Source organism: Manis pentadactyla, chromosome 11 (assembly GCF_030020395.1).
Source record: "Manis pentadactyla isolate mManPen7 chromosome 11, mManPen7.hap1, whole genome shotgun sequence".
NCBI classification, from domain to species: domain Eukaryota; kingdom Metazoa; phylum Chordata; class Mammalia; order Pholidota; family Manidae; genus Manis; species Manis pentadactyla.
The window spans coordinates 121,122,309-121,192,499 of NC_080029.1; the positions used below are offsets into that span (position 1 = coordinate 121,122,309).

At 52.8% G+C, this 70,191-nt stretch overlaps 2 protein-coding genes across 3 annotated transcripts in view; both read left to right on the top strand.

Annotated features, from left to right (window-relative positions):
* The window catches only part of TBC1D21 (TBC1 domain family member 21), a 12,390-nt gene extending 11,532 nt beyond the window's left edge, over nt 1–858 (top strand). For both annotated transcript variants that reach the window (XM_036907574.2, XM_036907575.2), the window contains 2 exons: nt 310–393; nt 757–858. In XM_036907574.2, the coding sequence (XP_036763469.2) occupies nt 310–393; nt 757–789 (117 nt within the window). In that variant the 3' untranslated portion in view covers nt 790–858. The remainder of the gene's footprint in view (nt 1–309; nt 394–756) is intronic.
* Nucleotides 859–34,026: 33,168 nt separating this feature from the next.
* LOXL1 (lysyl oxidase like 1) lies at nt 34,027–57,236 on the top strand. Its single transcript, XM_036907758.2, has 7 exons — nt 34,027–35,480; nt 48,518–48,626; nt 51,914–52,051; nt 52,484–52,640; nt 53,186–53,281; nt 54,793–54,908; nt 56,894–57,236. The coding sequence occupies exons 1-7, from the start codon at nt 34,328–34,330 to the stop codon at nt 56,898–56,900; spliced, it is 1,776 nt and encodes a 591-aa protein (XP_036763653.2). The 5' UTR covers nt 34,027–34,327; the 3' UTR covers nt 56,901–57,236.
* The last annotated feature ends 12,955 nt before the right edge of the window (nt 57,237–70,191 follow it).

Sequence of the window (70,191 nt, forward strand, 5' to 3'; positions counted from 1 at the left end):
ACTTTTCTAAAAAGCAGCTGAAGTTTGTCTGTTCAAAAAGAGCTTAGGTGGCACCCCAGTTATAAAAATACATCTTCCTTAGAAGTCCCTGAGACACTCGGTGGGACTCCCTGACTCCCTAGAGACCAGGATGAACACTACATTTACCATCTCCCCCAAAATGTAAAGTTCCGGTGCTGAAACTTCAGGCTGGTTGGGAAGAGATCAGGCAACCCCAGTGGCTGCTGTGCAGTGACCGGTCCCTCTGAAGTGGCAGGCAGTCGCCTGAACCCAGGGAACCTTCTTCCTCCCCCTCTTCTCCTGGTGCAGGCCTGCAACTGCCTCATTGACCTCGATGCCGACGAGCTGATCTCGGCTGCCTGCATGGTGTACGCTGAGCTCGTCCAGAAGGATGTAAGTTGCCCTGGTGATCTGTCTTTCTCCTCCTCCAAGAAGCCTTCCCTGATCCCCCAAACTCAGCCCATGGCAGGCACATTCAGTTTCAGAGACACCACTTATGCCACATCCTCTGCCACCAACCCTCGCATGCCACTCTTCATGCTGTTCACATGCGTAATTCCTGCCTCCCCAAGCAGCCCACGCTTCCTGGGGACACAGCCCTCATCCCTTGTCCCCTGTGTCCATCCCGGTGGACCTGGGCACAGGACTAGGCATTCAGGGGTTGAGAGGAATGTCACTGGCCGGACAAACCAAAGAATCAGATCAACAGACCGATGTCTGTCCAACTCAACCAGCCAGCGTCCTCCTCTTCCCCAGGTTCCTCAGCCATTAAAGGATTTCTTTCTCTGAAGACCCTCACAATGGACAGATGCCCTCAACAGACAAGATAAAGGTGGTGCTTCAGCTGTGAGGTCAGGACCAAGTCCAATGGGCGTTAGGGTGAGGGTATAGGTAATACAGCTGCCGTTGAAACAGCCTCTGCAGTCCTGGTTTGTGGTGGGCAGTGTGTCTCTGGGGGCATGTGAGGGCAGAGAGGAATGTCCAAAAGAGAGGGCTGGTGGGTATGAAAAAGGTTGTGAGGGCTAGAGAGAGGGCAACCTCCCTGGGCACAGGCCGTGCGGGTCAGAGCTCTCCCGGGCTGAGGGCGCCACGGCTGCACGGTTCCAGCCCGGACGCAAAAGGCTGGGGGAGTAACGGCTTTGGGAGCCCTCCAGCCTCCTGCGGAAGACAAAATTGAGCACACCCAGTAGGCCTGCTCCGTCCCCAGGACTCAGGCCCGGAGAGGAGGGCCAGACCCTCACCTTTGTTCCCCCATCTCTCTCCTTACCCCCAATACCCCAGTCACACTTTAAGTGGCTTTTCCAGAGCCTCCCCAGCAGTCTGCGGAAGGACACAGCCCGGCTCTCTGGCTGGACGCCGATTCCCCTTCTGGCTTCAAAGCCTCTCTCACAACTGTATCTTCCTTCCTCAGCCTGGAAGTCCTCCTCAAACGAAGCTGTCCTTTTTTGCCTTCCTCAGCCTCCCCCACAGAGCACCATATTTCCCTGGCCCAGTTCTGTCTCCGTGGGACAGGCAGAGGCTCTCCCCTGGTTATGCCACAGCCCGAGCCCCCTGCCCAGCCTGCCCATGCTCTGAGGGGTACCCTGAGGGCTGGCACCAACACTGGCCAGAAGGAGCTGAGCCTACAGAGGGGCTGGGGCTGGCCGGTGTCCCCGTAGCTGCTTTACACACACATACACACACACACACACACGCAGCCCTGCCCAGTCGCTACTTTTTTTCAGAGGGTGCTGATGGGTGGGCAGAAGGGATCCACTGGTCTTGCTGTGGACCCTGGCTCTTGCGGCCCTCCCTTCTGCTCCCATCCTGTCACTCTCAATGACCATCACTCAAAAGGCACTATGTCCCCAATTAGTGTCCGGTCTCCTTCCCCTCAGGTGACAATCTCCCATCCATGGCTGGCTGCCGTGTCCCTGCCAGAAGGAGGTATTGCTGAAGAGGGGGCCCAGTACCCCTACCAGGGTCTTTTCCACATGGCTAAAGAGCCAGCACCTGTGCAGGGGAGGGACATGGGTAAATTCATATCTTGAGCTTCTCCTTAGGTTTATGTTCCCAACAGTTTCTCCAAGAACAAAACTGTTTTCATTTTACCAAAGAGCCAAAGTAAAAGACATCTTGGTGAGCTAACTGTGGCTTAGAAAGAGGAGAGTTGTTAGAAACATCAAGTGTGCTTTTCCTAATGTTTCCCTTGGCCTGGTGGCATGATTTTTGGCCATATATACACAATACCCAACATCTACTCCAAACCTAAAAAATTCAAGAATGAACCGTCTAGGCCAATGGTATTCAAGCCTGTTTTTAAAGCCATTGATACACAGTCTTTCCCAGGAGCCCAGTGGTCAAAGTTTGGGTGGAAGAGACCATATTCCTCCTCTCTATGACGGCCCCCAGAGCCCCTCAAACCTCATATCACTCCCCATGGTCCCCGCAAGGAGATCTAGCCCACTGGAAGCACATTGAACCCCTTCATTGCTCTTAAAGATGAGCTGGGTTAAGTCCTGACGCCACAGTGATCCAGGTTCAGAGAAATCCCAGCTGATGTAGTGGTGGAAGTAAAGATCTTAGAAGAGCAGAATTCCTCTCAGCTCGCCTGCAGTGCTCCTGGCTGGTAGGATGTTGGTTAGGATCTTCCTGCCACACTGCTGTGCATATCACGGAGCCAGCACAGGCTTCCCCTCACTTAGTTTATCGTTTATATCACCCAGTGTTACTTTTTTTCTAGTAAGGTCAAGTCTGGAGATAGAACTAAAGGAAATATTGAAATCTTAGAGCCTAAGTTCCTTTTAGTATAGAGACTGTGTTGGTCTAAATAATTTGTTAATTCAACACACATTTATTGAGTCCTTACTGTGAGGTGCCCACTGTCCAGAAACTGAGAATTCCACAGTGGGGCAAAGAGAGACACAACCCCTGATTCCATGACACTTAGAGCTGAGGGGGGACCAGATAATCACCTTAAAGATTGTGTAATAGCAGATTTCCTTTGGCGCTGTGAAGGAAAGGAATATGGTTCTGGGAGAGAAGCTGACAATTAGTGGTGATGGTGCCAATGATGATGGCCGTGATGACGTGGTGGGAGGAGTTGTGACACTGGTAATGATGGTGGTGAGTGACTGTGGTCATGGTACCAGTGAGGACAACAGTAGTAACATCAGTGATGGTGGCAGTGATGGTGACATTAGCAATGGTGGCACTGTAAGTTTTGGAGGTGTCAGTGACAGTGGTAGTGTTACAGAAAAAACTTGAAAAACCTGGACTGGATCGCTGACAGAAGAACCAAGCAGCACTCGGAGGTCTTGGAATATTGAGGTTTTATTTTTACACCAGCGGGCTCAGAGGGGAGTAATCTCCCAGGTCTGAACCCCAAACAAAGGCAAGGGGAGCAATATATATCTTTCTGCTTCCGTATCTGCAACATTTCTACATGCACAGCAAACGAGCAAGCAAGGGGGAGTGAGTTTAGGGAGTGACTGCCTGGGAGAGCGGGAAGTGAAGGGATTTTCTGTTGTTTTTGCTAAGAAGAGAAGCAGAAGGGAGCCGCCTGGACTAGATTGTTGTCCTTGTGAATTTCTCCCTGTCAGAAGTTGTCAGTGATGTTGGTCTCAATGGCATGGCAGGGTTGGTGGCAGAAGTGTGATGTCACTGATGACAGCGGAGGTGGAGTCATAGTGGGGTCATAGTGATGGCAGTGGTGGCTCTGGTGTGATGCCAGTTCTGGCAGTGGTGAGATGTAGAAGTCAGTGGTGATGCTGGTGACAGTGCTGCCTTTCAGTCAACAGAAACTTGCTACATATCCACGGTGGCCATCTCTGCACTGACGTTGATGATGATGGTGGTGATGGTGATCATGCCGAAGGTGAAAGCAGAGATAAACTCATTCTGGAAAAACTAGTGCCCACCACACTTCCAATCAGCAAGACCTAAATATAATAGTTTTAAATGAGTCATAGTGACCTACAGTTGAAAGATGAAGAAAGTGGGAGCACCCAGGCTCCAGCCCAAGCTTTCCAAAACTTGGTCCTCAGCCTGATATGAAACTTGGATTGGCTGTGTCCTTTCCCTCACTTCACCCCACCTCTCCTCCGTTCACTCTTGCCTCAACCCTCTTCCCTGGAGACCATTCATTCCCCGTTCTCTGGCCACCTTAAATGGCCTCAAGCCCACTCTCTGCTCCTGGAGCCAGGATAATGACTCTCTACCCACCAGCACTTTCCCGGAGACGGCATGGGTGAAGACGCAAGCTCTCCGTGTTTCAGACTCCGAAAGGGAGAGAGGAGGTGGGCCTGCTCCCACCTTCAGGCTGAAGAGCAGAGCCCAGCCCTGGGCTGAGGCCCCAGACCTTTGCCCTGTGAGGGGGAAGGGCTCTCCTTCCTGGGGAGAAATACGCCCCCTGCCCAGGACCCAACCGCACTGTGGGCCAGGCTTGAGGCTGGAGCACTGGCCTCTCCAGAGGGCAAGCGGGGAAGGGAGAGGGTGAGAAGGAAGAAGAAGGAGAAGTTTTAGAAAGTTGGGAGAGATGGTGAAGTAAGAGGAAAAGTGAGGTTTCTTCCTCAACTAACTGAAGGTCATCACTTATGTTAGAATCTATCAGCAGAGCCGTGAGTATTGGCTGAACGTGGCCAGGTGACACCTGTGCACTGACCCTCAAGGCTGATGCTTCTCACTGATGTGTTTCCCTGGTCAGTCCCCCATCCCAGCCCCAACACACACGCGCACACACACACACACACACACACACACACACACACACACGCACGCACACACTGCGTCCTAGGGGCGTCCCGGTGATTATGTTGTTCAACCTGACTGAAATGTATCTATGGTGCAAATGTCTTCTTTTTGTCTACCTTTCAAAAAAAGATGGTCCGACCGAAAGAACTATCTATGACTCCCTTACTGTCCTTGCCCCAAACCCCCAGCCACCACCACTACGCACTGCAATCTGTCACCAAGTCCTGCCGGCCCCACCCCTACATAGACCAGTTGCTTCAATCTAGAACTGCTGGGGAGGGAAAGTTGACCGTGCCCTCTGACCTTTCTCCCCTGGGTCGATGTAGTTCAGGGTCTGCAGGTCCAGAGCTCATCAGCCCCAGGGCCCGGGCTGCCCCTTAGTGCAGGGGTTGGGGGGTTCCCAGTGCTTCTCTGCTTCCACCTCTGTCGCCACCAATGCCACTGAGAAGCCTCGGGCCCCGAGACCTGGAGCTGCAGTCTCCACCCCGAAGGGCAAAGCAACAAACCTTCCCCAATGCCTCCCTCCTACTGGCCCCTTAGTGGGTGAAGCCCAGGGGGTGGGGACTGTGACCGCGGGGGCTGGGGCTCCAGGAGGCGAGAGCAGTGCACGCAGCTGGACCGGCCGAGGGGTTTCTATGTCCTGAGCCCCATGCTGAGCACTGCAGAGACTTTCTCTTCCATAATCCTCGAATTCAGAAGTCACATGCCGTCACAGATGCCCTTTTTACCGGTGAAGAAACCGAGGCACTGGGGTACACAGCCAGGGGTGGCAAAGTCGGAATCTGAATGCTGCCAGGCAGACCCCAGGGCCCCCGCTGCAGCAGCAGCAGGGCACTGGCTCTGGGGGGCTCCCCGCGGTCCCCTCTGTGCCTGCCCACAGCCTCACCTGGGGGCCGCTGTCCCCCACGTGGCGCACACCCGAGTCCCCGTCTCAGTCCTCTGTAGGGCAGACCTCACTTCACGGACCAGCCCTGCCCCTGGCAGCCGAGGACCCACAGCTGTTCCAGGGCTGGACTGCTGCGGGGCGTGCAGGAGGCTCTGTCCTGCTTCCCTTAGCCTGCCCGGTGCCGGTCATGGCTCCAGGAAGCTGGCAGAAATCCAAATTACAGCCAAGTTTACTACATCTTGTTTTGAAAGAAAGTTCAGGCTGCTCTGGACATTCCTTCTCCAGGAGGGGGCTGGTCTGGGGATGTGGGGTTACAAGGAAATCGGCATGCAGGGGTGAAGGTAAGGAGCTGAGTGGGGCCGCCACGCCTCTCAGCCAAGCGTGGGAACAGCAGTAGCAAAGCCTGGGCCACAGGGTGGAGCTCCCCTGGGAGCCCCCAAGCGGAGACACCGGGGACAGCTGCACAGGAGCCCCCCCGGGCCCCTCCCCGCCCCTGCAGACCCTCCGTGGACCAGCCCCAGGCAGGGACACGCAGTACAGAAGGCCAAGGCTGAGAGAGGGGGACTTCCCATCAGGGCCAAGGGCTGTCCTGCCACATGCAGGCCATCAGCCACACCGCCCAGGAGGGGACAGGATTTACATCTGAGACTTCAGACTAAAGCACTTGCACCAAATTGTCCTGCCAGACCCTGGACCTCAGTGAACCTATAGTGAGGAAAAGATTAGCATTAAGGAAATGAAGGCAGTGGGCCCAGAGAGGCATGGGAGACTGGGGGCAGGGTCGGAGGGGAGAGTCACCAGCAGAGGCTTTTCATCTTGGCTGCGCATTAGAACCACCAGGGAGCTTTTAAAAATAACCCATGCCTGGGGCCCACTGAAGAAATCAGAATCTCGGGCTGGGGCCAGGAAGCTGGTATTTTGAAAAGCTCCCCAGGTGATTCCAAGTGTGCAGTCAGGGATGAGAACCCCTGCGCTCAGAGCAGGAGTCCGATGGAGGGGTTTAGCGGGGTTACACCCTGCTTGCAGTCAGGATGGCGAAGGACTTGCCCAAGGTCACACAGCGAATGGAAGATGGCCGGAGTGGCTGTGCAGGGCACTATCCTGGCACTGACTCTGAGGCCCAGAGCTCCTCTCCACAGCCAGCACCCTCTGCACTGGTTCGCCCAGTTGCCCTCTCCCGCCGGCTCTCACCTGGGCCTCCCCGCCTCCCCCCACCTTAGAGCCCTTCAGTGAAAGACTAGAATTAAGCATTCCAAGTTACTTTCCGAACCAGCACATAAAAGAATCTCTTTAGGGAATTAATAAGTGCCCAGGTCTCAAAGGCCTGACCCTCACCTGCAGTGATATGCAAATGAAACCTGAACACCCACAGAGCGGGACTCAGAAGCCGGGAGCAAATGAAATGTAAATGTATGCAACATTATGCAAACAAGGGCAGCCCCGGATTAATGGCCTGGATCCTTCAACCAGACATCAGCTGTCTCTTTAGGTGCAGGCGTGGCTGACAGGAAGGGCTGAGCTGTCCCCTGTCGGAAGCATCCAGACGAAGGGTCAAGAGGAGGGATTGTTCTAACACCTGGCCCGCTGATGATTTTCTCTGAGAAATCTGGAAGGGGGTGGTGCCTGCCAGGCAGGATGATATCCTCTGACTGGGCCCCTTGCCCAAGTCCCAAGTTCAATACCAGGCACAGAACTCCAGGGCAGAGAGGTGACGACAGCGATGCGGAGGTGGCGGGGGTTCCAGAGAGGTGACAGTGGAAGTGACTGAGGTGGAAATAGTCAAGAAGATGGCAGAGGTAGAGGGGAGGGTGGTGAAGTCCCAGTAATGACAGTGATGGCAGGTGAAACGGGCGAGGAGGAGATGGCACCCGGGACACGGGTGACAGTAAATATAATGAAAGTGACGGTCACGGCAGAGGTGATGTCAGAGGCGATGCTGTGGATCAAGCGCAGATGATAAGAGGCGATGTTAATGGTGGAAAGGATGACAACGGGGAGGTGAGGGGCATGGAGATCTTGGTAAGGAGAACAGTGATGGTGGCGGTGCTGGGGATAGAAATAGTGGCGATGGCAGGCGATGGTGGTGACAGAAGGTGGTGGTGCAGGTGCAAGTAACAGGGACGGGTGAAGGTGCGTGGCGACCAACACGAAGGAGGGTGATGCAGAAGGGGCAGGGAAGGAGAAGATGATGGGGCAGTTGGTGAAGGTGGGTTCTCAAAACTCAAGCTCGACAGAGTATAAGAGGACCTGTCAGAACAGAGGCAGGGGGTGGGGGAAGGAATGTGAAGAAGAGACACAAGACCTGCTGAGATGGGGTGAGGAGGTACGAGACCCCCCACCTCACACCTCAAGAGAGCTCAGAGACAGCTCCTAGATTCTCCCTCCTTGGTAGAGACTCAACTATAAACCCAAGTTCCACTCAGTGAGGGCGGCAGGCCTGAGGTCTGCAAGTGACCAGTGGGGTGACCTGTAGTTGGAAAAATCATAGCTACCCACCCCAGGCCTCAGTTTCTCCCTCTGTGAAATGGGAGGACGTGTAAAAACCAAGCAAACAGGTAAGTCTGTTCTCTCCTGGTGCAGGGCCCTTACCACAGAGAGTCCTGTGACTGAGCACAGTGTTATGTGCCGGGGAGTGAGGCTGCCTTGTTGAGGAGTGGCCGTGGAGGGGTTGAGTATCAGGAAAAAGACAGTACAAGGTAACTGAGGCTTGGGAGACACTGACAAATGTCCTCTCCGGAGAGCTAGGAGACGGCCTGGTGTCACTCCTACCCCATGGGCCAAATCCTCTCTGCTTCTCTCTCACCTGTACCTCATTTTGGTCACTACAGTGAAGGCCACTGGAGCTGTCTGCTTTCTCTCTGCTTTCTCTCTCTCCTGGGAGGCCACACACTAGGCAAGCTGTAGAGTGAACTGGTTTAGTCCATGAGCTCTGGATTCAGACTCCGGGTAATAGTCATGTGACTCCGGACACTACACCTAACCTCTTGGAGCCTCTGTTTCCTCACCTATAAATTAGGAATAAAAGTACCTGCCTTACAAGATTGTAATATGGATGTCTGTAAGTGTGTTTGGCCTGTAAACATCAACTTGAAGAACAGGAAACTGTTGGACAGACAATGCAGGAGTCAGATGCACCATTAGCATTTATTCTTTAACCCAAGGAGCAGTAGCCACAGGAGAGAGGGTCTCTTCAGGACCTGTGGCTTCCAGCAGCCCCAGGGTTCAGCCTCCAGAACCAGCCACCTCCGCCTTCCTGGGGAGCCTGCACTTGCACACTAGTCCTGCAGAGGGCGCGCCTCTTCATGAGCCAGGACACCACCAAAAGGCCCCGCTGCCCCAGGAAGGAGGCACCCCGCCCAGAAAGTCACTGTGCAATCCCTGTGCTCTGGCTGGGGTGGAGGGGCTGCAGAGAAGGAAGCCTCGCCCCCTGGGCCAGAGATGTCTGGAAGGGGGCAGAGGGAAGGAACCTTGTTTTTCATGGCTCTCAGAGGTCCCAAGCCTTCCACTCTGGCTGCACATTTGCTGGGAAGCAGCCATTAGCTTGGGACATTAGAGTTGCCATTGAGGTCCCCCTGGAAGAACTTCCTGAAATCTCCAGAGCCTCATGGGCAGGTGCAGTGAGCACCATGCCCTCCTCCACACCCCCTTACCTGGTTGGGAGTCCCCTCGCCACACACGCACACACACTGTGGTCCAGAGCGATTCACTGTGGGTGGCGATAATCACCCTAATGGCCCAGGAGCCGGCCGTGCTTACCCGAGGCGGCCCGAGGAGAGCGGGCCCGGGCTGCGTCATCTCTCGGAATGGTAATGAGGGCCTCCCGGGGGAGACCTACCTGTCCGCCTTCTCCCTGGGCCCGCACGCTTGCTCCCAACAGCAGAGGCTCTGCTCTGAGCTGCACAGGCGCCTGGAGCAGCTAAGGCGGCCACGTGCTCCTGCCACGGGGCCAGCATCGGGGCCGGTGCTCGGCACCAGCCGTGGGCAAGGCTCCATGTGTAGCTGGAGTCGCAGGCCACGTCTGTCCTCTCCGGCCAATTCCTAAACAGTACTGTCACGGTGTGAACGACCATCCAATGTTTCCTACACCCAAGACTAGCAGTGTCCAATAGAACCACTATGTAAACCACAACTGTATTTTTTAATATTTTACAGCCACATTAAAGAAAAAAACAGGTGAAAAGATTTATTTAACCCAATATATCTGTAGTATTACTATTTCAATATGTAATCAACACAAAAATTATTGAGATATTTTTTTCCTTTTTTTTTTTTTGTACTATCTTCAAAACCAGTGTGTATTTTATAGTTTCAGCACATCGCAATTGGGATGAGCCACATTTTAAGTGCTCGGTAGCCACCTGTGGCTAGAGGATCCCCTCTGGGACAGTGTTAGTCGATCACTCATACTTGTTACCTTCTGGTCCCCCATCTCAAAATGTTTGCGTTGCCCGTCTGGCGTACAGGCTGGTGGTCTCCTGGGAATCCTGCAGCAGCGGCAGCCAAGGGTCTGATGAGCTTCAGGTCCCCTACCTCTGATTCTCCCAGCGAGGGGGCCCTGGGAACCTCCTGGGGACCTGGAACCTGCTCATAGCTGGAAGGGCCACCAACTCCTGCCCAGGAAGCCCACATCCCACAGAGGCTGCCGTCTGGTACTCATCAGGAGCCCTCTTCAAGCCCACCCTCAGGGCACTCCAGGCGCCACGCTGCACTCCGGAGAGCCTTGCCCTGGCCCACAGCCCCACCTGATGTCAGTGGCCCTCTGCCCAGTGGGAGGATGGGTTTTGTACAGTTAGGGACGTTAATATTGAGATAGTGGGAAGAAGAGGGTGAAGAAAGAGGCCCAGGAAGGCAACTGTTGTCTCAAAGGTCTGGAGGGGGATCTGAGGGACAGGAGATGACAGGGAGCCAAAGGGAAAAGAAGAAAGGAGCAGCGGTCAGCATTGGAATGGTGTGTGTGTGTGTGAGCGTGTGTGTGATGTGTGCTGAATGCCAGACTGGGCCGGGGGGGTTGCCATGGAAGTTCCTGAGAAGGCACTGAAGTCTGGGTTTGAGGCACAGTAATCTGGAGCCCATGCAGAAAGGACTGGGGAGATGAGTTCAGAAGTAACCCCTCTGGGGTCATGAAAAATGCAGGCTTGTGACCTTCTGGGTTGGCCCAAGGGAGCTCAGCCTGGAATGAGGGCCTCTGTGCAAAGGTCTGCAGAGAAAGAAGTAGGCTGAAGGCTTTGAGATGGGCAACCCAGGAGTCCCCAGGCTCCCTCTGTGTTTCTGGGAGGGCCTGGCAGCTCCCACAGAGGGATTCCAGTACCTTCTGGAACTGTGATGGTCAGTTGGGTTTTGCTTCTCAGTCGCCTTGTATACTCCAGATTCCAGGGTCTCAGGGCTGAGCTGTGAGCCTGGCTCTGGCAAAACAGTGCATGTTCCCAGCCCACCAAGAACCTGTGCTGGGCTTTTGTGAGAATTTTAAAAGGTGTCCTCTCTGGTTAGACACAGCTTCTTGGCAGGCAGTGACTTCGTGACAAGCAAAAGGTGCCCAGCATAGCTGGATTTCAAGTCACCTTGCCCTTAGTGAGGCCCAGTGCAAAACCGTATGACCATACACAGCAGTCCCACATAATTCCCAGCATTGAAGGGAACCTCACAATGGTGATAAGTCAAACTTGAAAAATCACAAGCAGCCAGAGGTGAGACTGTCTCCCCTGCTTCCTCCCTCTCCCCTGGACCAGAGGCCTAGATCTATGGGGGAGAGGGGTGGGGGGCTGGAAGTGGGGAGGCGCGGGCGGGCGTGACCTCACTGGGCGCAGGGAGTTGGAGCAGCAGGTACAGGCCCAGGTACAAAGCCTGTTCCATCTTGTCTCCTTGGAGCCAAGTGAAAACAGCCCTAGGAACGAGGCATGAGGGACTAGAGTCCCATTTTCAAAGAGACTGACACCAAAAGAGGTTGAATGGCCTGCTCAACACGGCACAGCTAAGAAAATGCTGGGCAACGGCAAGCAAAGTCACAGCGCAGTGAAGAGGCGCCTGGCAGACCTTGGGGGCATCCTGGCCCTGACCTTGGGCATGCATTTCATTACTCTGAGTATCCATTTGCCTGTTCATTAAATGGAGAGAATACCTAGAGCTCTTCCTGGGATTGAAGACACAAGTGCACATTAAGCACTTAGATTTACAGAAACTGGACTAAAATCCCAATTTCTTGCTCAGGGAGAGATGTGGACACGCCATCGAGTCCGAGATGTTAGAAAGTTGTCCGAGTTCCAGGCCCGCAGGCCAAAGGAAGAAAGCTCCACAGTGTGCCTTCCATGGCTGGAGGGTGCTGAGCTGTGCCCCCCAGGCCCCCGTCAGGAGCAGGGCAGGTGTGGTTCCTCCCCATGAACCTCCAGGGCAGCTCTGTCCAGTGACTGCTCAGTGTGGGTAATGCGCCAGGTTCTCCTGCCTCAACTCGTGGCCTCTCTGCTGGGCCATGTGGAATATTCCAGAATCCACACAAGTTCACTCCCCTCTGCCCCCTCGGCATGCCCCCCTGCCCACAGGTGAGGGGCACTTCCCCAGAGCGCCCCCCAAACCTTCTTCACTGATCCAGCTTCCTCTGGCTGCTGGAATAAATCACCACCAACATGGCGGCTGAAAACAACACACATTTACTCTCTCACGGTTCTGGAGGCCGGAAGCCCACAAGCAGTCTCCGTGGGCTAAAGCCAAGGTGTCTGTCAGCAGGGCTGCTTCCTTCCAGAGGCTCTGAAGGGGAATCTGTTTTCTTTTCTGGCTTCTGGGGCCACCTGCACTCCGTGGCTGGTGGCGCTTTCTCAAATCACTCCACCCTCTGCTTCCACTGTCACATCCCTTCCTTCTTTTTTTGACCTTCTCTCCTCCCTCTTATAAGGCCCCTTGGGATTACATTAGTGGCTCTCCTGAATAATCCAGGATACTTTCCCTATCTCAAGATCTCTAATCGAATCCCATCCGCAAAGTCCCATTTGCCATATAAGGTAACATTTTCAGGTTCTGAGGATTAGGATGTGGGTATCTTTTGGAGGACTATTAGCCTACGACACCGAGGATGCAGACCTAAGCAAGCAGCCTTCTCCCCTTAAGCTGGAGCCCCAGGGGGTCACTCAGCTCCTTCTAAGCACCCTCCTTTTGACCCCTCCCCAACCAGGGCAGTCTGATTCCATCACAGGATGATGCGAGGGGTGGGGCTGTGGAAGGACTGCCTATGGAGGGAGAGATCCCTAGTCTTAGGGATGTGTGATGACCAGCTACCAGGACGGCTTAAGCAGGCCAGGAAGCCTTTGAAGTCCAGGAGTGCCTCGCCCTCTTTTCTCTGCCTCCAAATGTTCCTCACCATTCAAGGCTCAGCAGCCCCAGCACAGGCCCAACAGCTGTCCCCTCTCTGGCCTCCACCAGGCTTGCTGGCACCTCCATTGGTACATGCCCCAGCCTGCTGCGTGCATGTGTCATTGCATGTTTGCAACTTCCTTACACTATGAGGAGAGGCCTTTCTCATTTTGATGCCTAGCGTAGGGTCTGCTCCCCTGGAGAGGAGAGGCCTTGTCTGCTGCCAATCAATCAAATAAACATTTGCAGAACTGGGTCATGTCCAGCCGATGCACAACTCCCAAGAAAGCAAGCCGGAAGTGCAGGGTGTCGGCTCAGTGTTCCAGCTGTGCCGTCTGAATCAGTGCGGGCTGGGCACGCTGGGAGACCCCTTGCTACGTGTCCATCAGTGGGGTCTGGCCACTGGCCCAGCAGCCTCCACCTGCCTGCTCTCCCTGCCTCTGAGCAACTGCCCAGTCTGCTCCCAGCTCACCTTTTCCCCAGCCCCAAGTACCTTCCAATAGTTCTCCCATTTTCCATACTTTTCAATATTGTTTATGCTCTCTGTATGGTCTCTCATGCGCCCCATAAGTCAGCCCTCACTGGCGTGTGCCTCTTTATCCCCCTTGAAACCACTGTCCCCAGGGTCGCCGGCCTCCATACTCTCCAAAGCAGAGACCGACTCAAAAGACCCTCGGCCAAAGCAGGCTCCTCTGCCGCCTCCCGCCCCGGTGGCCAGGCCCTAGGCTTCTTGGGCTCCCTTCATAGGAGCGTTCTTTCACCAGGGACTGGACTTTTCCCTGCGTGGGGCAGACTGGAATGCCAGGGGCATAATACGCCAGGAGCAAGCCTCAACCCACCAGGGATGAGAGCTGACGGATAAATACCCCCCTCCGGGCCCCTCGGCTGGGCGGTTCTGAGGCCCGTGCCACGCGTCAGAGGGCCCCCCGGGACCGGGCCCAGCTGCCCACGGCAGCATCTGCTCTTTGACACACCATTCCTGGCTTTCCTGTCCACCCTGTCTCACGGCCGCCCTCCCTCACCTCCTTCCTGGAACCACCGCCCAAATAAAGAATTTCACCCAAACCCTTGTCAAAAGGCCTGTTTTCACGGAAACCAAACTAAGGCAACAGATCGTGTTACTCTCCTCATTACCTACCAGGAAAGGCCAGGCTCCTCCCCTCAGCCTTCGAGACCCTCCTTGGTCCAGCCCAGGTCTGCCCTTTCTACTCCACCTCTCACCCCTCCAGCCTCGGAATCTGTGCTCTGGCAACACCGAGCTGCCCGCGGTCACCACCCACCCACAACAGCTCTGCTCCCCTCCACACACCGGCTCCTGCCCTCTGCCTGGAGTGCCCCTCTGCCCTCTCTTCCTCGGCTGCTTAGGCCCAGGGAGGCTGCAGCGGCTGCTCTGAGGCCAGCCCTGTGGGCAGCCCCCCGCCCAGGCCTTGCAGGCACAACGGGAGCCCCTTCCCTTGCCCGGTGGTGTGCTGAAGTCAGCTTGCACCGGCTCAAAAGAACCGGACGTCCGCCTCTTCCCAGTTCTGCATTTACTGATGTGTGTTGGTAGCTTTAAATCAGCCATGTAAGAGTATTTATACCACGGAAACCGGCTAATGCTGCAAATCAAGGATTTGGTTTTCCTCAGAATCGCCACCGCCTTTGCCCTCCTCCCCGACCCTACAGCCTATGGCTCCCAGGGCTGATGGAATCCTGAGGATGTTCACAGCACAGGTCCCAGCTCTGAGCTTCAAGAGGCAGGGCAGGATCAGCTTGGGGGCATGGGTGTCAGCCGGGCAGGATGGTGCCAGGATGGATGTGGGCAGGAGCCCGGGACCAGAGGGCAGCTGGGTGAGGCAGAAAACAGAGCAGGAAGGGTCTGCAACTGGAAGACAAGGGTGTGTGTGCGTGTGTGTGTCTGTCTGTCTGTCTGTGCATGTCGATCTGTATGTATGTCTGTGTGTGTGTGGGGGGGGTGTTTGTGTCTGTGTGTGTGTAAAAGAGAAACAGGCAGCAGGGAGAGAAGAAAGACTTGCAGAGATAAAGCAAACACAGAGAACACAAACTGAAAGCCCAGAGGAAGGGGAAAAGGCAAGATGAGGAAACTAGAGACAGAGGCAGAAATGGAGAGAAAGACAGTCAGCTTGAGACAGGGACAGGAAGGTCGAAACAGGAAGAGCCAAGGGCAGACGTAGAAGGATCCGGTGACCGAATGGAAACTGGGGAGAGACAGCAGCCCTGCAAGGCCCAGGCCCAGCCGACAGTGAAACTGCTTCCGCAGCCTTTGGCTGTCCAGGCACAGGGGCCGCTCGCAGGAGAGGCCCTGAGAACAGGGGCCCGGCCCCCGGCCCAGCCGCTGGGCGGGCACCTCCCTGGGTGTCAGTCAGCGGCTGGATTCACAGACGCTCTGTTGGATGCTGCTTCAGTGGAGCCACTGAGTCCCTCCTTGATTGCGTTGCCCAGTTACTCACATGACAAGCAATTTTAAATTAGGTAAAAAATATTTAGGCAATTAAATTGCTAAGTGATTGGATTGTTTCTGAACGAAATTCCCTCACAGGGCTCCCTTGAGTTTTTTATTCTCCCTTCTTAAGTCAACCGGTGGGGGAGTCTAAAGATTTGTGGGTGTGCTTTGTGGTTACCCCCAGCTGAGTCAGTACATCCTAGAGGTTAGGGTCCCCACATTCATCCCTTCCCTTTGCCCAGAGCTGTGCTGAAGTCAGTTGTACTAACTAAAAAAAAAAAAAAAATTGCACACTTTTCCCCAATGCAGTAACATCATGTTAATACTTGAAATTGGTCATGGGGGTGGGGGGGTCATTTACACCATGGGAACCGGCAGCTGCTCCAAACCAGGGAGTTCTTTTCCTTCGGCTGAGGTCCTTCACTCACCTGCCTCCACCCCCCCAGTCTGTGGCCCCCAGACGTGCTGAAGCCTGAGCGTGCTTGTGGGCTTACAGACTTTGCTCCAGGTCCCAGCTGGAGCCCCCCTCACGGGGGAGCAGAATCCAGTAGAGGGGAGGGGGTGGTCAAGTGGGCAGCATGGTGTCTAAATGGATGTTCTGGGGCCCTGCCAGGGTCTTTGTGCCTCCCCTCAAGGCAGTGCAATCTGGAGGGAAGAAAGCCAGGCAGGCTCAGAAAACCTTGTCAGTTGAGGAAGCCCAGGCCCAGCAAGGGAAGTGCTGGCTCTCAGTCCCCACTAGTGGATGGGACGGGCCAGCCAGATCTCCTGGGATCCAGCTTAGTGACCTCTCTGCTAGCCTAAGAGAGTCCCAGGAAGTTTTCTGTGCCACTTTCCATCTAGAAAAGCTTTGTTGTTATGTATAACTCTCCATTGCCTTCTTGGGAAGCTGAGCTCTGGTCACTAGAGGCCCTCTGGGCTACCCACCTTGGAGGATACAGTTAGGCAAATTGGGGGGTGGGTCACCTAAGTGGGGAAAGGGGTGGAGATAGGCTGGACAGAAATGTCACAAAAGCGTTTCAAGTGTTGCTGTGGGCAGGCTGGGGCAGAACCACAGGCCTATGAGGAGGAGGCAGAAACTCACCTTTGTTCCTCTGGAAGCAGACCGCTTGGGAAGACCATGCTCAAGACACATTTAGAGCAAGTGCCTCGATTTCCCCTTGCAAGGAAGAAGAGGCTGTTCTGGCTCACAAGGAGGGGCATCTGAAGTCAAGTGAATCTACCGGACAGACCTAACCCCTAATGGCATCCAGGGCATCCTTGCAAAACTGAGGGGCTGTTCCTCAGATCTGAGTTGTGCCAAGTGTTGGTCTACAGAGCCCCAGCACCCCCAAGCTGGGATGGCTCACAGAAAAATATCATATACGTAGAGAGGACACCCCCAGGCCTGAAAGAGCTCCTCTGCAAGCCCTGTTCTTTGTCCTACCAGCCTGGTGATATGGTCAGGGCTTCCCTTCATGAAGAAACCCCAACCATCACGGGGAAGGCAGTCCAGCACCGAGAAGACAAGGGGTGACTCTACAGCATCTCACTACACCGATAGACAGTGACTGCAGTGGGGAGGGGGGACTCAATAATATGGGTGAATGTAATGACCACAATGTTGCTCAAGTGAAACCTTCATAAGATTGTGTATCAATGATACCTTCATAAAAAAGAAGAACAAAAAATGGGTGTTGAATAGACATTTTTCCAAAGAAGACACAAACGACCAATAAACAAGCAAAATGATGCTTAATATCTTCATATGGGAAATGCAAATCAAAATCACAATGAGATAGACTTCATACCTACTAGAATGACTATAATTTAAAGAAAAAGGAAAACAAGTGTTGGCACGGATGTGTACCCTTCTACATTGCTGGTAGGGGTATAAAATGGGGCAGCCACTAGGGAAAATAGTTGAGCAGTTCAAACTTAAATTGTTATATGATTCAGCAATTACATTCCTACCCCAAACAACTGAAAATAAAGATTTAAACAGATACTATACACCATGTTCATTGTAGCATTAGTCACAGTAGACAAAAAGATGGAAACAACCCAAATGTCCATCAGCAGATGAACAGGTAAACAAAATGTGATATAATAGGCAATGAAATATTATTCCACCATAAAAAAGAATCAAATTCTAACACTTGCTACAACATGAATGAACCCTGCAAACATTAAGCTAAGTGTAACAGGCCAGACAAAAAAAGGACAAATGTTGTATGATTCCATTTATATGAAACAGGCAAGTTTATAGAGACAGAAAATAAATTAGATGTTACTGGGGACTGGATGAGGGTGGAACGGGAGTTATTGCTTGGTGAGTTTTCTTTTTGGGGTAATGAAAAGTTGTAGAAATAGATGTATTGATAATTATACAACATTGTGAAAGTAATTAATGTCACTGAACTGTACACTTAAAGATTATTAAAATGGCCAATTTTATGTGTATTTTACCACAATAAAATGTTTTGCAGATTGATTAAAATCAGCTCAACTCTGGTTAAAAATGTATAATAAATTTTGAATAAGAGGAAAAAAAAAAAAGAAAAGAAACCCCAACCAGCCATGGTTCCATGCAAAGCTGGCCACAGAGACCTGACTGTGGGTGAGAAGAACAAGAAGCTGGGCCAGGCAGCCGGGCACCTTGTGTTTTCCCTCCCTCCCCTTCTGTGCCCTCCCACCAGTCTGGGCCCTCACTCCCCACCAGCTACACTGCCCAATGCAACAGCCAGATATGACCCTTCGTTTTCCCTTGGCTTCAAGAACCCTGCCACAGATTGTCCCTCACCTGTCACCTCTCAGCTCCCCGACTCCAGCCGTGAGCCAGCCGCTGCTCTGGAACTTCACTGTGCTGCTCTCGAGCCTGTTTTCGGTGGGTCTCCCTGTGTGGAAAACATGAGTTTGAGAGGTCCAGTTTGGAAGTGAGACCAGCATGGACTTTGGAGTTAGAGAGACCAGGATTCAAATCTTAGCTTCACCACTTCCTGGCAGTGTGACCTCAGGCAAGTTTCTTAACCTCTCTGAGCTTCGCTGTCATCTGCACGGTGGGGCTAATATTGCCCTGGCTCACAGGACTGTTGGGACAGTCAAGCAGGATAACAAGTGTAAGCTTCTGGCCAAGAGGGGGCACAGAGAGAGAGCTGGGTAACTGTCCATGCCTCTCCCTTTACACACAGTCATTCTTTGCCTGTCACGCTTGTGGGCTTGTATGGAGAACAGGGCAAAGGCACAGTAGGACAGAAACTAAAACTATAATACCTGCCCAGAAAAAGGTCTTATTGAGATCTGTCACACCAGTGGCTAGTTGTAGACAGAGCATCTCTCCGTATTCCCTGACCATGGCCAGCCTCCTTGTGGGGTTGTCAGATGTGCTTCCTGGGAGAAACAGACACGCATGCACAGAGCATGTGCACACTCGTCAGCTCAGGGCGCAGGCACACAGACCACAGGCTGCTGAGGCGGGAGGCAGGGGCTGGGACGCGCTCGGGTGGGGCCTGGGAGTGTGAAGAGGCTTTGGCGCCCTCTGCTGACGGTGATGCTGCCTGCAGCGCACGTCCCACCTAGCTAGAGCCCACCTGGCCAGCCCTGGGCGCCTGGGAAGCTTCCCTCCCTACGGTATAGGAAGAAGAAAAACCAGAAGGGAGGAGAGAGAAAGGAGCTGGGGACGGAGGGAGAAGGGAAGAGGGGGGGAACCTGGGGCCCTTCTGTCCTCAAAGCCAGCAGGAGGGAGGACCCAGCTATGCGGCCATTTCACTGACTGCCGCAGCGCAGCGCCCTACAGAATCCCTCCTCAGATGTGCGTGCGATGCTCTGCAGACCTCACGGTGACACAGCCAGGCCGCAGGAAGTTTCTCAGGCTCTGGCTGTGATGCCTGAGAAGTAAGTCCACATGACAGAACTATACCCCAGACCAGGAAGACTTTTCTATCTTCTCTGGAAAGGCCAAGACCCAGACCTTCAGTCTTGGAGGCAGGAAAGCTTGGCGGTAGAAAATATGGACTTGGGAGCCAGGCAGACCTGGGCAGAGTGCCAAATAGCCAAATGAACTTGGGTTCTAGCCCCTCTGGGCCTCTGCTCATCCTCGAAGTGGATGAAAATAATACAGTTTCTGTGAGGATTAAAAGAAAATTCATATAGAGCACAGCCCAGGGCCTGGCACATAGTAAGTGGACAATAAATGCCAGTTATTATGATTACTGTCATTTTCCTGGCCACGGGCTTCATGAGGAGTGAAGGGCACCATGTCACCAGAACCTCTAAGCTTGCATGGCCCCTGCAGGAGTGGGGGTGGTGGGGTTGTCAGAGCCCCATCTTTCCAGAAGGCCAGTGCAGGCTGTCAGATTCCTGCCGGGAACACCAGCAGCAAGTGACACCAACTTCCTTCTCCTGGGATGGTCCTTCCCTGCTCCTCCAAGGAGCTGCCTGGGCCAGACTGACTGTCCAGGGTGTGCATCTGGCCTGACCCAGCCAGAAAGGCCCTCCTCCAGTATATTTAGACTGGGGCCACTGCGAATCACCACTCTATCAGAGCAGAACCTCCAAGTTACAGCACTTGGAGACTGTCAGCGGCCATATTTTCTGCCTTGTGGACAAAACCAGTCCGCAGTAAGAGGAAAGAATGAGCAGGAAATAAAAATAAGGTGCGGAGAGGCGCTGTGGTTCACATCTAGAACTCCAGTTCCAGATGTCATTCATGCCCACCTGTGTCACCACCACTCTTCCGGCTCAACTGTTGGGTGCTTAGATTCATGAGATGCTTCAGGCTCCTTACAGTGAATCCCCACTTCTGCTTAAGCTCATATTAGCTGGGCTTCTGTCACTCACAATCAAAAGGACAAAGATCTGCTCCTCGAGCCCCTTGGTCCCCTGCTAATGGCCTCCTCTCTCCATCTTTACCCACAGATGTGCCCATCCTACACTTTTGTACATTCCCTGACCCTAAAAATTCCAAAGCTAGTACTTTTTTCCTTTTGCTTTTAAGAAAGACTTTTTTCAAGGGTAATGCATCCATTGTAGAGCCTCAAATTGTTGGGGGTATAAACAAGAAATGGTTTCCTAACAAGTACCCCCTCCCCTAGCTGTACCCTGCTGAAATCCCCTTTCCTGCTGGGTGGCATTGCTTTTAATGACATTTTGGCCACATTGCACAACTCCTTACCATTTTCAGCTATTAGAACAGTCTCGTTTCAGTAATCAAAATTCTTTCCTGCTCATCCCCAGTCATCTCCCACCTCTTCTGAGGCGCAGGGGCAGCCCCCAGCTGCACGTCGCAGGGAGGGGGAATCCGACCCGAGACCTGTCCTTCCCTCTCTCTTCTAGGGATCTCTGGGACTGGGGGGTCAGGAGAGGGTCACAAGACCATCGTCTCCTGGGTGGATTGTCACTGCTTCTCTGGTTGCTCCCACCCATCCTGTGTTCCCAAGCTGACCCGTCTGGACGGCCTGTGCGTCCCTGAAGCCGCAGGGCGAGGCCCTCCTGGGGTACCGGCCTGCCGGCTTGAGCCCAGCTACCTCGAGCAGTGCTCTCTCCTCGCCCAGCCATCTGTCTCCTATTTCCCTTCCCCCACTTAGGCAGCTCAGAGGTATATCAGGGGGCACGGATTAAGCAGACCCCGCCTGGGGGGTGACATGCTTGTCTCACCTTCCAAGAAATTCCCTGCGGCTTCACGGAGGCAAAGCGCACCCTCGCTCCCACAGAAGGGAGGGAGTAACTGCTGCCACAAGCACCGTGCGCCCCGCGTGGCAATGACTCCCCCACCCCTGCTCCTCTTGAATCCCCCGTGGGAGGTTGCAGGGGTGGATGAGAGAAGAGCCAGACCAGCCCCTGTGCCAGCCCTGCAGAGGGGAGATGGTATAGGATCCTGGCCGCTCGCTGGCAATTCTCTGAATGTAAGGACACAGGGTCCCTTGTGTCTTTCATACTCAGTTTTGGGTCTCAGCTGCATTCCAGAACAGGAGGAAAAGTCCCACACAACATCGTGTTGTGCTGGCACGGGGCTCCCCTCCCTCCCAGATCCCGGCTGAACTGGTCAAAGGAATGTAAAGGAAGGGAAAGCTCACATAGGCCTGGAAGCCTGGGAAGGCACAGTCCCACGCCAGGAGAGCTGGGGATCCGTGGGAAATGTGCGAGACCCAGATAGGAGGGGGACGCCAAGGGCTGATGCACAACTCCAGTTTCCGAGAAAGCAAAACTTCTCTTGTGAGAAGCAGATGAAATCCGGACAGCATTTGCCAACTGCCCCTGAATTTGGAGGGCACATGGGGACACGAGGCTTGTAGGGAATGCACCATTCGGAAGCGTGCTGCCCATCTGTTTGGAAGGAGCTGACAGGGAGGCCCTGGGGAGCAGGCGGCTGCTCGTCCAAGTGGATAACCGGGGGAAAGCTCCTCCCTGATGCCACATTTCTCCTTTCCGGTAGAGTGGGCACGCTCTTGGCATGTCTGTATCAATTTCCCAGAAGGGTAGCCTGGGCCCTGGTGCAGAGGCAAGGCTCCCACTGGGCATGCCCCCAGCCAACTCCTACCCCTTTCCACCAACTAGATCCCTGAGGTGGTAATGGCCCTTGGAAGTCTCTACTTGAGTAGGGAAGGAAGAACAGCGTGTGTGCGCGCGCACACACACACACACACACACACACACCCTGCAGCCAGAGAGGCCAACAGGTCAACTCCGGAGATGAGTGTGGAGACAAATGTCACAGGCAATTTGTGTTCACAGCCACCTGGTTCCATGACTTTGCATTAAGTAGTCCTCCAGCCTAAAATATGACAGGACAATCGAAAATACATCCAGGTGGGTGGTGACCCAAAGAGAACCCACCTTTTCCCCTCTTGTTTTGGGGAAAATAATAAGATTTTGCAAAACACTCAACTTAAGGAGGAGTAAAATCCAACACATACCCCCGCACACATGCACCCACACATACCCCCTCACACACACACACACACACACACCCTCCTCCACACATGCACACATACCGCCTCATACATGGACACACATACCCCCACACACATGCACACACACCCCATCACACACCCACATATACCCCCTCACACACACACACAAACCCCCCACATGTACCCACACACCCCCTCACACACATACACACACATACACCCCTCCACCCACCCACCCACACATACCCCCTCACACATGCACACACACACACACACATGCACACACATACCCCTTACACACACACACACATACCCTCACACATGCACACACACACCCTCCCACATATGCACACACACCCCCTCACACATGCACACATACCCCTCACACACGCACACATACCCCCCCACACCCACACACAAAGCCCTTCACACATGCACACACATACCCGCCCGTACACATACACATATGCTGGCAAGCACACGGTCTTTGAGAAAATTCTGTATCATGAAGGGAAAAGAACGTGTCCCTCAAAGGGCAGAGAAAAACAATTCCTTTGAAAAAGATGTAGCCCAGGAACATGAATAACTTCCATTTGCCTTGTACTCAATCCGTGTAATTAAGATGCAAACTCTAAGGAGAGCTGAGAAACAAGACAGAGAGAGAGAATGACCCAAGAGGCAGGGGGGCATCAAAGGCGAACCACGCAAGAGGAAGAAAGGCCATAAGGAAAAGAAAGATGCAGTAGAAGAATTTACAGTTGCATTATGATGGCAAAGAATAGAATTAGAACTACAGAAAACTGAGTCTGTAAATGTGGAGGACAGATACGAGTTGTCGGAGACTGCAGAGGGAAACCCCAAAGGGGTAAAGCAAAGGGGGGGAACAGGGCAGCCGCGGGGGCCCTCCGAAGAGACCCTGCAGGTGAAACAGAAGCAAGAGTCAGAGTAGAAAGAAGATAAAGGCCGATGATGAAAAGCCCCAGCCTCTTTAAAAAAAACCTCTTAAAAGCCCAACTTAATAAAGTTAAAAGGTTCTTTTTTCTCTAAGTCAAATTAATAAAAAGAAACAAATATTGGAAATACTGTGCAGGATTTTGTCCTTTGTGAGGGAACAAACTCTGGAATAATCCCATGAAGAAATTATCCTATAAAAGAAATAACCCTATAAGAAAGAATCCTATAGAGCAGCCATACAGAGGGGAAAATGGAGGAAACACCTATAACATTTCTGAAAATGTTTAGTTGGAAAAAGAGATTCCATGGAATGCTGGGAAGTGCTTAGGTTGGAGAAAAAAGCTTCCATCATAAAACAAATTTGGGAAGTGCTGACTGAAGCAAAAAAAGACAAAATCCCAAGCTGAGGCTTTCTCAGGGCTTTTTAGTATCTGCATATCATTAAATTGGCAATATTACTAAGCACAGCTTTCCTAATTTATCTGATGACATAACTATTCTCCAAGCTCAATGGAATACACCTTGGGAACCCACTTTTCCTCAGAATTTGAGAGAATACAGTTGTGGCCTAAAATCTCAACAGTCTGCCAGGTGCACTCATGCATGGAGACAACAGAAAAATACTTGCCTGCACGCCAGAACATAGGACACATGCCATGCACAGCTCTGCCTTTCATGCAGGAGAATTACTCAGAGATGCACCCTTAGCAAGCAGGAAAGAAGGGAATATAAAATCAGTATGGGGGAGTCATATAATGACCTGAAAAGTGAATATTAAAAACCTGTTAGGCACATGATTACATATGTACCCATCAGGGGCCAGTCACCAGACAGAAACCACATCCTTCCTTGCCTAGTCCTGTGCCCTGGGGGGCTGCCCCCCATAAGCTGCACTCATTCCCTGGCTCCCTGCCCCTCCAGCTTCTGGTTGGGTTCTGACAACAGGAGATTGGAGGATGGGGGGCAGAAGGGCTGGTGTACCCTTCCTGCACCCTCCCTACAGTAGGTTGCTCTGTCTAGCAGTAGCAGTGACCCCACCTCAGCTCTTGCATTGACCTGCTCCCCAAGGTTCCTGCTGTCTCTGGGCTCCAGTCACACTAGTTGCTCCCTCATCCCTGCAGCCCTGGGGATGGTACTGGCTCCTGGCTATTGATAGTCTGGGGTGCCTCACCATCCCGTTTGTCCCCTTCACCTTGCTCACACTTCTATACGTAGTCCCTTCATTACAGTCTCTTTATTTAAACCAGCTTGAGTGAATGCTTCTTGCCAGGAGCCTGACTCACACACTTCTCAACTCTTTTTTGTAGAGCCAGAATAACTCTGATACTAAAACCTGACAAATGGCACAAAGACCAAATGAATGAATGAGTCATACCCTAGTCTCATTTATAAAAATGTAAAGTCCTAAGGAAAATGTAATCAGATTATGTTCAATATAAGTCCAACAATATATTAAAAGAATGCACCATGAGCAAACATTCCTGGAATGCATGGATGATCTTATATCAAAACTGCGGCAAACTGATTCACTGCAGCAATAGGTCAAAAGAGAAAAAGATCATTTTACATGCTGAACAGATGTTTGGTAAATGTCAACATCCATTCCTGATTGTCTTTTCAAAAGCTCTAGTGAACTGGAAATTGAAGTATACTTATTTCACATGATAAAAAAAATATTAACCCTCAAACCCAGAGCCAACACCAAAAAGAGAGAAATGCAATAAGCATTTCATTAAATATGAGAACAAGACAAAAATTTCTGCTATCTTGTTATTCAGTGTTGTTCTAAAGATCTGAGCTAATGCATTGGACAGAAAAAATAAAAAAAGAGAACAAATTATAATTATTTGAAAATATGATGTTCTTCTTAGAAAAACTAGGAAAATACAAAATTATCAGAAGAGTTTAGTAAAGTGGCCAGTTACAAAATAACTACAGAAAAATTGGGATCTCTTCTACCTCTTAATAACCTATTAAAAACATGTTGCCCCCCCAAAAAAAGATGCTGTAATAGTTATCTATTGCTGCATAATTAATTACCCCAATACTTGATAGTATAAAACAAAAACATTTATTATCTCATGGTTTCTGTGGATCAGGCATCTGGTGTGACTTAGCTCAGTTCTCTGTCTCTCACAAGGCTATAATTAAGTCGTTAGCCAAGGCTGTGGTCTCATCTGAAGGTTCAACTGGGGAAGCCCACTCACATGGTTATTGGCAGGATTTAGCTCCTCACAGGTTGTTGGGCTGAAGGCCTCAGGTCCTTGCTGCTTGTTTGCTGGAAGCCTCTTCAGCTCCTTGCTATGGGCCTTCTATAAGGCAACTCACAACACAGCCACTGGTTTCATCAGAGCAGGCAAGGGAGAGAGCCAGAGAAAGACTGAGAGTACTAGCAAGACAGAAGTCACGGTCTCTTACAACCTAATCTCAGAAGTGACATCCCATCACTTTTTGCCACATTCTATTATTAGAAACAAGTCATTAGGTCCAGCTTACATAAAGGAGAGGGGATTACCCAAGTGAGTGACTACCAGGGGTTGTTGGGAGCCATTTCAGAAGCTGCCTACCACAAATGCCATTGTTGCATTTCATGAAAAGAAGCACCAAATACATATATTCATCTATAAAATAAAACTTCACTGAAAAGCAACAATAAAAAAAGACCTTAATAGTAGAAAGAAAGATACGCTATGTTCCTGGATAGAAACACTCAATGTTGCAAAGAATTTGATTATCACTTCGTTAATCTAGAGATTTAATCTAATTCCAATTCCCAAGGGGATTTTTTGTTTTGCGTTTAACTTGGCCAAAAAAAAAAAAATCTAGAGTTCATCTAGCTGACAACAGCAAAGAATATTTTTAAAAAAATAAAGGAGATTTGTCACAATTATTAAAATAGGGCAATACCAGTGTGTGAATGAGCTGATAGACCAATGGAACAGAAAAGAGAGACCAGTCAAACACACAAAAATATTCAGTATACGATAAAATGGCCTTTCAGATCATTGGGAAATGATGAATTCATTCATAAATCATGTTGGGATTGTTGCTTAATTTGCTTTAAAGTTAGGTCCTTAACTCTCACCACACATGAAGATAAAATAGGTTAAAGAGTTAAATTTAAAAGTGAGATGAAATCATAAAATCATGGCAGAAATTTTAATTGAAAATGCTTGTATTCTTGGTAAGGCTAAGGTCACACAGCAATAAAGTCTGAGATCATAAAGGAAAAGTTAACAATTTGACAGCTGAAAAACAAAGCACTTTGGTACATCAGGAAAGTATAAAAAATATTAATGCCAATGATAAACTTCAAAAATTAGTTTCATATGTGACAGTGATATAGGAAAAGGTGCTAAACATATTATGTCTTATAAATCAATACTGAACAGATGAAGATTACAATAGAAAATAGTCAAATAGGAACAGGAAATTTACCATTCATTCATTTATTTGAAAAATATTTACTGAGTACCTCTTATGTGCCAGACACAATTCTAGGTATGTGGGACAGCGGTGACAAGACAACGGTGCCCTCATGGAGGGGAGAGACAAAAACAAATAGGCAGTTCTAGTGGGGAGAGACAAGAAACAAATTATGTGGTATTTTAGCAGGTGAAAGTACTCTTTGGATAAAGAAAGGAGTGTAGTGAGGAGATCAGGAGGGGGGGCCGGAAGGCAGTGTGAATGTGTATAGGAGGGTGGTCTGTGTTGAGAAGGTGAATTGAAGCAAAACCTTGAACAGGGTCAGGTTCCTAGCTGTGCAGAGCTTGGGAAATAGCCACGGTGTGCTGGGGGGCAGGGGGAGGCCAGGGGGCCCAGTGCAGGAAGCAGAAGGGACTAATTGGTGAGGACCCCAGGGGGCTATTAAGAGGGCTTTGGTTTTTATCCCCAGTTAGGCTGGGAACCATTGCTGGGTTTTAAGCAGAAGAGTGATGAAATTTTGGCTTTTGTCTTAAAAGGATCATTCTGGCCACTGCTGCAGCATAGACTTCTTGTGTACAAAAGTAGGAGGAAAACCATTTCAGATGTCAACATACACAAGACAAAATGCTCTCACAGGTATCAAAGAAATGCAACTAAAAAATGTATTAACATGTTTTTAATCTATCCAGTGTTTAATGCTCTTTTAAGGAGATAGTACCTGGTGTTGATAAGGGCATGGCGCTTCAGGCAGGTAAATGGGGACCACTTTCTGGGGACAGCTGGGTAACTGGTGCCAAAACCTTAGCCATATTCAAACCCTTTCACGAGAAATCCAGCTCCCAATAAATTAATCTAAGGACTAATCATGTTGATGCTTATTGAGTGCTTGCACACACACCAGCCTCCGTACTAAACACACCCCATGTGTCCCCTCATTTAAGTCCTTATCATTGTTCCCATTTTACGGAAAGAAAAAAAGGCACAGTGAATCACACAGCTCACAAATGAGGGCTGGAACCAACCCAGGCACACCGAGGCTAATACATACCGGCAGCAGACATCAAGGTTTATGTTTAAGCACGCCTACTACAGCATCATTTACAAGAGCTAAGAAAGTAAAATGAAATAAAAAAGGGTTATTAAATAAATTATGATTTATCCATATAATTTCAGTCATTAAAAATCCTATTGAAGAAAAATCGTTTCCAATGTAGCCAGTGCTGATATACGCAGAACACCAGGAGCTTCCCAGAAGTCACCTGCTGCGGCGATGTTCCATTTCCCTGTCCAGGTGGTAGTTCACAAGTGCATTCACTTTGGGATCATTCATCAAGCTCTATACCTTGTGTACTTTTCTCTGTGTACGTTATAGTTAAGTTGTTTTAAGTTACTTTTAAAAATTTAAGTTGCCAGGTGCTTCTCCTCCTAGGGGAACACCAAAAAGTCTGTGGAGCGTGTCTTCTTGGTCAGAGAATTGTTGCTGAAGACCCTCTGGGTTATACAGACATAAGTCTGGTAGCCACCAGTTGCTCCGTGGGGAGTCTGCTACCCAACCTTTTGTGGTCAGAGCCTCCTGGCCAGACAAAAGTTAAGGCAGCTCCCACCACGCCACCTTGCATCTCAACCAGCAGGTCAAGATGCCCCAACTTAGATCTGAGTTCCTCCTGCCAGAGTGAAACTGAAGGTCTGACTGTAAGCTCAGGATCCACATCCAGTCCTTAGGGTGAGAAGAGTTTAATAGGGGAGGGACTGTGGCTGAAGCCCTGCCTAAGCCAGGCCCCCACTGGCCCAAACACAAGGCATCTAGAGGTTACAAAGTGACCACCTTCTTGTCTGGCAGGGGGAGTACCTGCGAGCAATGCAAATTCTGAAACGAGAAGTCAGTCCTGACAGTTACCTTGACCAGGAAAATGTTTATCAAATATTATCACACAAACAAAGCAGGTTATAAAACAACATATGCAATATGATCTCAGTTGGTTTTTTTTAAATGAGGGTTTTTTCTGGAATAATGATTTTCTCCAAGTTACAGAATTAAGTATTTTTTTCTTAATCATTCTACATTCTTAATTTTCTATAACTGATGTATTTCTTTTATAATCTGAAATACAAAGCTATTTAAAAAAATTTAAGGGCGAGATCACTAATGTCTTGTCTCCACTCCTCTTTCACCACCCTGAGGCCCCTTCTCCTTCCAGACCCCAGGTCAGCAAAACTGAGGACTCCTGGGGGAAGGGGGGGTCACATATACTAAAGTACAGGAAATACCGTCAGTAAAGAACCTTACTTTGTCCGTCCTGTGGCATACAGTAGGAGCTTAATCCATACCCTTGACCATCATCTCATCTCATCCAGAACTGCCTTCAAAGCAACACCCTTCGGGTAGAATCCCAGTGTCCTGAGGCAGCCCACACAGGAACAGCTGTCAGCACTGGCCACAGGGCCTGCCCCTTCCATTGCCCACCTCTGCCCTCACCCCAGACCACCTGCCCTTCTACAGCTCCACTGCCTCCCACACCAGAAGGAAATAGACAATGCATGCACGCCACAAAGCAGAAAGCTAGCCACCTCACACGAGCACAACAAGGATAGGGTCACAGATGGGCAGGGGCGGATGGATGGGCAGATGGGTGGACACCAAGACTGGGAGACATAGAAATGTCTGCCGAAGGTCACAGCACATCTTCACCTGCACTCAGGATTTGTCCCTCTGCTCTTGCCTAGTCACTTGTGCTCCCCTCACTAGACTAAGAGTCCTTTGGGGACCAGACAGGGGAGGCTTCTGTCCGTAACCCCGCAGCCAGCACAGGGCCTGGCATTCACCAAGCACCCAGGGCACATGCTGCCTGAATGAGCAAGTGTACAAATGAAGGCATAATTGGGAGAAGCATCAGCAGAAACGGGGGTGCGTAAGAGAAGTATGACCAGAGAACACAGAGAGCAGAGACTGTGAGCCACAGGAGGGAGGTGGGCAGAGAAGGATGAATGAATGAATGAATGAGCGAGCAGATGGGGGCTACTAATAAAAGAAACAAAAAAGCTTGAGAGACTCAAATGAAAGTTAAAGATACTAGTTAAAGAGGCAGGAAAAGAAAAGCAGAGAAACAGAGACAGGAGTTTCCCTTAGCCTTGCCAGGCGGTTGGAGCCCCTGGGTTTCTGACTCAGTTTCCCTGCTACTTCTCCGGGGTTTTCCAGGCTGTAGCCCGAGAGACTGGCACTCTGCTAGGTCTTGCTGGCCCTCTTCCGCGCAGGGAACTGTTGCCTCCTTCTCCCCGCTGCATGCTGGCGGAAGGCCACCCCCTGACCTTGACAGAAGGGGCTTCCCACCCAGCAGGCCCCACACAACTTGGGCAAAACCCCCCACCAAGGAGGGCCCCTGCGATGAGATCCCCTCCCCCTTCTGGGTACAATGATCCTCCCTGCCTCCACCGGGTCTGGGCCCTGCGTTGGAGGCAGTAGGGGTGGGAACAGGGAATGTTACCATTCAGCAGGCCCCAGGGCCCCGCCTGCCAACTGCCGCTGGAGAGGGGGAGAGAAAAAGAAGGGGAGAAGCTGGCAGGCGTGGTGGCTAAGGGAGTTTGAGGGCTCTTCCTGCCTCCACGCGGCCTTTGCCTCAATGCCCGGGCTGTTCTATCAGCTTTGGTATTTCCAAATCCCCAGGGAACCATGGGGGTGGGGGCCCAGAGAGCTGAGAGGGAAACAGGGTGGGTGGTGCCAGAGCCACGGGATTCCCCTGGGTCCTAGAGAAGGGTGGGTTCCTTCCCCCCCACCCCACCCACATCTGCCCCTTCGAAAGGCTCTGCCCTCACCTCCCCCCCTTTCAGGCTTCTTGGGAGTTCCAGCCCTGAGGAGACACTTCCAAACCAAAGCGCCGCAGCCTCTCCACGGGCCCCTCCACGGCGGCTTGGCTCTGGGGACTTGAGCCCCCCTGCCTCCCTCACCGCTGCGCCAGCTGTGGCTGCTGGGAAAGGGTGAGCACAAAGCCCGGGGGGCAGCGGTCACTCGGTGGTCCTCTCCCTGCACGGTCAGCGTGTTCTGTGCCAGCTTGCCAGGCCTCCTCACTCAGCACCTCCGCCAGCCCACTTTCCAGGGGCAGAGGCTGGGGCTGCACAGTCCAGTGCTGGTCGGGCTGGGACTTCCTCTCCCAGTTAAGTAAAAATCCTATCAGCGGCTTTCCCGAGCTGCCCACCCAGGTGCTGGGCCTGAGCTTAGCAGCCAGTGATCACATGGAGGAGGGGGACACAGACGGCAGGGGCCTGCCTCAACCCTTCCCGCAACCACAGAAGCATTCCGACCCACAGTGGGCCTCCTGGTCCTTCCTCTGCAGAGCAGCGTGACAGCCCACAGTCCTGTCCCTTCACGGTCCTCAGACCCTCTGCGGGTCAGGCCTGATGCCTCCTTACTCCCCCCGTGATTTTCCAGGGTCTGGTGTTCCCTTACCAGCAACAGAGCAGCCCAGTGCAGAGTTAAGCAAACACACAGTAGGTGCTTAATAAAGTCATGCACTAACACCAAACTCTTACAGTCCTATATCACTGGCCCTCCATGGCCCGCTGAGACTGGTTCCTAGTGTCAGGGACTGGCAACAAGCCTCAACCACATGGCTGGGTCTAAAAAATGTGGGTGTCAGTCCCAGCCCACAGAGAGCCAGGGCCTGGAGACGCCCCCTCACCTACAGACAGCTCAGGCCCAGCCCAGCCTGCGACTCAAAGCCCCTCTGGGCCCAAGCTGTGCACCCTCTGCAGCCTGCCAGGTATCTCAGGCCCGGCTCCTCAAGCACCAACTAAAGGGTGCCAAGATACCTGGAGCTGCTGAGACAAAGCCTTGTTCCATGTGTGTGGAGAGGGGAACGGGGCAGCCTCACCTGGGCTCATACACTGCTAGGCCCTGTCTGCCACTGTGAGACCCAGATTGGAAGGGAGAAAGAGGTCAGGGAAGGAAAAGGAGCGGAGAGGCGAGGACAGGCCCCGGAGGGGGTGGGGAGAGGGGCTTAGCCCCACATAGGGCTCACCCGGGGCAAGGAAGAGTGGGGAAGACAGACAAAAATGGGGCTGGGACAAAGAAAATGGGAGGGGGAAGGGGAGGACCCTTGGCAGATAAACCCCTCCCTTCTCTCACCAATCCAAAGGAAAGAAAGAAAATAGCAGCCACATGCCTGGCACTGTACTGGGTACTATTCATAATCCTCTCATTTCTTCCTCCCAAATACACCCTGAGAATGGTAGTATTACCCAGAAGTCACAGGTGAAGACTTTGAAGCTCTGAGAGCTTAATGGGCTTCCCTGGGGGTAACTAGGGGCTGGGTCAGGGCCCCAACTCAGTCATCCCGGGGCGCTAGGTCTCTAGTCTCAGCAAAGACGGCTGGCAGGGACACAGCCTTGGCCCACGGAGCCCATGCAGAGGCCCAAGCTATGTTCAGCACAGAGTTTATTCAAACAGAATCTAATAGGAAACTTGGCCCTTCTGACTCACTCTGATTCGACCTTATTAAGAAAAGAGAAAGAGGAGCAGAGGCCAGCGTGGGTAGGGTTTCATGCCAAGGGCTGGCTCCAAGGCAGAGGGCGGCTGAGCACCAGGGCTTGTGCCCTGGTCTCCCCACAGCTCGAAAGCCTTGAGGCAGCCCTGCTTGAGAAGAGGGGTCCTGCCCTCTCCACTCTAGGCCAGTGGGGCTCCCCTACCTCACAGCCATCCCCCGTCCTCCCTCCCTCCCTCTCTACTCTTCCCTTCCCCTCCCCGCCACCACCGCCGGGGTACCCTGAGGTCTGTTTCCACTTCTCCTCCTCTCCTGGCTCTGCTGCCCATCTGGCTGGCTGGGAGGGCCCTGCAGGACCCCAGAGATTCCAAGCAGCTGAGGCCAGCACTGCGGGGGGCAGGCAGGAGGGAGGGAGGGCTTAACCCTCCAGGTCCCAGCCCTCAGTGAGCCCGGCTTCTGGCTTGGTGTCCTGAGCCAAACCAGTCACTCCTTGCAGGGGTCCTGCCTGGGGTCTGAGACCCTACCCCACACAGGAAAGCTGAGCTGAGAGGCCCATGTTGAAGGGTTACTGGCTGGATTCTGAGGACAGACAAACGCCCCGAGTCACCTCATCCTGAAGCATGGTGTGATGGGTGAACAAACGCTGGCGGCCAAGGATGAGGGCGCAGGCGTCCAGAGGCCCTGAGAAAGCCCACTTCGGCCATCTCCTCCCAAAGTGGGCTCCAGGAGTTTCCAAAGTAGAAAGGGAATCTGCAGGGGCCACATTAAGGCCAGGTTCTTCTACCTGGTCCAGAAGCACAGGAGGGAAATTTTTGCTCTCCTGTCATAAGGGCAGGTTGGTGAAGGCAGGCCAGGGGAGGCATTCAGAATGTGAGTTCTTGGACTCCGAAGTATTCACACTTCTGGGACTCCTCTTATCTCTGCTGTTCCCAGAGAAAACAGAGAACCTCCCAAAGCACTCTTGGGGACCATCTGGTCTAATCCTCCATTGATCAGATGTGGCAACTGGATCAGAGTAGGGAAGAGAGTTGCCCAAGATCACCCAGCAACTTAATCACAGCAACAAAACTAGTCCCAGTTCTGGATGCCCCTTTCTGCTGTTCTATGCTTACGGCACATAATGCCTCACAGTGACTCCTATCCTATATTAAAGACAGCCCCTGGATTGCATTTTATCCACTTGCACATGCGGGTTATTTCCAGGCTATGTTCACTCAAGAGATGTAGGATGGAAACCATACGTGATGTGTGAGAAGTGGATCTCTCCTGTGGTTCTTTCAGCACAGGGGCAAACCCCCGTTCCACAGACTCGGGAGAGTAAAGCTCAGAGGTGCATCGTGAGGGAAGAAACTGAAGCCAGCCCTTCTGAACTCGGGCCAAGGAACCGCGGTACACCTGGGGTCCAGAATTAGGAGGTGCTTCTGCTGGGATTCAGTATCTCCTTAAAGGAGGCCCACCAGCAAGGAGGGTGTCTCCAAGCACTGTCTTTGGGGAATGGGAGCCCAGGGGGTCCTGGGGAGAAGCTGGAGTTGACAGGAGTCAGGGGCTCATTCAAGTCCAAACAACAAGTTAGGTGAAATCAGCGATGCTGGATCTAAAGCAGAAATAGCCGGAGTGGTGCTGAGACCCCAGCCCTGCTCTGCCTGACACAGCCCGGTTTACTAGGCCTGAACTCCCCGCTTCGTTCCCTTCCTTAGAGGCAGGTCTGAGGCTTGGCTGGGAGCTCCAGGGACGGAGGGAACACACCAGCTGTGGGACGGGCAACATAGCCAAAAACCCGGCGGGCCATAGGGCCCCGCGGAGGCGGCCCCAGAAGGCGGACCAGGCTGCCGAAACCTCCCAAAGCTCCCAGCCTGTTGCTTATTCATTCAGAGTGGGAAAGCGCCTGCCCAGCGGCCAGCCAGCACCGGGCTGACCATGTAAGGCCCCCAGGCGGTCCTGTCTGCCCGGTGCCCTGCAGAGAGCCTCTGGCAGCCCTGGGCACCGCCCCTGCCCTGCCCTGACCCCTTGGCCTCGAAATGCTGTCATCGGAGGAGCCGTCCCGCTCGGGACAAAGCCAGGATGGACAGAGCTAAAGCTGGGGTAGGCAAGGAGCCGTCCTGTCCTCGAGGCCGTGGGAAGAGAAACACGCACACGGGGCCACCCCTGAGAGACTCTCGGTCCACCAGGCCTCTGCAGAGGGGCCACGATGGCTCTGGCCCTAGCCGGCTGGCAGCTGGGAACCCTGGTGTGGGGCGCCTGCCTCTGCGTCTTGGTGCACGGGCAGCAGGCGCAGCAGCCGGGGCAGGACTCGGACCCGGGGCGCTGGCGGCAGCTGATCCAGTGGGAAAACAACGGGCGAGTGTACAGCCTGCTCAACTCTGGCTCAGAGTACGTGCCCGCGGGGCCGCAGAACGCCCAGAGTAACTCCCGGGTGCTGTTGGCGGGCGCCCCCCAGGCCCCGCAGCGGCGCAGCCAAGGAGGCCTCCGGCGTCGGCAGGCCCCGACCCTGCCCCTGCCCGGGCGCGTCGGCTCGGACACCGTGCGCGGCCAAGCACGGCACCCGTTCGGCTTCGGCCAGGTGCCCGACAACTGGCGCGAGGTGGCCGTCGGGGACAGCACGGGCATGGCCCGGGTCCGCACCTCCGTCTCCCAGCAACGGCACGGGGGCTCCGCCTCCTCGGCCTCGGCCTCGGCCTCGGCCTTCGCCGCCACCTACCGCCAGCCGCCCTCCTTCCCGCAGCAGTTCCCCTACCCGCAGGCGCCCTTCGTCGGCCAGTACGAGACCTACGACCCCGCGTCGCGGACCTACGACCAGGGCTACGTGTACTACCGCGGCGCGGGCGGCGGCGCGGGCGCGGGGGCGGCGGCCGTGGCCTCCGCGGGGGTCATCTACCCCTTCCAGCCCCGGGCGCGCTACGAGGAGTACGGCGGCGGCGGCGAGGAGCAGCCCGAGTACCCGCAGGGCTTCCTCCCGGCCCCGGAGCGGCCGTACGCGCCGCAGCCCCCGCCGCCGCCCGCCGACGGCCTGGACCGCCGCTACTCGCACAGCCTGTACCACGAGGGCGCCGCGGGCTTCGAGCAGGCCTACCCCGACCCCGGCCCCGACGCGGCGCCGGCCAACGGCGGCGCCTACGGCGGCGACCCCCGCCTCGGCTGGTACCCGCCCTACGCCAACGTGCCGCCCGAGGCCTACGTCCCGCCGCGGGCGGTGGAGCCGCAGCCCCCCTTCCGCGTGCTGGAGCCGCCCTACCTGCCCGTGCGCAGCTCCGAGGCACCCCCGGCGGGCGGGGAGCGCAACGGCGCGCAGCAGGGCCGCCTCAGTGTGGGCAGCGTGTACCGGCCCAACCAGAACGGTCGCGGTGAGTGCTGTCCAGTCCCCGACGCCCCGCTGCCAAAATGCCGGGCCACTGGCGAACTGCTCCGTGTGCCCCAACCCCCGCTCCACCTTTACCAAAGGTGCCCCTGAGCTGCTAAGCAAGGACCCACCCCCGCCCCCCATCAGCAGCCCCAGTGCGTCCCGCCTCCCAGGGGTCCCCATGTCCGTGCATCGTCAGTGACAGGATTTGGGGCAGGAAGGCCTGGACTTTGACCCTGGCCTGGGGGTTTGAGGGTGGAGGGACTGGCCGTCCAGGCCTGGCTTGGGCCATCTGGGGAAAAAGGGAAGGAGCCCTTCTCCCTGTGGCTCCCTCATGCCAGTCAGGGTACGTGCTCCACCCCAGGAGATGCGCCGATGCCAGCCTCACAGGGTGAAGCAGGGAGCATCAGAAAGGCTTTAGCGCGTGCCTCTGCAGGTGTGATGCGTCCCGGCCACTGCTGAACGTGAGCTGGGCCTGAATGAGCAGGGGGTTAAGGGCAGGCCCTTGCCCCAGGCAGGAGTCCCAGGCTAGAAGACAAGAGGTCCCGCGGGCGCACTGCAAAGGCTGGACTGGAGAGGTAGTGAGGCACTGGCCTGCGCACAAATGTAACTGGGCACCAAAAACACTCCATAATCAAGAAAAATAATATTTGAATGCAAAAACTGAAGATAAAAAATAATGCAAAAAGAATCAGTGATGAACAAAATAACCAAAATTTACGTCTGATCAGTAATGATGACATGCCAAGCTATTTTGGAGCCCGAGGACACCTGGAAAATGAGAAATACTGATTCTGCCTTTACTTGAAATTTTGATATTCTGTTCTCCACATATTTTTTTGCATCCATTTTTATTCTTAAAAGTATTTCCTCAAATATATTTTTTCCTTTCTTCTTTTTTTTGTTTTTCAAGTGGGAGGATGGGGTGAAGATATGTCCTAGTCTTGGGAAGGCCCAAGCCATCTGTATAAGAGGACCCAGTGGAGGGGGCAGCCTTCCAAATTCTTCAGATGGACAACTGCACACGTGCTGTTAGCAGGTCGGCTACTGTGTCCAGGGCCCATGAGTGGTCCTGCCAGAGCTGAGTGGCTTTTGGCCCATCCTCTGCTGTCCTAGAATTCTCCTTCCTGCTTCTGTCTCTGTAGGTCCAAAGCCAGCTTTGGTCAAGGTTTTCCATTCAGTCCCCAATGCATATGCTACCCCCTGCTGCCCTGCCCTTTTCAGGCTGCAGGCAGTGCCCTGATGCCCTGCTTCGCACTGAGGTTGCTGTGCCAGGCCCACCAGATGATGGCTGAGCTCCGCAGGGCCCAGGGGCACAAGCACTGCACTGTACCCCCAACCTTTGCTCCTCTGCCTCCATCAGAACAGGGACTGCTGCCTTGTCTCCAGCCACTGACCTCAGTGACAGGCTATTGCCAGTGGTGGAGTAGTTCCTGTCTCCTCAGGGGCTGCCAGAGCCCAAGAGTGTCCCCACTAGTAGCCCCAACCCCCCCACATCCAAGGCGTAGCACTAGAGTTAGGTGCCGAGTCCCACTCTGAGAACCTGCAGGGGCTTAGGACAAGAGCTGGACAGGGGGCCCTTTTGTGATGTGATGGAGGTTGCATCCTCCTGCTCACCACGGCCTCACTGGGACATGCAGCGCCCTGCTGCATCTAGAGCTCCTTGGAGGAGAGGACGTCTCACCTATAGAGTGCTCAGCCTTGGTGGGAGTTTGCTTAGATTGCAAGACCACAGAGTAGGGCTCAGCCAGAGGCTCCCCACCTCTGGCCAGAGGACAAAACAGGCCTCAAATGGCATAGCACTACTGGCAGAGCCATACCTGGGCCTCAGCATCTGTGTCCAAGCCGTTGGGTTCTCTAGGGCCCGTCTTTGGCCTGTCAGTTCTTGGTTCAGAGGAGGACCAGCTAGGGCAAGGCCATGCCTTGAGTGGGGGCACTCAGTATTTACTGGGGCCTCTGGCCTTCCCCCTGAGCCCCATAGGCCATTTGGGATTAAAGACATTTCTCCCTGAAAGTAATATGCTAGGTGTACGACCAAGTGTGCTGTTATGCATCAAATCCAGGCCCTGCTCTGTGGGAGGCACAGTAAAGGGGATACTTCAGTGCTGGGGCTGGGCAGGCACTGGGGGATGGGCTGGGGAGCGCAGACAGGGACCTCCCCAGGTAGGGAAAGGGGCTCAGAGGTGCCCAAGCGTGACTGAGGGATGGTCATCAGCACCCTTCAGGTGCCCCTTCCCCTAGTCATAGAGGGGATGGTGCGTGGGATGGAAGTGTGGGGGGGGGTGCAGGCTAGTTTGGGCACACAGAGAGGTAGCCCTAGCTTCTCCCCATCATTGGGTCCTCCTCTCCAGCCTGCTAGGCCGGGACCATGGAAAATCCCAGTTCAGGGAAGGCCAAGCCTTGTACTTGAGATCAGACCCCCAGGCCTGCTGTGGGAGTCCAGGGTAGATTCTCTGAGACTGACCTCATTCCTCCTGGCCACACACCCAGGGGTCTGAGGCCCGTCGCTGGCAGCCTGCATGTGTGTGGGCGTGGACGTGTCCTCACAACACCAAACACATGTGCACACACATGTGCGCACCGCCCGCATCCCTCGGTGTTTGGTTGCTTTCCAAATGCCTGTCAAGAGCCTGGTTTCTTCCATGGGTGCCTGCACCCTCTTCCCTCCCACCCAGGGCTGGAGCTGCCCCAGGCCTCCTGCAATACTGTTGTCTCCAACTCTGAAACAAGTAGCTGGAGAGAAGACGAGAAAACAGAGGCCCAGAGAGGGTCACGTACTTTGCCTGGCTCTCAGCAAATCCACACAGTGGACTGGAGGGTGGCTGCCAGCTTTCTAGGCCCAGTTTGTGCCCTGGCTGTGCCCCTCCCTCTGCCATGGCCAGGCTCCCCTCATCCCTGCTCCTGCCTCCCACAGCCTCAGCTTCTCTGAGATGGTGGCTACAGTGCCCACTCAGACGACTCCCGGCTCCAGAAGGCTGCAGCTCTTCTCCTAGGACTCTTGCATCCACCCCGGGGCCTGATGCACTGGCTGGCTGGTGTCCCTGTGAAAGTAACACAGAGCAGCTGCCCTGGCCATCCTCCCACAGCATCTCTGATGGCTGCGCCAGCCTTACCTGGCGTGGGTCTCACAGACCCCGTCGGTCAGAGGCCAGGAGGGAGTTCCTGAGAGCAGCCCTGGCTCCCTGTCCCTTCCCCCACGCCCCAGTGCCTGCCCCACTCCAGGTCACCTACGCACGTGCACAGGGCTTGGAGTAGACGCAGGGAAGGGCAGAAGCAGGCCTCCTACCAACAAGCACCCAAGTTAGAGCCCCAAGCAGGGGTGGTGATAACAGCTTAGCCACTTGCTGAAGAGCACCTGCTGAGCTTAGCTGCTTAAATGTGCAGTTCCAGCTGTCCTCACAGCCGTCTAGAGAGGTGGAGATGATGGTCCTCCGGTACAGATGAGAAAACCAAGACCTAGGGGGTCTCCCAACTGCGTGTAGCTGAGCCAGAATTCAAACTGAGACTGTCACTGCGTTGCACTGGGATGACCCAGGAGGACCCACATGCCACCTGCCACAGACAGGGGCCTCTTCCACCAGCTTCTCCTCTCTGGGCCCAAGTTGCCCAGCTGCAACCAGGGGCATAACTACATCAGCATTTATGGGCACTTTACATGTCACCCCTCTTAATTCCTGCAGCAGGCCCACGAGTCAGGCACTGCTGTTGTTCATACCATTTCATAGATAAGGTGACAGGCTCATTTGCTGACTGTCACACAAGCTCTTAGTAACAAAACCAAGATTTGAGTCTGCATGACTCCCCACCCTGAGTTCTTAACCACCATGAATCTTTTAAATCAATGTTTATGTATTCTTGCTTACCCCACACACCTCATTTATTCACTCATTCATTTAGTCATTCAACAGATACCTGACTGTCTACTATGTTCCAGACAATGGTTATGACAGGGTGAGATGGGACAGTGGGTGTGCATGGCTTTGGAAGTGGAGAGTCCCTCCCCAGAGACTCTCACCCCAGACTCCTGGACATTATTTAACAAACACTTAATAGAGTACCTCCTAAGTGCCCAACACTGTTCTTGGAGCTTAATAATTAAAGTCACTTAATCCTCTAACAACCCCAGGTATTATTATTATTCCCACTTTGCAGATGAGCAGGCTGAGGCCCTCAGAAGTTAAGTGACTTGTCCAAGGTCATATAACTGGTCATATAACAGCTCAGCATCCCTCCTTTCTTCCCAAAGTTGTCTCAGGTTGCTCCTTCAGAAAGACGTGGAGTCTTCACACCAAGGAAGCCATGGTAAAAGGCCAGATGAGCTGTGGAGACAGGCAGACCTGGGTCCTCTTCCTGCTTCCCTGTTTGGCAGCCGAAGGTCACTAGTGTCGGAACAAACAGTAGTGTCCTGGGCAGCCTCCTCTCAGACAGACTTCCCGTCTCCTCTCTTATCATCCAGTGGCGAGGCCGAATCCTCTCTCCCCTGGTCTCAAACTGGATCATCCCTGCAGGAAGAGGCACCTCCTGTTTTCAATGATAGTAATGGCAGCTGATAGTTACTCAACATCTATGCACCGGTCACTATGCCAAGCATTTTATTTTCATTTTCTCATTTACTCCCCCCAGCAACCTTGTGAGAGATAGTATTATCTGTCACCCTCATTTTTAACTGATTCAGGATCCCAGAGTTCCTCAGTGGCCAATCTCAGACCCAGGCTGACTCTCTACCCCAGTTGGACTGCCCTAGCCTCTCTGCTCCTGCCCTGCAGGGAAGGGTATGTCTCCGTGGTCATTGCTTCTCTCAGGTCTAAACCCCCTGGAAAAAACAAAATTTGGATTTTTACCTTGAGTTCACAGGCCTCACAGAGACTTTCGGGGGTGGTGGCAGAGCAGGGTCACAGGGCCTTATAGGTACCAGACTATTGCCAGACTTTACCTGGGAGTTCTAGCCTTTTGGCCCCCCTCGTCCCTCTTTTCTAACCCCCTGACGCCCCCGTCTCGATGCTTCCTCATCTCTGAATGGACACCCATCCCCAGTAGTTACAGCCCAAGTCCACCCTCCTCCTGTCCAAGCTAAAAGCACATGGAAAACTCCCCAGGGCACTGGCTGGAATGGCGGGAGGGAAGTGGGGGCAGGAGGCAGGTGGTCAGACAGGCCACACCTGCTCCCGGTTCCCGGGCCTGGCATTCCTGCGGAGGAGTTGTCGTCCCAGCTGGCTCTTGTCCTCTCCCCTGCCCTGACCTAAGGGCATCCTCACCACAGGCAGCTGCACCCATGGGCCTTTTGGTCTGGATTCAGGAGTACAGGGGCAGGGGGGGGCCTGGTCCCTCTCCCCTGTTGATGGGCACTCAGAAACCAGCTATTTCACTGTCCCCTGGAGGTGGGGTCAGAACACCGAGCAGGACAGGACTCAGGTGGGGAAGGCGAGACCTGAGAGGCCTCAGCCGTCAAAGCTCCAGGAAGCACCCTTCCCTTTCTCCTGCTCGTGGATTTTCCAACACCCAAGCTAACCCTTTTCCAAAGGGAATGACTATTGGAATGAATCCCATTGCTTGATCATGAAGACTGTGCTTACACGGGCAGATGCCACCAGACCCTTTGTGGAGAGCAGGTATTTGTGCACATGCTCACCAAGGGCACACAGGTGCCAGGCCCCGAGCTGGGTGCAAGGAATTCAGGGTGCCCCAGACCCATCCCTGTCCTCACCAAGGTCTCAGCTCAGCAGCAAGAAACCAGGAACACAGGATGTAGTAGGCCAAGCCTGCCACCATCTCACCTGTCTCTCCAGGTCTCAGGACCTGCTATGCACCGAGACCTGGGCAAGGCAAAGGACAGCCCCATCCAGCTCCAGGGGCCCTTGTCTGGCTGAGGAGAGCAGATAATACGTCATGAGGAAATTCAGCCATTCGGCAAATAGTTATTGAGTGCTTTACTAAGTCCTGGGCACTTGGCTAGAGCTGGTTATTCATTAGGGAAACGAAAGAGGCAAAATTCTTGTCCTTGGGGATATTACAATTTTATGCATGAACATAATAAATAAATAGAAATAAATAATAGAAGTTGATAAATACTGTGGGGAAAACAGATAAGCAAGGGAGATCTGGAGTGGGGAGGGAGGAGCCATTTGCAAAGGTGGTCAGGGTAGTCCTCGTGTCATCAAAAGGAGGCCAATGAACAAACCATGTAGCTATCTGCAGGAAGAACATTCCAGGTAGAAAAACAGCCAGTGCAAAGGCCCTGAGGCAGGAATTCTCTGGGGTTTTTAAGTGTGTTTCAGTGTGGTTATAGCAGAGTAGAATGGAAGTGGGGATATAATAGGCAACAGATCAGAGAGGTAACAGGGCCCAGACCATGGAGGGCCTTATAATCCACTGAGGACTTGGGCTTTTACTCTCCATGCATTGGGGAGCTATTGCATAGTTTGAGCTGAGCAGTGACAATAAGCAGGGTCCCTGACTGGCAGAAGGGAAGCAGGCAGAAGACTTGAGAGGTGGCTGGTACAGAGATCTGGACAGGGCGATCACAACAGAGATGGTGGGAAGTCAGATTTGGGATATTCTGGAGATAGAGCTGATAAGATTTCCTGATGGATTGGATGTGGGGCATAAGAGAAAGAAGAGGGTCAATCATAACACAAAAAGGTTTATGGCATGTGCAGTTAGAAGGATGAAGTTGTCATAAGCTGAGATGGGAAGGTGGTGGGCCAAGCGGGTTGTAAGAAAGATAAAAAGTTCGGGTGACCTGTGAAGGTCTGAGGGGCAGGAAGGAACCCAGGTAACCAAAGCACCTGGGACGGCTTCTGGAGGTGGGAGTAGAGGGCACTAAACAGGGCCTTCCAGGGCAGGGAGGGAGGAGGAACGGAAGCTGTGTTCACCCTGGGAAGAGTGTTTGTAAGTGAGGTGGGCAAGGAGGCAGCAGAAGGCTTGCCCCCCAGAGGCCATCGGCTCCCTCCCAGCTCAGCCCCAGCCTACTTCCGGGCCCTTTGCTGAACTGCCCACTCACGGATCCCCTTCTCTGAGTTGGGCCCTGCCACACAGATGAGCGAGGCCGTCGCTGCCACAGGACTGTGTCTACCAGTTGCGTGGGGTGGGAGCAGCAGCCATGTGCTGGAAGCGGGGCAAGGGGTGGGAGCAGGACTGCAAGGTAGGCTTTGGGGCCTAAAACTGTACCCCTGCAAGAAGTCAGGGGCCCCATGGTGTCAGGTGAGAGGCAGAAAAGGTCAGGAGTGCTGGGCTGCTGCTACTGATCTTTAGGGTTAAGAGATCTGGAAGGCTGAGTTAAGGCCAGTCTGCAGAAGGCCTCAGTGGCTACTCTGAGAAGTCTGGGTTTGAGTCTGTAGGCAATGGTGAGCCACTGAAGGCTCTGGGCCCAGCTTTATGGTTACCATAGCTCTTTTGCTTGGGCCGGGATTGCTCCTTCATGGTGGGGCACGTAGATCCTGTGGACATCTTGCCTACATGCTCATCAGGTGTGACACTGCCAGGCCAGCGCTGACAATTTAATGTCCTGATTATTAGATGATAACTTCATAGGGCGCTGAGCTGCCAGCCCCCGCCCTGGAGGCCCTCTTGGTCCATCTTCAGTGGAGGCTGTGCTTTGTTAGCGTTCCGCTGTCCCTACCCAGGGGCTCCTCTGGAGCCTGGCTGCAGCCAAAACATCCTGCTCCGCAGCAGTGCACAGCCCCCTGGCCGGTCCTGCGGGATGTTGTTGATCCTGCAGCCCTGGCCTCAGGAGATGAGGGCTGTTTTGCATTCCACTTTCCTTCATCCGCTTCTAGTGAGTAGGAGGCCTAGGGAGGAAGAATTTCAAAGGAGCTGAGGTTTACGGAACCCACAGAAAAGGCAAAGCCAAGAGGGAAACAGGTGAGGTACAGGCAGGCGACAGGAATGTGACCGCAGGCCGTCTGCACTGGGCAGCCTCCAGGAACCACTGAGCAGGAGGGAACAGATTTCTCATGAAGCAGGAAGGATTTAGTTCAGACAGTGGGAGAATTTCCTGGCTGCTCAAGTATCGTCTGTAGGGGTTGTAAGAGGTCTTGGGCTCTTGCCTAAGGCTGGGGAATAGACTGAATAACTCCTGAAAAGTATTTTAATTTCCAAGTGTTTATGGAGCCGTCAAACTGCTCAAGGGCTGGTTAGTCCAAGCTCCCCTCATCCAGACGGGAAACTGAGCCCAAGCAAAGGGAAGGGACCAGGACAGGACAGTGGGGGACTGGATGAGATGGCAAGCTTGCCTCCTGGAGTCTTTCCTGTGAGGAGAAGCTATGTCCTGCCAGGGAAGAGGAAGACAATCCTCAGCTCTCGCAGGCTGGCATGGGGACCAACTAGCAGCAAAAGGCCCAGCCCGGGTGGGGGATAGGGCAGGCTGGTCCTGAGCGCACTGTGAAGGGGCCTGCATCACTCGCAGAGGATGCTCTGGGGGTGGGGCAAGAATGCAGAACGCTAGTCCCTGTCTTAGCTCTGTGTCTGCACTGCCCGGAGGAGTCCGACAGGGCCCTCTAAAGCTGAAGAGCTTGCCCCAGACCAGTGGCTGCCTGCAGAATAGCCGAGGGATCCGATTCACTTACACCCAGCCCCTCCTCAGCCAAGCAGCCTGGCTTCGGCCATCCCAGGGGCCTTTGCTGCCCTCTGACTCAGGGTCTCCCCACACCCTGGCCCAGGTTTTGTGAGGCCTGAATCCCTAAGTGTATAACTCCCATGCATATTCCTTTTGGGATAGCGTGCCCACGGGGGCCAACCCAGGGCTCCAGGCCATGAGTGGGTTAAAGGACAATCAGTCCTGGATAAATGGTGGCAGAGAGGCCTGGAGAGGGGCCAGGCCTGCCCAGGGTCACACAAGTGGTCTGTGACAGAGTAGGGTAAGAAGCCAGGATCCTGTCTACCTCCTAGGAGCCGAAGGCAAGCTGCTGATGCTGACCAGAGCCCCCCTGGGTAGTCTGAGCAACACCATCCACCCAGCCTTTGGGTGGTCACCCCATCCCCGGGGCGTCAGTCACCACGAGACTAGCTAGATTAGCCATGGAGAGTGCATACTGTGGTGTCCTGCTTAGCAATGACAAGCAATGAACTAGATAGATCTTAAAAGTTTACCTTGACTGAAAAAACTAAGAAACAGATGAGATTATAAGACAGTATCATTTATATACTTAAAGAATGCATACCCACCTCGATGCACTCCAGATTATATATAGAGACACAAATGTTCAAGGGTATTCCTGAGGGTCGGGGTGAAGATAAAGGTTTAAAAATTATGATGAGAGAAGCTGCATAGACCAGTGATAATTGTTAGGTTGCTCTGAAATTAGAATTGTGATTAATTGTGATTCACAAAGTCTCTGCATTTATAAAAACAAGAGTCTCCAGGAAAAGTTCTCATTGGAACCCACTTTTATAGAGTCTGCAATGCCAGGTCCCAGGGCTGGGTGACTCCATACATACTGGATATGAGACCCCAACCCCTCCTCACGATTATATGCCATGGCTAATGGTTCTTCTTGCCCTCTGAGTAAGCCTTACCCTTTCTCCAGGATTTTCTTTTAAAATGCACACTTCTTGGGATGAGAGGAGAGCACATGATCTGATTTTAACTGGACTTCGCCCAACATTGGCCATAATGCCTGGACCACCTGGTGGTACCCCATCAGCCAGAAACAGCAGGCTGTCACCCCTATCCTTGCATCCACAAGCTCCTGCTCAAGCCTTCTCTCATGCCCTTCCAATAGTGCAGAGCCCCCCACCTTTGCCCATTCCCCTTCTGGGGCGCTGAGACCCCAAGCCTACAGGCCAGGCTGCTAATGGAATGCCTCCTGCGAGAACAGGCGAGAGAAGGAGGTGTTGTTCCTTCCTGGAAAATCATACCAGCTGAAGGGGGGGTGCCTGTTGTTCCCAGGGACCTCAGCAGGGGATCCTGAAGGGAGTAGGGGGACCAAGGTTACTGTCCTGTCCGGCAGCTTCTCCCAGCACAATGAAGGTGTGACAGAGAAGGTGCAGGGCCAGGGGGAGCTGGTTAGGGGAGTCACAGGACCCCCATGATGGTCAGAGATGTATAACAAAGGAAACAAAATAATGGTTGGAGTGATTCCATTTAAATTGAAAAGCATAACTAAAGTGACTAAAAAGCAAATCAATAGTTGCTGGGATGGTGGAGGGGGTGAGGGGGATTTACTGGTAAGGGCAAGAGGGAATTTTGGGAGATACTGGCAACAATCCATAGCTTGATTATCATTATGTACACACTTGCCAAAAGTTATCAGAATGCACACTTGAAATCTGTACATTTGACAAGTGTGTAGATTACACTTCAAAAAGGTTCATTTCTATGAAAAGAAAAATGGTAAACGGAGTCCCTGGGAGCTCCTTTTGGGACTGCCCCGACTTGCTTTGTGACCATGGGCAAATTCATTGCCCTCTCTGAACCTGTTTCCCTCACGTTTGTAGCAGTGAAGTATTAGCCACTAATCACTAAAGCTTGCTTGACAGAAACCAAAAGGACAGTCAGCCCTGGCGCATAGCAGGCTGCTGAGGGAGTGAGTGGAGCCCGGCCCTGTCCTCAGAAAGCACACGGTCTGGAGGAGAATAGACTCCAGGAGAATATGAGGAAGTCCAATCATAGTGAGACGAGAGAAGTATGGGCAGCCTGGACCGTCACTGCCAGTCAGAGAAGACTGCCTGGGGCAGAAGGCACCCCGAGAACCTGAGATTCCTCAACAGCAAGAGGAAGACGGTCATCTATGGGCAGGGGCAGGGCTCGGACTGTAACCAGAGGCTCTCCATACCTGTCTGTATTCTTCCTTCCAAATCGCCACATGTAGGCTTTACAAACGCCCCTCCCCCCACGGCTTTGGAGCTAATTTTTAAGAAACACCACATGCAGTTACAGTCAAAAAGGATTGATGATGTCAAAGCAATTGCTTTGAAGATTTTTTTATTTTTAAGTACAGAGTTTTCAGTCCATAATCTGGGGGCAAACAACAAATCAGAGGTTCGGATCTCAGTGTGTGGCCAGGATTAGGGCTCCACGCGGGACCAGGGTCCAGATGCAGCGAGAGCCCAGGAGTGGCACAGCCCTCCCTGGCCCTGAGTCCCCCGGCCTCCCACCCGGTCGGCTCCTCTCGCTTGCCTGGACCGCCCAGCCAGCTCATGGAACGGCCTGGAGAGGAAGCGTCGGGCCAGAAAAGTTTTGCGGAGCCATCTGTACGGTGTTTATTGAAACGGGGCCTGGGGTGGGGGAGGCAGGCTGTCAGGTGCCAAATGCCGGGTCTCATGAGGCTTCAAGCCCAGCCAGTTGACCCCCACATGCTGCCAAGGGAAAGGCGCTTTGGTGATGAGGAGGGAGACCCTTCCTGTCTTCCTCACGTCCCCCGCAGTGGCTTCTGGTGACCAGAGTGTGAGAACCAGCCTGGCAAGGAGGTGAGCCCTTGTGTTAAGGGCCTGAGGATCCCTTGGGAAATTACCGCGGGCATTCCTGGGGCCTTGAGTAATAGGGCCTGCGCCGGCCAAGACGGCCCCCATCAGCCAGGAGCCACCTCGTCCTCACCCACCCCGTATCCAAGCTTTCTCTTCATTCCCAGTAGGTGAGATCACACAGGCTGCCTGAACCAGGCTCCTATGTGAGTCCCAGGCCCCAGGGCAAGCAGGCCTGGGGCCGGGAGCCCAGGGGATGTGTGTGTGTGCGCGAGGGAGTAAGCATGTAGGCAGACACCTCTGTCACAGGCTGAGAAACCAGAGGCCCCCTCCTCTGCCTCAGCTTCTGGACCCAAAAGCTGACAAGAGGGTTTTAGCAGCAAGAAGAAGGGACTGGAAGCCTCTCCACCTTACTCAAGTCCCCAACTTTGCCTTTCCCCCAAGAGAAGAGGGCTTGAATGAAGCTAAGCTTCATTTCATCCTGTGTCTGCCGGACTCCCTGGAGCCTCTAGAGGGGAGGAGACATAGAGGCCCCAGGCCCACTCACCCTCAGTCACTGGCTGAGCTGAGACAGAGCCCAGGTGACCCGACCACTTCCCACCCAACCCTGTGCCCACCACTCCCAAACTCCCAGAGTCAAGAACTCTCTTTCCCTATTGCAGTGTAGGTGGGGTCTGGACCCCTGAGTGTGGTTGCTGCTCATTCCTAAAAACTCTCACGAGGACTAACTCACGCACAGAGGTGGGAGGGGTGCGGGGTGGACAAACCCCGAGCTCTAGTATGTCCTGGGGCACAAGTGACCATGGGGGCTACAACACACCCCAGACTTCCCTGGGCACTGGACTCCGGGCCCTGCAGAGGAGGGAGGCAGGCTCTTCTCTGGTTGGAGGCCAGAGGATGCAGATGGGGGAGGGCATGGTCAGGTCTGGGAGCCCGTGGCAGGACGAAGGAGTCCTGAGAAGGTCGGGCCGGGGCGCCCAGGCTGAGAATCCTGCCCTGTCAGCAGCCTGTCTGGGAATGTATTTTCTGCTAGCCCCTCCCTTCCTGCCCACTGCCACCTCTGCCAGCCAACATTCACCTGGCTCTGCCCATAAGCTTTCTGGGAACCACTCAGGGCTAGAGCCCAGGGCTCTCTTGCTAGTTCACAGAAAATGCTGGCTGCGGGGCAAAGGAGCAGAGGGCATCTGGGGGCTGGTGTCCAAAGGCCTAGGGAATAAGGACGTGGAGGGGGGTGTTCCTGCCAGGAAATTACTTGGTTCAATCAGCTTTGCCTCTAGGCTCTTGTTCGTGCTGCTCGCCCCGCCAAGAATACCCTTTCCTATTCTCTGGTTCACCAAATCCCATTCTGTTCCCTAGATCTTCTCATGCGCCACTTCTCAGGAGGCCTCAGAAGCTCCCACTGCATGGAGCTCCAGAGGCGACCTCCCTGACCCCACACCTGAGCCCAGGGAGAATGGTTTCAATCACACACCTAGCTGAGGTTGGGAGGCTTCCTGGATGAGGTGACAGTCTGAGTAAAGGCAGGAGAACGTCCCAGGTATTGGGGTTGGGGAGGTCTCTGCAGATTGGCTGTGGCCAGTCTGACAGTCCTCAACGCCATGCTCTTCCTCCCCACTCCCTCCCTTCCACTGCCCACTCCAGGTCTCCCTGACTTGGTCCCAGACCCCAACTATGTGCAAGCATCCACTTACGTCCAGAGAGCCCATCTGTACTCCCTGCGCTGTGCTGCAGAAGAGAAGTGTCTGGCCAGGTAAGGAACAGGAGCATCAGGACAGTGCTTGGGAGCCGCAGAACCCATGCTTGTGCCAGGCAGGCTGCCTGCAAGCCACGTGACCCTGGCTCAGCCTCTCAGCCTCTCAGGACCCAGCATCTATGAGCCCGGTCTGCCTTCAGAGAGTCAGGAGGGGAAGGGAACAAGGGGTTATTCAGCATCTCTGTATGCATCACCATACATGGGATTTTTCCTTTTACTATGACTTTTAATCTTCACACCAGCCCTGAAGGTATCTGTTTTCCCCATCAGGAAAATGAGGAGCAATGAGAGGAACTAAAACCTTTCTGATCTGAGCTTCCTCGTGAGGTGATTCATGGGAAACCCAGGGTCCCAGCACCCCCAAAGGCCCAGGGAGGTCAGGACAGAGAGCAGCAGTACAAAGCTTTTTCCACAGGGGACAGGTGTGGCTGTCCCGCGGGGGCAGTGGGCGCAGTTGACAAAGAGGTTTCAGTTATATGCTGCACTCGAGAGAGGGGAAGGAGACCAGTTTACAGGAATCCAGAAAGTGAGCACAGCCACCTCTCCCCTATGTCATTAATTATGCAGAGCCTGCTTCAAACTTACTAACAGCGAATATTCCACTCATGTATGTGTGCTTTGGGTACATCTTCCTGTGCTAAAAGAACACCAGCCTGCATATTTTGTTGACATCCCTTTATGCTAAAAGTACCTATTTTTCTTACTTTTTTTGGCATTTGGACTCTTTATTAACTATTTAGTACCTGGGAAGCCCTCTGGAACCTCAACATTTTCTCACTTATGGAACCTCTCGTCCACTGTCACTTGGAGTAGCCAACCACAAACTTACCTGTAGCAGAATAAGGAGCTTGCATCAAAATATAACTCAACTCACTACCACTTTCATCCAAAAAACTCTTGCTTTAAAAAAAAATTGTCAGCAGAACTTAACAGTATGACTAGTGATGCAATTGACTTATATGATGGGACAAGTTCCTTATCTCATTACACACTGGCAACAGTGTGCAAACTGGCAGCAGTCCACGTACATGCCTATAATGAAGTTTAATTTATAAATTAGGCACAGTTAAGGATTAACAACAATAAAATAGAACAATTATACCAATATACTGTAGAAAAAGTTATGTGAACATGGTCCCTCTCTCACTCTCAAAATATAGTGCTATACTGTACAGTCCCTTCTTCTCATGAGGACGTGAGATGGTAAAATGCCTACATGATGAGATGAAGGGAGCCGAGTGACGTGGGCATTGTGAGCAGCATTAGGCTGCTGTTGACTTTCTGATCATACATCAGAAGGAGCATCATGTGCTTCTGGACCTGAGTTGACCACGAGAACCACAATTGCAAAAAGCAAAACCACAGATAAAGAGGGAGCCCCTGTGCCGCTCATCAGCCTGCCTGTTCAGGTCTTGTCTCGTCTCAGTTGCCCTGGGCAGACAGCATAAATGCAACGTCCCTGCTATAGCTCCTCCAGCAGTAAGGAACTCCCAGTCTCCATGGCAGTCCTTTGAGGCTGAGTTTTGAGGATTTTGAGTCAAAGTCAAATTGTCATTCCATCTCCATGGAGCAGCCTGCGCGCCCAGACCTGAGCTCCCAGGTGGGCTGGGGGAAAGGCGGTGGAGCCCTCCTCGGGGAATCTCTGGGTCAGCTGGAGAGAGTGGCCCCTCCCCCGAGCCCTGGTGGCAGGACTAAGCAACAGGGTGTGGGAGGAGAGCTAGCACACAGGTGCTCACAGGTTGCCGCCGTGCAAGGTCAGGGGAGGAGAGGTCTGCCAGGGCGGAGGCATCAGGGCTTAGCTGAACACGGGATACAGACCTAGAAAACCCAGCAGAACTGAAGCCCTGGGGTGGCAGGGCCCCCCAAGGTCATCGAAAGTGTGGGCTGAAGACCAGTGCCAGGGTGACTGCGGGCAGAACCGAGACAAGGAAAGGGACTTGCTCCAAGTCTCACCACAAGCTTGTGGCCAAGCTGGGCCTACAACCTAGACTCTGATGGTTTCCCACGGTGTGTTGGGCTGAACAGAAGGGCAAGATTCAACGGAACAGAGGGAAGGAGGGTGTTTTGTTCCAAGCCAGACACAAACAGATTCCAAGCCTCCCCCAGACAAGGCCAAGGGCCTTACATCCTGGCAGACAGGAGCCTGCACCGCCTGGTGTCCAGACATCCTCTCAGAGAGAGAGCTGATCCCCACAGCTGGTCACCCCCCGCCTCCGGCCTCAGGACCCGACCTTAATGAGTGCCAGGGAAGTGCCCCTAGGGCCTGCTGGGACAGCTGTCAGCAGAGCTTTCCTGAAGAGAGGAGCCTTCAGCCAGCCTTCATTCCTTGGTGTGGGAGGAGGGGGAAGCAGGGGGGGTACGCGTGTGCATGTGCCTGTCTCTGCGTGTCTCCCCCACTGCTGTTCCTCATTCCTCTCTCCCTTCTCTTCTCACAAAGCCCGTTGCAGTTGGGAATTGGGGGTCAGCAGATGAATTGTGAGCGGGCAGTCTGTAGCAGATCCATCTTCCCTGAACTGAAAAGGGCAGGTCACTGACCCTGAAGCCACTCAATCAGGGAAAGGTGGCCTAGTCACACCAGCCTAGCTTGGGGCCCAGGGTGTGCTGCAGGCAGGACTGCTGGAGCCATTGGCAGTGAAGATGTCTCTAAGTGGGCAATCAAAGCAGACTTCCTGGAGGAAGGAACCTGAGTTGGGCCTGGGAGGCTAGGTGAGTTATGGGTCAAGTGAACAACATGGGCAAAAGTATAGATTAGCGAGAGTTAAGTCTCAGGGAAACAGTGTTTGAAGCTGGAAACCAGGGTGTGTGAGGAGTGAAGGTCAAACAGGAGCAGAGAAGTGAAGAGGCTTTGATGCAGAAGAACCCAAGCCTGTTTCTTAGACAACCACACCTGAAACTTTGGTCAGCAGTTAGTGCTCTGTTCTGGGGAGGGGAGATTCATCAGAATCTCCCAGACAGGGCCTTTTCTTAAAAGCCCTCCAAAGATTCTGAGATGCCCCCCACCCCCAGGGGCTGTCCCTAGCTGAGTCACCTGCAGGCGTGACTGTCATTGTCAGACCAGACGCTACTTTAGAAAGCCTCCGTTGGTGGCTGCTGGCAGTGTGGTGGAAGACAGAGAGGAGTGGACGGCCTTGCCTTTGTGGAGGTCAAGAGCGGGGGGAGAGGGCTGAGCATCTGCCACAATGCAGGGGGTCAGCTGCAAGGCTCCCCAGGGACAAGTCAGCCAGTTCTGTGTGTGGGTGTTGCAGAACCCAGCCCCACCCTGGTCTCCCCGCCTGTCCCCACAGCACAGCCTACACCCCCGAGGCCACCGACTACGACGTGCGGGTGCTCCTGCGCTTCCCCCAACGGGTGAAGAACCAGGGCTCAGCGGACTTCCTCCCGAACCGGCCTCGGCACACGTGGGAGTGGCACAGCTGCCACCAGTGAGTGGGGCTCTCCTGCCCTGTCTTGGTGCCTGGGCTGCCCACCCCATTCGCTCTGGGAGAGGCAGCCGCTGCGGAGAGGGTCCCGGGGAGGTGTTCTGCTAAGGATCCATCCCGGGGCAAGAGCTTCTCAGAGGAGCCTTAGCCAAAGCTGCACTGGAAGAGGCGATAAGGAATGGAAAGGTCCCTCTGCCCGAGGGAAGCTAACACAGTGGGAGCGCTTAAAGGAACCAAGGAGTCCTGGGCAGTGCTCGCCTAGGGCGGCCTGGCTGGACGGGAAACTGCCCCGAGGGGCCCAGGGGACCAAGGACTCATCATGGCAGGAGGCTCATCGTGGCAGGGTCCCCTGGCCACCTCAAGACGTGGGCGGGAAGGGAGGCCCAGGGGTGACTGGGCCCTCCTGTGTCTCTGCCTCCTGTCCTCTGCCCCCAGACATTACCACAGCATGGATGAGTTCAGCCACTACGACCTGCTGGACGCGGCCACAGGCAAGAAGGTAGCCGAGGGCCACAAGGCCAGCTTCTGCCTGGAGGACAGCACCTGCGACTTCGGCAACCTCAAGCGCTATGCATGCACCTCGCACACACAGGTTGGGCCGGGAGTGCGGGATGCAGTCCTCCCCTGGGGAGTGGAGTGGCAGGGGGCCACACCCGGCGGGGCCAAGCTGAACAGGCAGGTGCCAAGGCCCCCGGCTCAGTCGGATGCGGGTCTCTCACCAGGCCTCAGGCCACCACAGTGCCCCTCGGGGACTGCCCCCAGCCCCACCCAGTTCCCTTCCCACACCATTCCCAGGGGGGTCTGCTCATGGAAAGAAAGGAACATCCCAATGAAGTTTGGATGGCATGACGTTTCATTTGCCCATTTGTCCATCTTTCTGTCAGTCCATCCAAATATCCACAATGTCCTTCTATCCTGCCTGTCTCTATCCAGTCCTCCGTCCATCCCTGCCATCTGACTGTTGTTCTGTCATCTCTCTGGGCCCCTGACCCAGGGGCCTTAGGAAGGGGCAGACCCACTCTGAGCAGCTACTGTGGGCAAGTGCACCAAGGAAGGAGGGCCCAGACCGCCGACATGGGCACGGGGTGGGGGCTGAGGAGGGCACGCACCCCAAGCCCCTCCTGTCCCTTTCCCCAGGGCCTGAGCCCCGGCTGCTATGACACTTACAACGCGGACATCGACTGCCAGTGGATCGACATAACCGACGTGCAGCCCGGGAACTACATCCTCAAGGTGGGCCTCCCCCTCCCACCTGAAGCTCATGCTCAGCATCCCCACCTGTCAGATATGTTCAGCCCCCGGGCACCTGCCCTCCTCCCCGGCTGCTGAGCAGAGGCAGCCTCCTGGGGCATCACGAAGAGGTTACACTTCCATCACTTCCATCTGAAGGTCTTGGCCCCAGGAAGACAGAGCCTCTCTTTCCATAAGGACAGCAAAGAAGCTTCGTTCCAGGCGTGGAGATGCTAGAGGAGGTAGTGGCGCCCTCTTCCCTCAGTGACAGAGGATTGGAGAGCAATGTGGTTCATGCCCCTGTCTGCAGACAGCACAGTTTCTGTGGCAAATGGGAGAGACCCTTAGTTCCTCACAGTGACCCCTGCAAGGCTGAGAGCCCCTGGGACCAAGAGTCCCTGTTAGCCTGAACCCCTCTTTCAATGTGTGCTTGCTCCAATGCTGCTTCCCTTGGGGGTGCAGGCAGACAAATGGGAAAGCATGTTAAGGACACATGGCCCAACATGGTGCATCATGAAGGCTGCACAGGGACTGGGACGTCATGACCTCACCTGGGGAAGCCAGATCTCAGGCTTCTCCATAGTAGGGGGATCGTTCTGCGGTCCCCTCGACCTGCTACTCCACAACCAAGTTGAGTAAAGGAAGAGCAGTGACAATGGGCTTGGGAGGCGGCTTTAACCTTCAGGAAGACAGGCTACCCGGGAAGCTGCATTCAGAACACAGTGGCCTTGGAGCGGCTGGTGGGGCCTCTGCACGGCCTCACCCAGGGGCAAGTGTTGTCAAGGGGACTCTGCCTTCCCTGTTCATCTACTCACCAAACATGTACAAAGGCCCTCTAAGTTCCAGGCACTGGGGATGCAAACGACATAAGTAATGCCCCATTCTTGCCCTTAAGGAGTGTGTAAGGATTTAAAAGTAACATGGTTGCATCTGTTCTTAAATGTTCTGCAAATAAGGCTGGGTATAGCCTACCCCAGGGAAGCCCCCCCAACCCCAATTAATCCCACATGTAAAAGGCTTCCTTGTATCCCAACAGCTCTTTTTCAGACAGAATGCACAGGTTACCCTCGGGCCATCATCTCAGTGGGCCCACATTTGGGCTCCAGGGCAGGAGATGCCATGTGGCCTAAGACAGGCTTCAACAGGTCCCCTAGATAGACATGAGTGGTGAAAGGGTGTAAGCTTTGAAGCTGGGGAGACCAGGTGCTGTGTTCCCTGGGGCAGTGCCTCAACCTCTCTGACTCTGAATGCCCAGTGCAAGGCCTCCCTGGCATGTGCTCTGGCTCTGGGGAAGCTTCCAGCTGCCAAGAAGGGTGAGCTGATGAGGTTTCCTTTGACTGTGAGCTATCTCTTCTCTCCCCTCACTGTCTCTGCATCTCTCCATGTCTCGCCATCAGTGTCTCTCTGTCTCCTCTGTGTCTGTCTGTCTGCCCTGCCTCTCCACCACCTTCTCTAGTGACCAAATGAAGCACAGCCCCCAGCCAGATCCCCTTTCCCTCTGTTCCCATCTTCAGGTGCATGTGAACCCGAAGTACATTGTTTTGGAGTCTGACTTCACCAACAATGTTGTGAGATGCAACATCCACTATACAGGACGCTATGTTTCTGCAACAAACTGCAAGATTGTCCAGTAAGTGCTTGCCTACCACCCTCCCTGCCCCAGCCCCCTTCCTACCTGGGGAGCAGACAGAGCCATGTGACACACATGAGATACCCACAGTTTGGGTCACCTTGATAGGCAAACACAGATGTGGTTGGGGCTGGCCCACAGGCTGAGCAGGAGGAGCCTTGTCTGCAGCAACCTCAAGTTCCTGGCAGGGCTCAGGCTGCAGGGTGATCTGGGGCCTGATGGCACGGCTCCCTAAGATTCCCCAAATGGGCGCCAACGGGAGGCAGCGTGACTAGAAGGACGTGCGTGGGCTCTGCACTCCTGGTTCCGGGATCTCCTTGCTCTGTGACAGTGGGCAGTTCACATCACCCTCTGAACTATTTTTCTTAACTGTAAAATAGGTATTTTCCACAAAGGCTTGTGAGGGGGATTTAAAGGCCTGGTGCCTGTGCCTGTTGGAGAACCCTCACAGCGGGGCTCAGTGAATGGCAGCTATGTGATGAGCAGTCTCTTTCTCAAACGGATTGAATTAAGCAATCGCAGATGCAAAGTGATTCTGGCTGGGATGAGCCGTCAGCAGTCCCTGCGCCCCTTGGTAGAGGGGCTTGATGAGCTCTGGGCCGGGCCTTTGGCATGTGGCTCCTGGGCAGGGTCCCCAGCTGCTGCTGTCCTGGGCTGGGTGTCTTCAGCCTCTCCTGGTTCCCCACACGAAGTACTCTACGGAGGGACCCTCTGCATACAAACTCATAAACAAACTCCACCCCTTTCCATGTAAATTAAAAATGTTTGATCACATCAAAGCAACTTTGTCCATTAAAAAAAAAAAAAGAGTAGTCCTGGAGCTTTAGTCCATCAGCTGGGGGACAAATGGCAGCAATTCCAGGTCCAGGAGACACACTAATGGTTGGCAGGTATGAGAGGTGTAGCCTGTGACCAGGCTCAGGACCCGTTTACAGAAAGCCCCTTCTACCCTTGGTGCTGCCACTGAGGTGTCCACGGCGGCAACCCCACCGAACCATGAGTACTGAGAACAGCAGCCCCTAGTTCAGTGCAGAGATCAGGTCCCCCATGTGAGTAGGATTTGGTCTGAATCACCCAGGCCCCGGAGTATGCTTGAAACAGCTGATTCCTGCTCCGTCTCTGGCAACTCGGCACTTTCACAGGCCTGGGTTTCTGCCCCCTTCTCGCCCCTCACGGTCCGTCTCATTCCGCCATTCCAAATGCAGGGGCCCCTCAGTGGTGCAGGTTTTCTGGGAAGCAATTCTGTGGAAGGAGAAGGAGGAGGAAGGAAAAGAGCACACAAGACAAGGAGGGCTGAGCGGTGGGCAGGGAGCAGGGGGCCGACCTCCCGCTCCTGTCTGGCCCGCTGCTGGGACAGGTGGGCTGAGCAGCATCCCGTTCCCAGGTGGCACCGTGAGCTCCGCCCCACAGGGAGAAGCTGCCCCGGGGCCCATGCCGGCCGCCCCGAAGCCTGTGGGCCCAGCGGGACTGACTCCCTGCCTTCCGAGCCCTTTCCATAGTGTCTGGGGAGGCGCAGGTCTTACTGGGGCGTCTCTGCGGCCATGCCCGCAGTCCGGCGGCTGGGCCAGTGTGCAGGGAGCCGACAGGTCATTCCCAGAAGGGCCACGGGACTGACACCTGTGGGGTTTGATCGTGTTACTGAAGAGGGAAAAGGAGGTTTTTTAAAAAAGTACTGAGTTAGAAAAATTAAGTATTTCCAGACGGTAGCAGCTCTGCTAATGGCCTAGAAACAATCTGGGCCCCAGAGCGTGGGGAGAGGGTGGTGCTGAGATCGCGCCCCGGGTGGGTAGGTGAGTCCATGAAGCCCCTCTTCCTGGAGGGGTCAGCCCCTCTCCCACCAGCCCAAGTTACTGAGGGAAGTGCAGGCCCAGGCGCGCCCCGCCACCTGGGATCTGGGCTGTGGAAGGGAGGCCCTCCGCTGGGGAGGCACTGCTGCCGGTTGCATGAGGTGGGGGCCTGCCAATGACTGTTCTTTCTTTCCTTAGATCCTGATCTTGGAGAAGGTGGACAGCCAGCCAGCCTTCCCGCTTCCCAAAGCAGGCCCTGCTCCCCAGGCAGCCTCCTGCCAGGACAGACCCAGCCCAAGGGGCCCTGCCCCTCGCACGGGCAGGGGCAGCGGGACGCCAGGGACATCCCTCCCTGCGGGCCTCAGGGAGCGAACGTGGACTCAAACCACAGGGATTCCGGACGCCAGGCCCAATTTTGTACTTAACTTTTCTCTACAATGTTATTTTGTCAGTTGTTGGTTTTTATTTTTTATATTTTGGCCGTACCACAGAGCAAGATTGCCCAGGCCTGGGCTGAATAAAACAAGGTTTTTCTACTCAGTGCTTCTGCCTGTGGCCTGCCGGCTGGGCTGGCGAGAGCTTGGTTGGGCTCAGGGGATGTCCTGGGGTCTCCTCCTTCCCCTAACAGAACTTGGGAAGGGCAGCTGCCACCCCACCGGGACCGTAGCTTGACCAGGTGGCACCAGGCCCGCTGTGGAAGCCCTGTTTATCCCAAGGCCAAGCCCACTTCGTGGGAAGAGGCCCACATTCCACTGAGAGAGGAGCCCCAGCAAGGCCCCCCCACCTCACCCAGTGCCTCTACCAGCCACTTGTTCCCTTACTCACATCCTGAGAGCCTCCGGAGCACTGGGCGAGCACTGGGGCTGAGCACAGAGGAGGATCGGACACAGTTCCTGCTTTCAGGGAGCTCACAGGGAACAGAGAGGGGGTACATGCTACGCCTAGTGAGACAGCCTTGGAGCAGTGGTGAAACCTTCATAAGGGAGGTGGCATCTCCCCAGGAAGGGAAGGGACAGGAGTGTACTTGGCAGAGGCAGACTGGGGTGGACGTGGGAGATGGAGGGCAGCCCTGTGTCTGCTGCAGCCTCTCCCCTGCCATGGCAATGGTATCCCCAAGGTCATGGACACTGGGTCGGGGCAGAAAGAAGAAAAGGAGGGTGCCTCTCCCTCTCCCCTTCCCACGAGCCCTCAGGATATCTCTGCACCCACTTGCCCCTGCCAGCTACCTTCTTAGACCCCAGGGCAGTAACACAAGTGAGAAAGGGTATGACACCTGGTCCAAGAACCAGAGCTCGGGGTTCCAGGGCCAATTCTCCTGTTCACTGACTGTGTGACTTTGGGCAAGGCCTGCTCTGGGCCTCAGTCTCCCCACCAATAAAATGGCAATGCTTTTCTGCCTGACTCCCACGCTGGCATGAGGAACCAGTGAGCTACTGCTGCAGGGGCAGGCATGGGAGCTGCAGGGGGCTTGGCCCCTCCCACCAGATCTCTGCGGACGATGCAGCCCATTTGCACTCAGAGTCCTCCGAGGAGAGGGCTCCTGCTTTTAGCTCTCATACTATTCATGCCTCGGGTCCCTAGCAGCAATTAGGTCTTCTGACAGGGTGGAGACAGAGAGGGCTTCTTGGAGCCCAGCTGTGCTTCCAGAAGGGTCCTGGCCCCAGCCCACTGGAGCCCTTGGGCCACTCAGTGGCCCAGGCAGCAGGACAGGGTGAAGTACAGCTGTGGTGCCTCCTCTCTTCCCTCACTGAGCCCCACCAGGATTCCGCTCTTTGCCCATGCAGGGTAGGTGCTGCAGCCCTGCCACTCTCCCTGTGTGGCTGGGCCCAGAGGACGCAGACAGTGTGTAGCCGTCGTCCAAGGCTCAGCGTTCTGCTCTGCCCTTCGCCCGTGTAATCCCTGGAGATCTGTCCTGATTCCAGCCTCATCCCTCTCCTTTCTAGGTGTGCCCAGGAATGAGCAAAGGAGGGCTCAGCCAAGATCACCCAATTCCAGACTCCCAGAAGGCCCCTGTGAGGTTGAGTCAGAAGTCCCCGATTCCCAGGTCAGAGAGTTGAAGCCCAGAATGGGAGCCTTCTGAGGCCACGGGTGAGTTGAGACAGACAATAGTGCCAGAACCCAGCGCTAAGCCCCAGGCCAGGGCCTGCTGCCAGGTGTGTGCAGTGTCCCAGGGAGAAGATCGGTGTGCTCCGCTCAAGGGAGGCTCCTGGGATGCACCGTGCTCACAGGTGCAGGGACTGCCTGGTTTCAGGGGGGCAGGGTAAGCAAGAGCACAGCAGGAGTGGGGAGCAGGAGCGGGGAGCAGGAGTGCCTCTCCTGCCTGGGCCGGACAAGGTTATTCCTTGACAGTCAAATTCTAAGAAAGCACTACAGAGTCTGACTAGTGTGTGAGGACCTTGGCACTGGACAGGGTCCCTCTTGGTCTGTGGCAAGGCCTGTGTGCCCCACCTGAGCTCGGCACGCACACCAGACAGGGCCTTTCAGGGGAGGAAGGGCGGCATAGTGGGCGAGCCATCTCCGCTCCTGACCCAGCACCTCCCTTTGGGCTTCACAGACCCAGACGGACTCTGCCAGCCCTTCTGGGCACATGTGCAGGAGTCCCTGTGGACCGCACAGGGCCTCCCAGCGGCCGAGGACCCCCGTCCTCTGCTTCCTCAGCCCCAGTGCTGGAGAGCTCAGCCCCTCTCGGACCTGCAGTTAGAAGCACCTTGAGGCGAAACAGGCCTCCTTCAGCCCCCTCAGGTCTGGGCCATAAAATTTGTCAAGTTCTAATGATTTGGGGTGGCAGCAGGAAGGACAGAGAGGGCAGAGTCAATGTGAGGGGTGCTGGTCCTAGTTCTCTCCTCTGCTGGGCCTCAGTCTCCCCATTTGTGTCCTGAGGAGCTGGGCTCCTTGGGCTCCAGTGTTGCCCCTAATCTGGCAGAGACGGGCCAGGGGAAGAGAAGGGACAGTGGGGAAGGGAGAGAGGGAGAGGAGAGGCCACAGGCAAAGCCCAGCCTCTGTGGAGACAGGCAGGGGTCTACTCCTGGACTCATGCAGGGGGCCTGGGGAGGGCCCGGGCGTCATCGGGCTCGGGGGGTGTCTCGGACAGACAGAGGCCTGAAGTGCAGGCATCAGGCACCCAAGCAATCTGCAGGAAGGCTTGCTGGCAGAAACCAAGATGTCCACAGCCCTGGGCAGGGGAGGGTGTGGCTGGGTGGGCAGGGCCCAGCAGCGGGGCCTCCAATGAAAGCCGGCTTGTGGGGCTGCTCAGACCCAGATCCCAAACTGTCCTGGTCAGAGCCTCAGTCTTCTCCCCCTTCCCCTCCTCCGTATGCCTATAGCTCCTGTCCCCTACCCAGGGCAGCAGCGCCCTCCACACACGGCCAAGGAGGAAACGTCACTCCTTCCGACGGCCCTCCCTCCACAGAAATCCCACCTTCTTTGAGGAGCTCCTTGGGCCTGGGTCATAGAAGTGCCTTATAACTAGGACGAGTGGCAGACCTGGCCTGACGTCCTTCCTGACTTTCAGGTGAGGAGCTTCTTAATCCACAGATGACACACTTGAATAGACTCTTTGGTAAAGGGTAGGGGGCCTGTGGGGATAGTTACAGATTTCATGAAAACAGAGCCTCCGAAGCCTGACCCTGGGAGGGTGGGCGCCTCGGGCCCAGCTCGCGCCCCTCACACTGGAGGGCCCTGGGCCTGAGGTCGTGGTGCCCACACTGGCCCACAGGCTGCACCTCCCCCCGATGCCCTCCCCTGGGGCCAGCCTCTGAGGAAGGCTGCCCCTTGCCCTGTGGTTCCAGACTGAGTGAGGGTGACAACGGCCACCCTCCGGCCTGCGTTGGGGACCCAGTTCCCAGCTCCCACCAGGCATCTCCCCGCTTCATGGCCAGGATGAGAGGCCAATGCCCTTGGCTGCCCAGCACAGCCTGTGAGCCCTGCTGGCCACTCACAGTGACAGGCGCTCCCCAGCTGCCCCTCACGATGGCTGCACTGGGGTACACACTACAACCACAGCATTAGTTGGAAGGCACCACACCCCTCCCCACAAACCCTCCTGCCATCCTGCAGATGGCGCTGATGGGCAGAGTTGGCACCAGCTGGCCAGGAATAATGAGAGACACTGCCCACAGCTCAGAAGCTTCGTTGAAGCCCATGGACGCAGATCAGGGGCAGCGCCCTCCAGTCACTGTATGCAGACTTGACTGACACCTGGAGTGTGAGCACCTGCACTTCCTGCAAGGCTTGGGCTCAAGGACACCACGCAGCCTTGTCCCTGAAGGCTCACACGTTCTCAGGGCACTGCCGTGAGCAGAATGCTGTTCCTGTCACTAGCAGAGCCGCAGCCCCGCCTCCCAGGTCTGGGGGACACTCGCCCAACCTCTGCACTGGCTTCCACCACACTCTCCCTAACTCTTCCCTCCTTTCCTCTTCGTCTTCAGGGCAACCTTCCGACACCCCGCAGAGGGCCTAGGTTCACAGCAGCCCTTTGGGATCTGGTCTTTGGGGTAGGAAACACCAGTACTTCCTGGGGGTTGGGGGAGAGGAGCCAGGAGGGCCGCCGTGATGCAGAGGACAGCTACCCTCTCGAACACTCAGCCCTGCGCAGTCTGCGCCCTAATGCTGTACAGAGGTCGGCCCCTGTGATTTCATCTGACCACAGCGAGCTCAGGATGACAACAGAAGGAAGCGCTTCTATTATTTCCGCTTAGCAGATGAAGACCCTGAGGCATGAGAGGTCATGAGACTGGCCCCAGTTCCCTCCCTAGTAAACAGGAGAGGCGGGATTCAAGCGCAGGCACGGTACTGGAGACAGAGGCCTGGCTTCCACCAGATCCTCAAAGGCATCTGGGACCAGACAAAAGGCCATGCGCTTGTGCTTTGAAGCATAGCCAGAGCTCTCTTCCAACCTCCATCTCGTCCCTCCGCCGCTCTCTAGAATCACGGCTCCTGGAAACAGCAGCTCACACAGTGGCTGAGCAACAGGAGCATGATTCCTCCCAGAAGCAGTGCGATTTGTACTTAGATTGTTTTTTACAAGCAGGGGAAGGTAGGGCAAATTAAAATCGACCCCATCAACTAGTCTGGTCCAGAAAAAAGAAAAAATACAAAATATGAGATTAGAAAGGGGATATTAACACAGCCATGGAGATGACTTTTGAAAATTTAAGAGAATAATACCTACAATTCCATACTTTTAAATGGAGTGTTTCCACAATAAATAATAATATCCAGGAATATTTTGTAAATTGCCAAAATTGACTCAATGAGTGAAAAACCAATAACTACAGAATAAATTTCAAAAAAAATTTTTTTTATTTTGATAGCATTAATGTACAATTACTTGAACAACATTATGGTTACTAGACTCCCCCCATTATCAAGTCCCCCCCACATACCCCATTACAGTCACTGTCCATCGGTGTAGTAAGATGTTATAGAATCATTACATGTCTTCTTACAGAAGAAATTTTAAAAGTTGTCATCTCTAAAAACACCAGATATAGAGTTTTAGCTTGAGTTCTTTCAAACAGGAGGAACAGGTCATTTCTACATTATTTAAATGATTCCAGAGCATATGGGGGAAATGATGAATTGATTTTATGCTTCATAAAAACTGATTCTATGAAGCTAACATGATCCTGACACTTAAATTTGACAAAGATAGTCATCCAACCGCACCCGCCTCCACGGTGATAACAGCACACCGACGCTCTCTTGGCATCGGACACAGAAGTCCTGGACAAAAAGCCAAGGAATGGAGCCCTGTCTGATGCAGTCACTGTTGCTCACAGTGGTCCAACACCCTGTGTCTGGCATGCTTTCCCATACCCCTGATCTGGACCGGAGCAAAACTGAAGCCTGCTATCTGGGTCCCAGCAGTTTGGGCCCAATGTTCCCTTTGTACAGTCCCAAGCGCCTCTCCTCTCTCAGAAAGCAGAGGTAGTAAAATGGAGTAGGTGTGCAAAGCTTGCAAAAATATAAAAGGGCTACAGCTTGAATCACTGCTGCTTGCTGGAAGCCTGTGGCCAGCAGGAACACCCTGTCAGGTTAATAAATGCCATTTCTTTTTCTTTTTGAGAAGCTCTTAAGCGTTTGTTTTTAAATAGGTTCATTCTCTGCCTTCTCCCTTCTGGGCTTGGTGACATCTGATTAAATAATCAAATCCTGATGAAATTCCCTCTTTGCCGTATCAATTTGCATACCCCCCAAAACTTGAGGACAGTGTCTGTGGTGACCTGGCCAACCAAATCCTGGGCCTAAGGGACTTGGCCCAGCTGGCAGTGCACTCGTGCCAGACAAGAGAAGGAGGGCTTGGCCTCAGTCTGGGGTCCCTGTGCAGCCTGGGAGGTCTCAGCCAGGAAACAGTCAGTCCCTGGAGGCCCCTGGAAGGTGCAGGATCCTATTACCAGGATCAAAGGCTATGTCATTTCCAAATCACAGATATTGTCTCTTTTACTTTTTAAGTATAATTCATGAATAGTAAGGAATAATTTGCATACAGTTATAGTCACCCATTTTAGGTGTAGTTTGGTGAGTTGTGACAAGTATGTTTTCGTTTTTTTTCCAATTTGGGGCCATTATGAAGAAAACTGCTGTAAACATTCACAGATAAGTCCTTGAGTAGACATGCATCTTCCCTTTCCTTGGGTAAATGTCTAGGAATGAGGGTGCTGAGTCATATGATATGTGCATGTTTAACTGTAAGAGAAACTGCCAAATTGTTTTCCAAAGTGGCTATTGCTTCACAAAGTGGCTATTGCCAGCACTTCATATTGTCTTTTTTTAAAAAGCCATTCTACTAGGGAGGTAGTGGTATTTCCTCATGGTTTCAATTTTCATTTCCCTAATGACTAATAATGTCAAGCATTTGTTCATGTACATACTTTCCATCATGTCTCATCTTTGATGAAGTTTGTCTTCAAATCCTTTGCCCATTTTTAATTGGCTTGTCTGTCTTATTATTGAGCTGGAAGACTTCTTTATCTACTCTGGATGCAAGTCCTTTGTCAGATGTGTGTTTTGAAAATATTTTCTCCCAATCTGTGGCTTGTATTTTCATTTTCTTAACAGTACCTTTGGAAAAGCAGTTTTTTATTTTGGTAAGGGCCAATATTGTCATGTTTTTCTTTTATGGAGTATACTGTTTGTTCTATCTAAGAATGCTCTACCTAAACAGTCACAAAGATAACCTCTCATGTTTTCTAATATAAAAATGTAATGATATAATTTCCCTCTAAGCACTGCTTTAAATTGTGTCCCACAAATTTTGACATGTTGTGCTTTTATTTTCATTTAATTAAAATACTTCTAATTATTCTCATGATTTCTTCTTTGAGTCATGAGTTATTTTTAAAATGTGTTGTTTAAGTTCTGGATACTTGGGGATATTCCTGATATCTGTCAGTTATTGATTTATAGTTTAATATTATTATGATGCAAGAAAATGCTTGTATGATTTTAATTATTTTTAATTTGTTGAGATTTGTTTTATGGCTCAGAATATGGTCTATCTTGGTGCAATGCCAAGTGCCTGGAAAAGAATGTGTATTCTCCTGTTGTTGGGTAGAGTGTCCGTTAAATGTCAGCCGGGTTAAGTTGGTTAACAGTGCTATTCAGGTTGTCCATACCCGGACTGATCTGCTGTCTTCTCACTCACTATGGAGTAGTGAGAGAGAAGTGGATTTGTCTATTCCTCTTTTTGGTTCTATCAGTTTTAACTGGATCCTGAGGGTCTCTTCTCCCCACTGAAATTATCTTCCTCTTGGTGAACTCGGCCTTTGTATCCTTATGAATTGTCCCTCTTTATTCCTGGAAATATTCTATTCCAAAGTCTACTTTGTCTCGTGTTAATGCAGATACTTGAGCTGCCTTAGGATTAATGTTTGCCTGACTTGTCTTTTTTTCATTGTATCCACTTTGAACCTCCCTAGGTCTTTGTGTTTAAAGCGGCTTTCTCGCAGACAGCCTGCGGTTGCAGAGGTTTTGCCGCGCTTGGCGGTTCCACGCTCAGCTTCCGGAGGTCCCGGCAGGCCTCCGCCCCACGGGCCCCTCCGCGTGCTCTCGCTCTCCCTCTAGTGACAGACCGCTGTTACTGTTTCTCCGTTCTCGGGGCCCGGCCTCACAGAGCCTCTGCACCCGGGACGCAGAGCGGGGCCGCGGCAGTGTTCCCGACCCTTCCAACCGTCCTTCCGGGAAAGAGCTGGGAGGGGTGAAGGGCGGACTCCCTCCCGCCGCGCACCAGCGCTCCTAAAGGCAAAACCCTTCGCCTGCCTTTCCTCGGAGGCGCTTGTCACTCTTTATAAATTCAGTTCTCTTAGTTGCCTACCACGACCCCCGCTCTCATGGTCTTAAATATTATGGTTCTGCAGATTGTCTGGCGTTCTTGTTAGAATGGGAGGACGTTCTCTTGTGGCTCTCTCCATCCTGAGAGGAAGTGGAACTCCTCTCTTTCTCTTTTAATACGTGCAAAGAATCAAAGGGAAGAAATTCAGATGGCCAAGAGGCACATGAAAAGATCCTCCACATCGCTAGTCATCAGAGAAATGCAAATTAAAACCACAATGAGATATCACCTCACACCAGTAAGGATCGCCACCATCCAAAAGACAAACAACAACAAATGTTGGCGAAGTTGTGGAGAAACAGGAACCCTCCTACACTGCTGGTGGGAATGGGAATTAGTTCAACCATTGTGGAAAGCAATATGGAGGTTCCTCAAAAAGCTCAAAATAGAAATACCATTTGACCCAGGAATTCCACTTCTAGGAATTTATCCTAAGAATGCAGCAGCCCAGCTTGAAAAAGAGATGCATGCCTATGTTTATCGCAGCACTATTTACAATAGCCAAGAAATGGAAGCAACCTAAGTGTCCATCAGTAGATGAATGGGTAAAGAAGATGTGGTACATAAACACAACTGAATATTATTCAGCCATAAGAAAACAGATCCTACCATTTGCAACAGCATGGATGGAGCTAGAGGGTATTATGCTCAGTGAAATAAGCCAGGCAGAGAAAGACAAGTACCAAATGATTTCACTCATATGTGGAGTATAAGAACAAAGAAAAAACTGAAGGAACAAAACAACAGCAGAAACACAGAACCCGAGAATGGACTAACAGTTACCAAAGGGAAAGGGACTGGGGAGGATGGGTGGGAAGGGAGGGAGAAGCGGGGGGAAGAAAGGGGGCATTATGATTAGCATGTATAACATGGGGGGCACGGGAGGGCTGTGCAACACAGGGAAGACAAGTAGTGATTCTACAGCATCTCACTACGCTGATGGACAGTGACTGTAATGGGGCTTGTCGGGGGGACTTGGTGATGGGGGGAGCCTAGTAAACATAATGTTCCTCATGTAACTGTAGATTAATTATACCAAAAAAAGAAAAGGAATCAAAGGGGTTTCCATGCACTGAATGCCTTCTGAGTGACTCCTAATGCCTTCTAAGGTGATGTCGGTGGCTTACAATGTCTCATTTCCCCAGCGTTTGCACTGAGTTTGCTGTTACTTGGGAGCTGGCATGTACTGAGCCCTTACTACGTTGTAGCACTGTTCTAAGTGTATTAGCTCATTTTAAAACATCCTTGACTCCTCTTTTCTCTCACACCCACATGCATCATAGCAAGTGATCCTTTGACTCCATGGTCAAAATATAACCAGTTCCTTTCAAAACTAAAAATGGATTTACCAAGGGCCCAGCAATTGCATTTATCCCAGAGAACTGAAAACTTATTTTCATGGAGGAACTTGTACACAATGTTTATAGCAGCTTTACTTGTAAATAACTCAAACCTGAAAATTACCCAGATATCCTTCAAAAGGTGAATGATTAGACAAACTGTGGTATATCCATACTCCTGGGCAGTGAAAAGGAATTCACTGTTGATATGAGCAACAACTAGATGGGTCTCCAGGGGATTACACTGAGTGAAAAGGCCAGCCTCAAAAAGATACATACTGCCTGACTCCACTTATGTAACAATTATGAATAACATGATTATAGGGATAAAGTACAGATGGGTGACTATCAGGGGTTAGGAATGGGAGATGAGGGGTGTGGCTATAAAGAGGTGGCCTGAGGGATCTCATGGTGATGGCACATCTGAGTACCTATGTTGTTGTAGTGGTTACTTCAGATTTCACATGTGACAAAATTGCATAGAGCTGCACACAAGTGACTGGTGATATCTGAGTAAACTCTGTAGATTGTACCAGTGTCAATTTCTTGGCTTTGATATTGTGCTGTGACTATAGGAGATGTTGTGCGGGGCGGGGGGGGGGGCCTTCTCTGTGCATTTCTTTGCAACCTCCTATGAATCTATAATTATTTTAAAATGAAAATATTTAAATTCATATGACCAGAATCTAGCCCTTTCTAATCACCCACCCTGCCTGGTCCAAGCTATTATCACCTCTTGTCTGGATTATTGCAACAGCCTTTTAAAGGGTCTCCCTGCTTTTACATACAGTCTGTTCTCAACAGAACAGCTTTTAAAATGTAAAGCAGTTTCTATCATTTGTGGAAATAAAAGAAGGACAACAAATGAGAAAAGCAAAGGCTATTTATTCAAAGCTTGCTCTAGAAGGGAGCCAGCCACTGTCACTTGTGTTTGGCAGAGACTCAAAGACAGGCAGAGGAATGAAAATCTTTTTCATGGAGAAAAAGAAAGGTTTCAGGTGTGCCATGACTGGGGGCTGTTGGCATGGGGAAGATGGAAGTGGGGGGGTACTAAAAGCAAGGCAATTTACATGACTGGTTAGGGGTGCATATTTGGCTTTCTCTGGTCGGTCCTAAATCTGAAACAGGGACAAAAATCAGGGAAGCTGTCAGTTACTAAGGAGGTCCTGATCATTTGGAGCCCATTGTTACAGAAGTTATTGTCTTGCTTCCTAGATTGTCACTACAGACAGCAGTCTGGCTTCCTGCAGACCTTACTTACAGCAGGCTGGCTTCCTGGGCTGGTTATTATAGAAAAGGGGTTGGTTTTTCATGGAGAGAAAGAAAGGCTTCAGGTGTGCCACGAGCCCTTGTAGAGAGTTCTATTTGTGTTTGTAATCTGAGCATATTCCATGTCGCTCACATTGCTCTGCTAGAACTCTCAGTGGCTCCCCATTGCACAGAGAGCCCTTACAAAGGCCTAAAGGCCCTGCATGAACTAACCCCATTTGCCCTCTAGCCTCATCTCCTTCTACCCTTCCTGCTGCCCACTCTGGCCATGCTGGCTTCCTTGCTGTTCTAGAACATGCTAGGCCCTCTCCCCAGGCTTACAGCCTTCTTGCATACCATAGGACTTTACCGTTTTTGGTGCTTATTGTTTATGTCTAGCTCTCCCAACTAGAATGTAAATTCCACAAGGATAGGAGTCTTGGTTCACTACTATCCTGGCACCTAGAACATTGCCTTGCCTAGCACAAAGTGCCCAATACAGTATTTTTGAATGAATGTGTGAATGAATATGTTAATATGTGTGTGTAGATATACTTCATAATATCTACTAGTTTTTATTGAGGACTTGAGATTTACTGGGCACTGTGCTAAGTGTGCTAATATATTACCCTCTTCTTATAGCTCTCCTAAAGGGTGGGAGTATCAGGGCCATTTATTTTTCAGGTAAGGTTATCCCAGGGGACAGTGCCCAGTGACTTGAGCTTCTCAGAGACCTACATGCAAGCTTAAACCTGAGAGAAGTCTTGGCTCCAAAAAACAAAAACTGTGGAAGAACCCAAATTAATAAAGATTTAATCAAATGTCTACAAAGCATCAATTGTTAATTTATTTCATTAATTCTGTGTCAACTTCTCTAATTATCAAATGATGTAGTGTTCATAAGAATTTCACTGTGTTTGGAAATAATTTGCAGGTTAGATTTTTTTTAAACTGAGTTCTTCAAGAATGCAAATGAATGTATGAGGACTGCTAAGAAGTGGTGGTTAATTATACTGTAAGTGAATTAATCTTAGCCAAATAATTTCCAAGGAAAAGTTACAAAAATCACTTTGCATTATTTTACTGTAATATGTCGCATTTCATGTAGCAAGTCTGTGCATTTTAATAACTGATTTGTGGAGGAATATCCAAAAGTAATGGCACCTCATCCTAGGAAGGTCTTAAAATGGAGTTTGTTACAATTAGCACCATTTTACAGCTCTAACTCCATGATCTACAATTGCCTGGTCACACTAGTCAACCTCCCCGGTATCTCCTAGCCAAACCCTCCCCCCTTCCTGCCCTCCCCCGGAATTGCCCCTCCCCCAAACCCCCAGGGCCTGGGTGCACACAGTGTGTGTGTGTGTGTGAATGTATATGGCAACAGTCAGGCGAGGTAAACATTTCCCAGGCTCTGGTTCTGCTCCTCACTTGCTCTCCACTACAGGAGCGTCACTGCCCCCCAAGATGCTTCCTGGCTCTTGAAAGCTGCATGTGGAATGAGAAAATCAGCGATCCCCCAAGTAACCGCAAGATGGCGCCACAAACTCATGACTGGGCTTCCTGGATTCCCTCCAGGGACACAGGAAACACACACCAGGGGCCAAGACGACCAGGAGGCCCCTGGGTGCCCTCCCCAGGCTTCTCCTCCTCAGGGGTGATGCCGGCCCTTCCAGAGTGACCCTCGTGGCTTTGTTTTCACCACCGTGGCAGGCGTGGCAGCTTGGCTCCTCCGCCTCTTCTCCGTCCGGGTCGCCCAGTTGCTTTGCTCTCCTTGTCTATCTTCCAGTCTCCTCCTCCCTCTGTCTCTGTCTCTGTCTCTCTCTGTCTCTCTCCCCCATCTCTCTTATTCTTTAACTTAACATATATGCTGTTTTTCCTCTTCCATCTTCCTAATACTCTTTCATCTCATTCAACAAGTTAGTTTTAAAAACCAGGTGCTGGTGCCCATTATGAAGCAGACACTGAGGCAGGCTCTGCAAAGCCAATGAAAGCAAGTGGGGGTCCCAGGCCCGGGGAAGAAGCTTCCAGAAGGGGCCTGTGGCGAGCAAGTCTCTTTTCTCCTCAGCCTTTGGACTTGCATATCGGAGTCAAAGTACAAACAATAAATTGAGTAAAAACAAAAAGCACACACATATTTACAATTCATATCAAAAAACAGCTAATCTCCCTCATATTTAAAAGAGCTCCCAGATGTTAAAAAAAAAACCCACCAACTGACACTAGAAAAATGGACAAAGTAGATGAAAGGATGGTTCATAGAACAGGAAACGCGATGGCTCTTACACACTGCAAAATGTTCAATTTCCCTCAAAATAAATGACAATTGGAAGATTCCAAAGTAATTCATTGGGGAAAACAGCTTTTCAGCAAAAAGTGCTGGAACAACTGGACATCCACATGGGAGAAAAAAAGAACCTCAACCTTATTTCACACCTTAACAAAAAAAATGGATCACACACCTAAAAGTAATAGCTGAAAGTGTAAACTTTTAGAAGAAAATGAAGAAAATCTTCAAGACCTTGGGGTGAGACAGGACACAAAACCTTACCCATTAAAAGATGAATTGGACTTAA

Bases quoted from the DNA above. Each gene is read 5' to 3' on its own strand.
- LOXL1 (XM_036907758.2), top strand. From the start codon at position 34,328: ATGGCTCTGGCCCTAGCCGGCTGGCAGCTGGGAACCCTGGTGTGGGGC. The intron at 48,627-51,913 runs GTAAGGAACAGG...CTGTCCCCACAG, and splicing joins GAAGAGAAGTGTCTGGCCAG to CACAGCCTACACCCCCGAGG. The intron at 53,282-54,792 runs GTGGGCCTCCCC...TCCCATCTTCAG, and splicing joins CCGGGAACTACATCCTCAAG to GTGCATGTGAACCCGAAGTA.